Source organism: Talpa europaea (assembly GCF_964194135.1).
Source record: "Talpa europaea genome assembly, chromosome: 1".
Taxonomy (NCBI): Eukaryota; Metazoa; Chordata; class Mammalia; order Eulipotyphla; family Talpidae; genus Talpa; species Talpa europaea.
The window spans coordinates 73657115-73729203 of record NC_140073.1 but is presented as its reverse complement, the minus strand read 5'-3'; the positions used below and the strand labels follow the sequence as shown (position 1 = coordinate 73729203).

General features: G+C 39.9%; 1 protein-coding gene across 1 annotated transcript; it reads left to right on the top strand.

Annotated features, from left to right (window-relative positions):
- Nucleotides 1–14961: 14961 nt before the first annotated feature.
- Nucleotides 14962–25388, top strand: INSIG2 (insulin induced gene 2; the record flags this gene model as incomplete). Its single annotated transcript, XM_084230535.1, has 5 exons — nucleotides 14962–15205; nucleotides 20271–20395; nucleotides 23771–23937; nucleotides 24062–24161; nucleotides 25220–25388. 5 exons carry the CDS (start codon nucleotides 14962–14964, stop codon nucleotides 25259–25261), a joined length of 678 nt encoding a protein of 225 aa, XP_084086661.1. The 3' UTR covers nucleotides 25262–25388.
- Nucleotides 25389–72089: the final 46701 nt, after the last annotated feature.

Sequence of the window (72089 nt, the reverse complement as noted above, 5' to 3'; positions counted from 1 at the left end):
CCTGCTCCACAACTCCCGTGTCTTTGTCAGTGTGGTGTTGCCCGACGCAACAGTTCACCACTGCAGTCCATTGTGCTTCCTTCCCTCTTTGTTCTTACTCCCCATCCATTCCCTATGCCCTCTGGATGCTTCAGTTCTATCATCAACTTTCAAGGGTTAGTTTTTAAGTTTGTCTTTACCTGACACTTAATTTAGTTTCTCTATATTCCACATATTAGTGGAATCTCTATATTCTACCACTCTGTATTTATCTTTATCCTTCTGACTTATTTCACTTAGCATCATTCCTTCTAGTTCCAACCATGTTGCCACAATGACATGAGTTTATCTTTTTTGATTGCCGAGTAATAAATAGTCTTTGTGTGTGTGTGTGTGTGTATGTATATATACATACATACATATATATATATATATATGCCATGCCTTTTTGATCCATTCATCTGTTTTGGGCATTTAGGTTGCTTCCATAAATTGACTGTGCTACAATAAGCATAGGAGTGCAAGTTTCCTTCTGCTTAGTAAAGCATGGTCCTTAGGTCAACATGAATTCTATTTAAAAATAAAATGTATTGGAGTAGGAATCAGAAGATCTGATGTCCATTTTGACCCAACTACTAGTCAACCTCGGGCAAGTCCTTTCTTTCTCTCCCTCTGAGCCTTCCTCCCTACCTCACAGGACTGGCAAAAGATGTTATCAGACCCTGCGCTTGAAGTAGAAGGAAAGCCTCCTTACACTGGCAGAGCATACTCCAATCCTGAAATTAGCCCCAAACTTCCAGCCCCAGCAGTTAGGTTGTGTGTTCACCATGAACGCCTTGTGAGGGTTGCCAGTGGAGTTACTGTAATTACATAATGTAATACCAAATTTGTAAGTGCATACAATAAAAACTTGGAAAGGGGAGGATTTATTTTTATGGCAAATAAAGTAGAATCTATGGATACTTGTTTAAGGGGAGTGTTAATAAAGAAACTTGCAGATATGCTATATGTGACCTACCTATGTGTAAAAAGACTAGGAAAAGGGCCTCCCTGGTGGTGCAAGGGGTTAAGCACCTCACTATGAAGCAGTCTGCAGCCTCTACAGCACAAGTTCGATACCCGGCTGGCCAGGGAGCAACCCACATGGCACAGCAGGCTTCTCCTGTCTTACCCGCTGCTCCCCTCAGCAGTGTATTTCAGTTAGTCTGCCTGTTCTGTTCCCCACTCTATCTCTGGTGAATCCTCTCACCCCCCCCCCACCTCTGGCCTATACCCCAGCTCTTGTATGCATAAATAAATAAATCTTTCAAAAAAAAAAAAAGACTGGGAAAATCTGGAGAAGTGTTCAGTTCATAGGCATTTTGGACTTTATCAGTCTAAGACCATTTTAAACAAAATTGAAAACCTAAAGCTTTTTGATTTACTGAGGTGGGGAATTTGGAATACAAATTTACCTGAGTACCTGCTTGTAGTTCTATTTCCACAGGCACTTGTTTTTTATGGCTTTATTTGCCATTGCTCTGTTCATGTCCTCCTGTTGGGTGGGGAGTGGTATTACTTCAGATTACCCTTAAACCACAGCTACTGTCCTTTGGGGTCCCACCATTTAAATTGGAGGTCTCTGACTCCTGAATTTAGTAGGCTCCAAGATTTTACATTTGACATTTTGTCTGAAAGTCTATCAAAACAGAATTTCAATTTTTCCCAGTCAGCAAATTTTTAGGGAGTTTTCCTTGCTCTGCTTACTTCTCTGAAGTCCTAGTTTCCATTAGATTTTAGTTTGGTAATCACTCCTTATTTTTCTAGTCCTTTGATGCTTTTAAGATAATACTTCAAATATATAGGGACACCTCATTTTGTTGTGCTTCACAAATACTGTGGTTTTTTTTTTTTTTTTTTTTTTTTACAATGGAGGTTTCTGGTAGCCATGTGTCCAGCAAACCTTACCAGTCCTTTTTTCCAATACCATATGCTCCCTTTGTGTCTCTGTGTCACATTTGAAGTATGTACATTGTTCTTAGACATAATGCCATTGCAAACTCTACCGTAGTGTAAACCTAGGTTTTATATGCCTTGGGAAAACAAAAAATTCACGTGACTGGTTTTATTGCCGTGGATGAAACTGGAGTTGCCACATCTCTTAGATGTGTCTGTATTCCAAAAAACTGTATTAATTTGTTTTCATTGGGATGATTTTTCTTTATGACCTGGCCCACATTACATTACATAGTTGTAGACTTTCTGTAGGCCACCTACTCATGATTCTCTCTGAGAAATCAAACTGACTTTTGCAATTGGCACATACTTCTGGAATAGGCTGGTGCCAGGTCCAAAAGCTCAAAATGTTGTAACTCAAACATTTTCCTAACCACTGGGCTCCTGTGTATTTTATAATTCTGTCTCCAACATGCTACAAGAGCTTGTAAATTTTAGGTGGACAAATTGCTGGTAGGTAATGATTTCATTTCATCTATATTGATTTCCCCCCTACCATGTCAGTATTTTTAGAAAGCTAAATTTATATAAATCATCTAATACAGAGCTTTCCAGTGAAATTTCATGTGATGAAAAAGTATTCCAGGGCCTCCCTGGTGGCGCAAGGAGTTAAGACGCAGCCTATGAAGCTGTCTGCAGCCTCTGCAGCGTGAGTTCGATCCCTGGCCAGGGAGCAACCCACATGGCGCAACCCACAGTCACCTCTCCTGACTCACCTGCTACTCCCCTTAGCAGTGTATTTCAGTCAGTCTGTCTGTTCTGTTCCCTACTCTGTCTCTGGTGGATCCTCTCACTCCTCCGCCTCTGGCCTGTACCCCAGCTCTTAAAAAAAATAGTATTCCATAAACTATATTGTCCACAAGGGGCTACTGCACACTTGATATGTAGCTAGTGCAATTGAGAAACTGAGTTTTTAATGAATTTTAATTAATTTAAGTGGTTGCATATGACTAGTGACTGTATTGGACAGTGCAGATTCTACTGCAAATTTCCTTACAAGACTTCAGGATAAACAATGGTAATGTGAGGCTACATAAAAACAGTTTTGAGACCATGGTCTCTCCAGAAATTATGTAGACTATGAAATGAAAAGAGCAGCAAACACTATTAATATAAAACAAATAATGCAAGAAAATATTAATTAACCCCCAAATATTTATGAATTAGGCAGCACACTAGGCACAGCACAGGTGCCATCTGCCTGATGATGCTTCTATTTTCTATTTAGAACAGACAAAATGACAGAGAATTTTATAAACAGTTTTCACTTTTTTCCCACTAAAATAAAACTTCATTACTTCAACTCCTTCTAAGTAGATTAGATAGGACTGTTTATTTGAAAACATATTTATTTATTTATTTATTTTGGAAAACATATTTATAATAACATAGTCAACTGCAAACCCTATGAGATGTTCAGAAGGTGGGGGTAGGTGGCAGTGGTGGGGAACAAATGTTCTACAGGACAAATTATGTCCTAATATATTAAAGGGCCTCAGAATCACCATATTAAAAATGTTTAATATTTCTAATGTAGCACTTACCAAATATGAACATAGAAGACAAATCCACTCTTCCCCCTGCCAAAAAAAAAAAAAAAAAGACCAAAACTGTTAATATTCTTTCTATGGAATACATTTTGGGAATCGGGGATTTATGCTTAGGAATTTAGAAGACATAAATTATCCAAAACACTGGATAATCTAGGATTTTTTTTCAAGATGGAGTTTGTGAATCTTTAGGGGGCATGGATATATTGTCAGGGGTCCATAGTTTCTCTGGAGAGTTTTGAAACGAAGTGATTTTAATTATATCCTCCAGATTGTGTTGAACACATACTAAAGGGCATTGCTAAGATTGGTTTGTAATTCTCTTAAGTTGATTTAAAAAAACAGGGATAAACTTAAATTGTCATTTGCTCTAAATGAAGGTCAAATAATGGTAAGGTTGATTGTACAAATAAGGTTTAAAAAAGGGAAGTTGTGAGAGAATGGAACCATCACATGACATACAGTGCTAAAAGCATGTTTTAGATCAGAACAATTCATTCTGTAGCAATTATTTCGACATTTATTAAAATGTTTCAATTTTAAGAAAACATCTTTCATATTACTATAAGTTGAAAGTTGCTTATTTTTATTTTATGGTTTTGTTCATATTATTTTGCATTTTTTTTTGGTGTGTAGATGATAGGACCTGAATTTTCTACCTTGTTTTATGTTTAGTGCATTGTAATTTTTGTAGATTTAAGTAATATTATAATCAAAATAACTGAAAGCCAGGACACAAAAATTAATTATGTGTGGAAACAGTGTTCTAGGATACTTCTATTACATTTATGAAGGTGTCATGGCATGTTTCTGTTAGGTAACAGGCAGCACTCAGAGAGGAGGAGGGCAGTTCTTTATTTACACGTGGGGGCTTTATACTTGCAGGCCCAGAGAATCTCTCTCTCTCCAAAGTCTGAGCCCCCAGTAATTAGGTAACAGAATATTTATTTTCTAAAACAAGGGGTACAGTCAGCTGGGATACATGAATCAGGGGTGTGGCTCTGAGAGTATTTATCAGCTGTTCCCTGAAATTTTCAGTCTATAGGCTATGTCCTAACTTCAGCTAATCTATAGGTCAGCCTCACATTTTCCACTTCAAAGGTATAATACAGTGTTCTACTTGTGCAGTTAATATTTAAAATTGGTTTGCATTCTGTGGCCCTGTATCTGTTAAATTTGCTGTGTGGTCAGGGAAAGTCTGAGAAGTATGAAAAACTCATCATGGATGATATAAACTGTTAAAACGTCACTGCAGATAAAAAAAATCTTGTTGAACTGTTCAAATATGGCAATGTCAGGTTTTGTGGTTTTTCTTCCCAGTCTCTACTGTCTTTAAAAAAAAATTCATACACAAAATACACATTATGCAAAGCTTGATTTCAGCTACCACCTAGAAGTGACTCCCAATCTTTATTTCTAGGCCCATTTGCTCACTTGAATTCCTAATGCACACTTCCCGCCATCTGCTACACATTTCTACCAGAATGCTCCATAAATATTTCAAAATCATTCAACCCCAAATTGAAATCTTGTATTCTTGTAGATGAAGGATATTTCTTCCACTTAGTTTCTTAAACCCAAAACTCTGAAGCAATCTTCCTCTTTTTTTCCCCTTCACCCTCACATTAGCAGCCAGCGAGTTCAGCTGAGTTTCTCTGCGCCCTTGTCATTGCCTTAGTTCAGTCTTGCACTATTTCTCAGTTAAAGATTGCAATAGCTGTCTACTTGGATTACCTGCTATCACTTCCATGCCAATATAGTTTAAAATAGGAAGATCTTATCTAATCTCACTTGAGAATTCTCAGTTGTCTTGTTTCTGTCTATGTTAGCTGGCCTAGCTTCATTTACTGAGACTTCTGTGACACAAAGCTATAAATTTATTGGAGTCAAGGGCTCTGCCCCTATCTTTGTGTCTCAGTGTTTAATGAAGTTCCTAATGTGCAACTAGTATGTGTTGTATGATGTTGAATGTTGACAGAGCACCAGAGAGTGACTAAGGGTACAGGATGTGGAATTTGGCAGCTCTAGGCCTAATTTCTGCCTCTGCCAATTACTTAGTTGTTAAGTGACCAAGAGCAAATTAACTTTAACCCAGTGATTCTAAACTCTAGCTACAGTTTAGGCTTAATCAAGGAATTTATTAAAAGGATTCAGATCCTTTCTTCAGCCAAATTAAATAAAAATATGTGGCGGTGGGGCTCCGGCACTAGAACTTTTCATAGATTTATGATTCTAATATATTTGAGAATCACTGCTTTTAGCTCTAATTTCTCATCTACTATGTTGTATCTATTTTAAAGGAATTTTGAGCATGTGAAATGAAATTGAATTTACCTTAGTGTCTGGCACATATTAATTTCTCAATCTAGATGTAATGTACAACCTTAAATTGTAAACTTTTTTCTCGATAACTATTCCCTAGCTACTCTGCCTTCCTTTCAATTCTTGGAATGTATCAAGATTTTCCATCTGTAATGCCTTCACACTTGCTCTTCACTCTGTTCTGAGTGATACCTCTCAATCTTCAAGTCACACTTGAGATCATACACAGTCTCCTGATATTCCACTTTATTCTCCTCTACCATATGGGGGTGTTTCGTCCTCATAGCATTTGTTTCAATTTGAAATTAGTTTTTTTAAATATTTACTCTGTGTATCTCCCACTAGACTTCTCAAGAGCAGAGACTATGTCCATTTTGCTTTCCACCTGAGGTTCAGTGCCAAATACCTGAGATGTGCTAGATGTTCAGGTGATAGTTGTCAAAGGATGAATGGATAATTAATGATCCATCCTGTAACTTCAAAAAGGCAAAATTCCTGGACTTTTTATGTCTCTCAACTATATCTGTCTATCTCTACATCAAACTCTATAGTACACCCCCAAAAACTAGGGTTTTCTTTTTTTTAATGTTTTTTAATTTGGATAAGAGACAAGTTCAAGATTCTTAGAGGCTTATTGAAAGCTTTGATTACAAAGCTTCCATCAAAACCCAATTATTTGGGCAATAATTGTTAGACTATTTCAATAAGGCAAATAAACACTTGTGGGTGTTTGCATTAGCTAAGATATTTTTGTTTTCTTGTTTACCTTTTGGTCCATTCAGATGGGAGACCAAAGAACCTGTAAGTTTGTTGGAAGAAACTATTCTCAGAAGTCACAGTATTATCAAATTATTGTTATAATTTTTGCCTGTGAAAGTGTTGGGGGGGAGAGGGTGTCCTGAATAAAAGGGCAATAATCTAGACTAATCCCTCATTTTAGAAATGAAGAAAAAAAGCCTAGAAAAATGAATTTATCCAACATGATCATTCACTTGCTGTTTTCAAATCAGGTTTCAAGAATCCTTTATCAGTATTTTATGGACCATATTACACCGACTTCTAAGTAGCCCAAAGTCATTCTGATTTCTCCAAGTTTTCAATCAATTCATACCCTGGCATCATTAATTTGAGCTTTGAATGTTTTCCTGATAACAAGAATTTAGTTCAAATTCATGAGCTTCACATTTAGAGCTCACTGTCTTATACATTCTTCCACACTGAAGGCTCTACAATCTATTTTTACAACTGAGAGCTCCCACCAAAATGCGTATCTCCCCATTAATCCTCAACAACCACGGGAAGATGCCATCTTCCAAGAAAACTGAACTCAAACCTAATCAGAAGACAGTGGCTCTTTGTATTTCCTAAAGATTTTGTTTTCTGCCCTGTACTGCAGTAGAAGTGACTGCATTGTTCTTGGTGACACATGGTTCTTGCTTTTTACCCTTTGTCCCTGCTTGCAATCAACAAATATAGAAAGTAAAATAGATACCTCCCTAGGTATTTATTTTTGAAAAGCTGGGCTAGGTGAGGCTTGAGTTTAAATGACTCACGTTGCTTTAATGTCAGGACATTTTGAAGTTATTGTCTCTTTCTGTGTGCTTTTCTCTTTTGTTAATCCATTCAGTACAATAAGCTTCAGGACTTTTTTTTATTGTACCATAGTGTAAAAACCTACAGGAGAGACATTTAATAGTCATAGGAAACATTAGAGAACATAAGAAAGCTTTCCCCCCTAACAATATGACTACTATAGACCCAATTTGTTGCAAATTCAATTTCTTCCTCAACTTCGGATATAAATGTCCATAAAAAGATCACAAACAGAATCCGATGTATCGTTTATCAGTTCAAAGTTAAAAAACAAACACAAAGGAACTTCACCAACTGACACTCTTGCAAAGCCCTTAAGCTTATTCTAGGTCCAAATTTCAGGGAAAACTTTCCTCAGGACCACTGTAACTTGAACACAGCCCTATTATATTACGACTCGGACAGGACAAATAAGGGGTTAGAGGGTCTGCTGCTGTTGTTTTTTATTTGTACTGTAATCCTCTAAAGGTCTCCCGACGAAAACTGTTCAACCGCTTTACCTGGTCGAACTTGGGGAACGATTATCAATGAAAACCGCAGAAAATGCTGCGCAGGAGAGGAGAAATATCAATTCTCCTCCTCTTCCCGAAGAAGTTAACACTGGGCAGGTAGGGGAAAGGTAGAGAGGAAAGCCAGGTAAGCGCGCGGGTCCGCCCTCCTAGCAGGGGACAGCGGTGGCCGGCGCCGCCCCCCCCCCCCTCCCCGGGCTGCGCTGGAAGCGCCCCAGGCCGTGCCTCCCGGCGGGCGTGCGTGCTTCGCTGCGCGATTCTCTGACACCGCCCTCGGGGTCGGGACACTAGTCACGAGCCCCGACAGCCGGGTCACTCCGCAAACAGCCTCCCAGGCCACCTCCCCCCCGACGGCCCACGCCTCCAGCCAGCCAGAATTCCGCGGAGACCGGAAGTCCTTTTGCCCCGGTCAAGTAACCGCGGGCGGTAGGAACCGGAAGCTCTTGTGCCCCGATGCAGGAGCGCGGTCGCGTCGGCCGCGCAGGCGCAGTGTCTCCCGGGCGGAGCTGTGGAAGGGGAGGAGGTGCAGGCGGAGGGGGGCGGGGGCCGGTCTCGGAAGATGGCGGAGGCGGGGGTGAGTTGGGGTCTTCCGGCGCAGTTTGGGTGACTTGGTGCAGAGGGAAGCGGCCCGAGGAAGGGGTGGCCCTCAGGAAGGGAACTCATGCCGGGTTTGTAGCCTCGAAGCTCTGAGGGCAGGTGCGGGATCCTGGACCACAGATGGGGCCTGGAGGGCGGGGGGCTCCGCTCACCTGGAGGAGGGGCTGCGAGGTCGGGGGGGCCCGCGGGGTGCGGCCGAGGCCGGGGGAGGCCGAGGCTCCCCGGGCGGTGGAAGCGCGTCCGAACGGAAAGAAAGCCGGAGGACCGCGGCCAGGGCGACCGTGGGACTCGGCGGGCGGCGGGCGGCGAGCTGTCAGGGCGGACTGTCGGGGCGGCCTGGCCCCCGGGCGGGCCCGTCTCGGGGGTGTCCCTGCAGGGGGGCGTCGTGGCTCAGTTTAGATTCCGCGGAGAGGTCTGTGTATTGGTTTCGGTTGAGGAGTGGGACTTGGGCGTTTTTTGCTGGAATTGGAGACCTTCGCTGCAGGTGTGGGGCAACGAGAATCCTGCCCGTGTTTGCGGGTGGTGTGACTTTGGGGTTGGGCAGTGGGGATCAGCATCTGGGAAAGGGAGACAGTGGATGATGCGAGGGAAAGGGTGTGAGAAAGGCGCTATACCTTAAATAATAACCAGTTAGTGTTGTGGAAAAAAAGTTGCAGAAGTATGGTGTTAGCGAGATATTCCAGATGGCTGGAGTCTGGATTGACAGCACGAAGGGCTCACCGTTTGTAGGGTTGACGAGGACGTGCTTTAAAGAGGGAACGATCGACTTGACAGCTGGACTCTGAAACTGACTTGGGTCAGTATTGCAGTGAAGCTGAGGATTGCCGGAAGACACGCTCAAGTCCTGGGTTCTGGAGAAATAAAGGCAGATGAGCAGTGGCTACATATGTTTTCAAACTTTGGGGGTTCGATCCTGATAGCGAGCCACTGAGTGAAAAAAAAGATAGGATCCCCCCTAATAAAGGCCCACAGACAAAATTAACCCTATAGTCTTCTTAGTCTCCTCCTTTCATTCTTACTTTGGGCATTATGTTAAATGGTATGTTTTGGGTCAGAGGTTGATTCTTAAACTGACAGCTGTTGCTTTTATGTATGTTGGGTTGAATGAGAAAGGATAATATACAATAAAGTAGTTTAAAGACAGCTTGTATTTGTTGTTACCAGAAAATTATTCCCAAGTGTTAGTAACCTTTTTCAGGACAGAGATTTGACACTTAAAAATAGTATATTTTACTGGAATGTGAATGGTACTTGCTTAGTGATTTCTGTATTTGGGTTTTAATATTGAGAGGAAAGATGAGTTGCAGTCTTCGGTGTAAGCACTTTTTTCTTTCTAGAAGTTTTTAGTGCTCAGAGCCTATGACTTACATTTGTGTGTTTTTATTTAAGGAAAGTTAAACTTTTTCATTGATCTAAGTGTGTTCTCAATGCTTATTCTGAGAATTCTAATCAAGAGAGCTTATGATGAGAAAGATGTGCTTTAATAATTTAATTTATTATTTAGTAACTTATTTGACCTAAGCACTTGAAGAGACAGGGCAATCTGAGGGAACAAACATACTTCTGTAACTGCTACTTATTGAGATATAAGTGATCTTGTTTGATTTTGGGGGTTGTTAAAATTGTTAAACTACAGCTGGCTTCTAAGGAAGGTAACAAGGTGATTTTTATTTGTATGTTTGTTTTTAAACCTGTTGCTGGAAGTGGTTTCAGTTGTAATCATAAACTTTAATTTTTTATCCACAAAGGCCAGAATCACTTATAACCTTCTTTTATTTATGCAAAAGTAATAATATTATTCCAGTAACAGGCAGTCATAAACTTAGAATACTTTTTTTTTTTCCAGTTTTGATGATTGGCTATTGAACTATCCAAACTATTTGAACTGTTTTTCTTTTTTTTAGATTTATTTATTTATATAAGAACTGGGGAACAGGCCAGATGCGGGGGAGGGTGAGAGGATTCATCAGAGACAGAGCGGGACAGAACAGACAGACTGACGAAATACACTACGGAGGGGGAGCAGCGGGCGGCAGGAGAGGTCTGCACACCATGTGGGATCTTCGCCGGCGGCGGGCGGGCATTGAACTGGCGGTGTAGAGGGGCAGCTTCGCAGCCCAGCGCTCAACTGCTGTGCCACCAGGGAGGCCCTGTTTTTCTTTTTAGGGAGTAATATACCTTATAGAATTCTAGGTCAAGTTTTGTATCAGGTAGAAGTGTTTTCTTTGTCAGGTGTTACAAAAAAGCATTATTTTGGTATTAAGAGTGGGCAATCAGCATTGCTTTAAAAGCTGTTTCTTGTGCAGCAAATTAATTACTTTTGTACAGTGTTTGTAGTTGCAGGCAATGTGATGAAATGGATGGAAACATTGGACTTGGAGCCAGAGTGCTTGGGGCTAGTCTTGGTGCTACTGGTAATAGTTTTATGATTTCAGAAAGTGATTTAATCTTTTTTATGTTGTAAAATGGAGATTAAAAACAGCTGCCTACATGTCAGGATTCTTGTTGAGGATTCATTGAATTTTTGTCCTGTCAGTGGTGTCTTTATACCAGAGTCTTCTTCCCTCATCAGCAAATTATTTCTTGAGTAATTTCAAATACAGATTTAAAAAAAAAATTTGGAAAATAAAATTTATCATTGATGTAGGAGTGATATTTAATGAGATAGGTAGACTGTTTTAAGAAAATAATATCAATACATAATCGAAAAACCAAATTTCAAAGCAAACAAGTTAAGGGATACTTTTTTTAACTTTTTTTTTTTTTAAAGATTTATTTATTTATGCAAGAACTGGAGTACAGGTCACAGGCATGGGAGGTTGAGAGAATTCACCAGAGACAGAGCAGGGAGCAGAACAGGAAGATGGACCAGAGACACTGCTGAGAGGAGCAGCGGGGGAGGCAGGAGAGGTCTGCCCTGCCCTGCTGGCCGGAATCGAATCCACTCTGCAGAGGCTGCGGACAGCTTCACAGTGTGGTGCTCAACCCGCTGTGCCACCGGGGAGGCCCCAAGTTAAGGGATATTTAATCCAAGAGCTTTCATTTTATAATAACCCACTCCCCTAGTATTTGTTTAATCTTACCAAGATCTTTCATGCCCCTTTCATAATCTGGTCATTTCCAGGCATTTTCTTGATGTGTTTATAGTTTCAGGTTGAAGTACAAGTTTTGATCTTGTCACTTCACTTGACCACTTTGGGTCTCATTTACTTTGCTCTTAAAATGAGAGAACCATTAGGTCACTAATTCTTCTTTTGACATAAATTGTGGAACTTTTGTCCCAGAAAAAATGTAACTATACGTGATATTTTTTCTTTCACTTTGCATCGGGCTCTTACACCCCTTGGAATAGATAATCTGGTTTCCTTCTATTTTTAAAATTTAGAATAGTGTGATCTAATGCATTTTAACACATACTTTTGCTCCTGTAATTAGATACTATCGTATTATTATGGGGTCACAAAATTAGATTTTTCAAATTTAAAAAATTAGCTTTTTAAAAAATCATTCAAACAAACCTCTAACAAGTGTGTTATTTTAAAAGAAATGAGTAGAGTGAAGTCGGAAGCTATAAACAAGCACTGCCGGGAAACATTGAATAAATACCTGTGGCCAAATAAATAATCAGTGTAGAAAGTGTCTAGCAGCCTTGAAATAGAATGAGGACAGAGTCTCTAGCAATCAGTGATTCCCAGGGAGAGCTTTGGTTCTTCGGGGGATATTTGGAAACACATAGAAACATTTTTGGTTGTCTCAAATGGGGGAGGAAGGTGTGCACTGACATTTAGTGGACTTCAACCAAGGGATGCTAGGGCAATGCTAAAGGCCATTCCATGCAAGATATTGTTAACCAAAATGCGAGTGTCGTTTGACAAATACTGGTGAGTGATTTTAAGACTAGGCTTAGCATAGCGGAAATACCTTTTTAAAACTGAAATTACTTTGCTTTTTTAAAACCATTGTGCAACATAAAATATCCTTTGCTATTAATTTCATTTTGGAAAAAAATCAAAAACACTTGTGATTTACTACAGGAAGTTGAGTTACTTGCTTTGCTGGAGTATATACTTTTTCCTCTAGTAGATGATTTAACAGCAGAAGGGGAGGATTGTTGTAGTGTCTGGAAATTTGGGAAGTGAAGCTCTTGATCTTGTATATAAGCTTGATCTTGTCTATAAGTTATGATTTTATATAGTATGTAAGTTGGCCATATGATTTTTTTTTCCTTGCTAAAAGTGACCAGAAACATGGCATACCAATACACAGGGTACTAAAACAGATCAGGTCAGGTCAGGAGATGTTTTCTGAGAATTTTCATTTGGTATTTAGAGTATATTTTTCCCATTCTTCTAAGCTACAGAGCTCTGATATGCTATAGACCAAGTAGGTTTTGAAGACAGAAATCCCCCTTGAGTGTGGCAGAGGGTCAGTAAAAAATTCAGTGCTGTCTAGTGTTTATCCCATAGAATTTACAGGCTGAGTGCTTATAAATATTCTCAGTTTCACACTGATTATTTCTAAAGTCAGTCCCCTCCCCTCCCATTTACCCCTGGGTTTTGTTCCAAAATTCATTTGTAAGATAGTTGAAACTTAAAAACTAAGAGGAAATGTATTTTATATAGTGATGAAGTGCTAGGTTTGCCTTCCAAAAGACCTGTTTAGTACTGTGTAGTTTTATGCCTAAAGACAGCTCAATTTAATTAAACAACTATGACTATGTAGAGCTCCCACTGTGGCCTGTACTAGTACCTTTGTGGGTACACAGATACAGTGGAGACTTGGTAGTGAATAAGACCTACATAAAAAGTTTATAATCCATAAAGCAACTATACATATCATTATGAGGTAGCTATTAGAAATGACAAACTAAGGTTTTAAATAAACTACTTTGAAATTCAAAGGAAAGATCATTTATGTACCTACTTGTGCATATACTCAACATATATTACTATTGGGTAGTATAATAGTAAGTTTGAAAAATAATCTTTAGTATATTCTCATTTAAAAAATGTTAGTATTCATAGAAAACACAAATAAGAGTAGGTGGCAATTTGGGAGGCTGAACATAATGGCTTTTGGAAAGCTTTTAAGTAAGACTGCTTGGATGTGAATCCGCGCTCAGCTACTTGTAAGCTTGTTAAGTATCTACCTAGTCTTTTTTGCCTCACCTGTAAAATGGACATAATAATTGTCCTTACCTGTTAGTGTCCAGGTACATAAAAAAGGACAAACTGAGAACAGTTGCTTATTCATCATCACATTTATTTATTCTAATGTATCTTTTTATTGAGATATCATCGGAGCACCTCCATCAGGTGTTACCACCTGAGGGCACCCACCACCCACTCACTCATATTCCACCACCACAGACCATTATGCTTCCTCTCCTCTTTGTTCTTAGCACCCCCACACCTCCTCCACATAAACACCCTTCCCCGCCTTCTTGTTTCAGTTCTGCAGTCAGCTGTCAAGAGTTTGTTTTTAAGCTTGTCTTTATGTGACTTATTAATTTAGCTACTTTATATTTCACTTATTAGTGACACCACCCAATATTTATCTTTCTTCTTACTTAATTTCACTTAGCATTATCCCTCCGAGATCCACCCATGTTGTCAAAAAGGGCATGAGTTTATCTTTTTTGATAGCTGAGTAGTATATAGCCCTTATAGTATATATACCACATCGTTTTGATCCTTTCATTTGTTTTGGGGCATTTAGGTTGTTTCCATAATTTAGTTATAGTAAGTAGTGCTATGGTAAACCTGGGAGTGCAAGTTTCCTTTCAAATTAGTTATAACAGGTCATTTTGTTCCACTCTGGAGGTTGTACTCATGAGCAAGTCACGTTTTATTGTGAATGATACATTTTCAGTAGAGTTTGTTAGTTTTCTATAAAGTATAATATAGTCTGTTGTAACTATGATGGATCTGGAGAGTTAGATGTAAGAAACAGAAATTTGGAATTTTATCTTCCAGATTCTATTGGAAATATGTCAAGATAACTTACTCTGCTTTTTGTTAAAGTGGGACAAACTGTTTTCACTATTAATCTTCAGGTCACTTACTCTGTCCTAGTAAATACAAATAGAAAATTTTTAATTACATCATGCATATAAAAATGCTTTTAAACCTCATCTTAGCAAATAACTAATTTAAATGAGTACATAAGGTTATTTCATTATTTGTCCTTTTAAATTAGTTTTAAAATCAAGAAATTTGTATAATCAATTACTAGACACACAATTGATTTCTTTTTTCTTATCTCTTGCAGGATTTCTGGTAGGTCCTATTTCAGGACGAGGTGTGGTACTGTTGAAACGCCACTCAATCTACTTTGATTCTACAGACAACTGGCTTTTCAGCTGGGAAACCTTATTTTTTTTTCCTTTGGTGCCTGTTTACTGAACTTATGAAACCATGGCAGAAGGAGAGACAGAATCATCTGGGCCCAAAAGGCGTGGCCCCTATATCTCATCCATCACTAGCCGAAGTGTGAACTTGATGATTCGAGGAGTAGTGCTGTTTTTTATTGGAGTATTTCTTGCATTAGTGTTAAATTTACTTCAGATTCAAAGAAATGTGACACTCTTTCCACCTGATGTGATTGCAAGCATCTTTTCTTCAGCATGGTGGGTACCACCGTGCTGTGGCACAGCTGCAGGTATGTGTAGGTTGTTTCTTTAATGCTTGAGAAAGGAAATAGGGTAAATGAGGGTGAATGTTATCTGAGGAATGCATTTAAAAAATCGGCTTTGTGGAGGAATAATTTGAATACAGTACAATGTATCTGTCTTAACAGTTTGATGAGTTTAGACAAATGCATTTAGTCATGTAATCACTGCCATCCAGCTGGAGAACATTTCCATCACCTGCACATTCTCTTGTGTTCTCTTGCAATTCATTCTGCAGCCCCAGTGTCAGCCTTGCACTGGTCTTTCTGTCACTAGATTATTCTTGCCTGTTCTAGAATGTAATATAAAGGGAAGCACAGAATAAATACTCTTTACTCTAGAGTAAATCCTAAAAATAATCTTTATTCTCTTTGAGATGAGATCTTCAGCCTTTTAATTCTGCCCTTACCTCAACCCATCTCATATTAGTCTTATTTTAATGATCACCACCACTGTTTAATTTTAAGGGTTTGCCATATATGTTTTGGTCTTGTTTTTGAAGTAGATTAAAAACTTGAAAGGTAGAATAGTTTTATTCAAATTAAATTTTTGTGTTTTAGATTTTTTGTTTATGTTTTCTTTACTTTGTGTCTTGTGAAGTGTATCTGAAGAAAGATACATAAAGAAATCAATTAAGTAGAGCCTCCCTGATAGCACAAGGGGTTAAGCACAGCACTGTGAAGCTATCCACATCCTCTGCAGCACAAGTTCGGTCTCAGGCAGGCCAGGGAGCTGACCCACATGGCGCAGCAGAACTGTCTCGCCTGCTGCTCCTCTCAGAACTGTATTTCAGTCAGTCTGCCTGTTCTGCAACCCACTCTGTCTCTAGTGAACCCTCTCACCCCCTGCACCTATGGCCTGTATCCCAGTTCTTGTATACATAAATAAATCAAAATCTTAAAAAAAGAAAAAGAAAAAGAAAAAGATTCTCTTTGCTTATCATCATTAGCCTATTTGTTACTTTAATTCTTTTTTAGGTGGACATTGTGTTGTGGATAAAGTAGAGCATTTCAGAATGACTTGTTGATGCTCAGCTTCCATAATGGATAGCTATTTTTCGCTTTTTCTAATGATTTAGACCAATAGAGTAATAATATTTTATATAATAAAGTTATAGAAAGAAGTCGACAATGTGTGGTAGAAGAGAATCTGATTGAGGGAAAGAATTCCTTGTTTGTCCATTTGCGTCTCTTGCTTAATATACATGAACACCTTGCCATAAAATGTAAATCCTCTTGACTTACATCTAGAGCTGGAGGTCAGAGGGTAAGGAGTTAGGTACAGGACGTTTTGGAATGCACCCGTGAAACCTTCTAGACAATTACATAATTCCATGCGTGGATGGAAGGGCATTGTTGTGTTTGGTTTCAGTGTCATTTACTTAGCGAGGTCTTACCATACAACATTCACAGTAGAAGAGTTGATAGGGCACTGATTTTTAGTTTCTCCAGGGTGATTAGCATTCTCCCAGAGACTGGGCAAAGTAATGGAGACAAAGAAAAGAAAACAGAAATTATATTTTATCATTCTCTGTTGTATCTACTCGCCTTCATCTATTTTCCTTTCTTTAAATTCAAAAGAGAAAAATTAAGTTTTTCCAACATCTTTTTCTAGTTTTTTGTTTATTTTCTCCTATGCTACAGCTGCTGTCTAGCTACTAATAGAAATCTTTTGGGATTTGGAAGAATGTATCTGTTCAGAATAGATAAAAGGAATGTCTCTTAACTCTGGGGTCTGTAGAGAAACTTTGGGAGTGAGATGTTTGGCATTGTGCCTATTTTGGGGTCATGAGGAAACATGAAGAGAGGAGATCAATGAGTCCTAGGGTTCCCGAAGCCTAGTGACTAGTGCAGCTGGATCATATATCACGTTAGGGAAGGGGAAAGAGGTAGCTGCTTACCTCTTCTCAGGGTGCCTCTTTCAAAGCTTCCTAAGTGCTGGGCTTAGTTGAAATACACTCTTATGTTCCATCCTGGGCAGGGGCAGGAGAACTTGACTGAGGCTTCATTGTACTTACATTATGAAGAGGAGCAGGCGCTGCATCTGTCCCTGGGATGTGGGCATTTTTCTCCAAACTCATATTTAGGATTAAAAATCCCAGTGTTCATACCACATTTTGGTCACTTTGTCTCTGCTTTCTTCCCTTTTCCCAGCTACTAGTTTTGTCATACAAACAGAACCTCATACTATTTCATTTAAGGATTTGCATTTACATTTCTGTAAATTTGAGCACATCCTTCCTCCTTGGGTACGAATTGATGGCCGATGGTGTTATTTGCCTGGTTCCCTAGTGTCTGCAGGGTACTGTCTCTCTGGTATGGCTCTTCCCTACTTTCATTGTCCTCAGAGTCTTTCTGGACCCTGAAGTTCCAGCTCTGCCTTAAGGATATACTTTTCAGGTGATACTGAGTCTTCTCCATTGTCAGTGCTTTTCTTTAATTGCTTTCCTGTGATTAGAAAGCTTTTGTACTCTGTTCGTCTGCTGGAACACTCCACCTCAAGAATCACCTGTGAAGCTCTCCCAGTACCCTGCCTCCTTCCTCACATGCTATGAGACGACTGAGCCCCCTCCCCTTGCCCGGGTCGGTTGACAACCCTTGCTACCTCTAGCATTACTGCGTTTTTTTGTTTCTGTGGTCACTTTGAAGCTTGCATCATATCTTCCTCTTTTCCTTTTCATATCCCCAGCAACTACCAAGAACTGGACACATTTTGGAGGCTTACCTATTTGTTGAATGAAAACACTGCCTGTGTAGTAATTGTCTATGGGAGTATATCTCCTTCAGTGGTTTTGTTTTTTCAGCCCCATTCCTTGCAAAATTTAACTGTTCCTTTTAGTGCATCACTACTTTAAATGTACTTCCATAAAAAGTGATGACTTAATATTGATGTTTTACAGACTTCTTCTGTTTTTGGCCTTAGTAGACTGTAACTAGCCACTGGGAAATAACTTAAATATATCCCAAGGAGTATGATTTTGCATCAGAGAGCTAGTCTCATTGAGCAGGACTGTGTTTGCCTGTGATTATACACAGGTTTAGCAGTCTCTCTTGTTAAAGCAGAAGAGGAAAAGAAGCCAAGACATACCTTCTACTGAGTTCTCAAAGAGCAGAGCCTTACTGTGCTGTAGATTTTGCTATCAGACTCTGCCATGCTTTTATTTAAAGCAAAGAAAGAAGACATTTAATGGGAAGTGTCAAGCTTCTTCGAATTCTCCCTCTCAGTGAGCAACTGAGAACCATGCATACTCAGTGGATTTGATTTTTATTGGCAAATCCCAGGGTTGGCAGCATGGCAGTTTAAATTCCTTTCTTGTATTTTTGCTTTCTCTCCTCAGTTGTCTCTCACTTGCAAGTCTGACATCACATGCATAAAAATATAGTCAATTTTACTTACTTATATCTTTGCACACATATGTCAGTATTCTCTATGTGATAATTCTTTACTTACGGCTTCAGCTGAGGAAAATTGACTTGGAATGCGTATTCTTACTTGATTTTACAGCAAGAAATGGGAGAGAAGAAATAGAGAGTGAAGTGAGATCAAGGAATGACACATGAGTTGTTAGCTTCATGACCCTTTAAGCAGAAAAAAAGAGATCGTATTCACTTAGATATAGCTCATCTATTTGGCATGTTTATTACCATTTTAATTTTGTAGAGATTTGGAAAGGTGTCAGTTAATCTCACAGGATTTTAGAGTAGACTTTTAAATAGGAATACAGTGTGAAACTTTTAAAGTTACTGATAGCTGTTGGAGCTCTGCATTGCTGACATTTGTGAACCATCTACACTTAGCAGAAGCCTGACTCAAGAGAATGCCTTTAGTTTTGTAGATTGGAAAAGGGCTATAATACTGCAGCATCTCACCCCCAGATGCAAGGGTGCTCACACAGCCATTTTTTAATGCTGCCCCATTGGTCTGCTAAAGTGTGATTTTTGATATTAATTGATTTTCATTTTTTCTTGGAGATTGAATGCATTTTTGTGAGAGATTGCTAGCCAGTGCTAGCCCAAGGAGGGGCATAACTTGTGGAAGAATGTTTTGGTTCATTAAATAGTCTATTTTTTTATAACAGCATTTAAAATCCTCTCCAAGTGAATAAAACATTGATGTTTGACAGGTATTTAAGTTAAAAATTGTGTGGGAATACTTTGAATCTCAATTATAGATATGTTGCATCCACTTATTGATAATTAAACAGCAATCGCTTCTCGGCCTTTGGCTAAGATCAAGTGATAATTAAACAGCATTCAAAATGTAGTTCTTTCTAAAAAGTGTAGTTCTTTCTAAAACTAAGAAATGTATTAAAATGCTTTCTTATTTTAATAATGAATGTAAGTTTTTATGAAAAGTATATAATTCTTAATAGTTCATGTTTCCTCTAAATTTTCTATGTGCAGTGTGAATCTACATGTAGATTTCTGTTGTGAGTTTCCCTGCTTTGGCAATCTGACCTAAAATCTCATTAGAAGGCCAGGGTGCAAAAGAGTGTCAGGACACGGCACTAGACACAGGAGCCTGGGACAAGAAGTTACAGGGGCAAGGATGATCTCTGTGACAGGATAGCCATCACATCCAGCATTATGGTGTAGGGTGAGCCTGTTGTACGTGTTTACACTTCTAGCTTCTCTGTAGACTTGTGGTATTTAATAGCATGTTTCATGGTTATATAGCTGTGGGAGAATATTGCTTAACTGTTCACTGGTTTGATGCTTTTCAAGTCTAAGAGATACTGGTAGTAGAGAAGTAGCATGATTCATATAGTCCAATCAGTTAAATTGTGAATCATACACTTAAATAGTGTTTTTATGATTTAGAATACTGATACAACCATTTACAATGCCTTCTTCAGTTGTATTATCCTTGTTTCATTTTTTTCCCCCCTTTTAGAAGATAAGTTTAGAAATATAAGCAGTTGATGTTAAGTAAATCGAAGAGCTTTTTTCAAGACTGTCTCAAATGCTTATGGTGGTGGTTGTGACTCTTTTTAGCTTAAGTTTTTCTGGTAGAGCATTGGAGACAACTTAATTTTTTTTCTCTTTTTTTCCACAGCTGTGATTGGGTTATTATACCCCTGCATTGACAGGCATCTAGGAGAGCCACATAAATTTAAAAGAGAGTGGTCCAGTGTAATGCGGTGCGTAGCCGTCTTCGTTGGTATAAATCACGCCAGTGCTGTATCCTTTCCACTGTAATAAAATGCATATTAACAAAGGAACTTCCAACAAACCAAAGGTTAAATAGTCCCTTCCAACTTCACTGTTGTTGATTTCTGATATGCCCACTTAGTCAGAAACAGAATGTGAGCCCTATTGTTGGAACATCACTTAGCAGCTATGCAATTACAATGCAGGGGGTAGCCTTTCCTTTACATTTCCTCCTTTTGATATGACTTGGAAACTTTGCACATTAAAAAAAAATTAACAAGCTTTTCTTAATTTAGGTTACATAATTACATTCATGTGGTTTTGGTAACTCTAAGATTGAAGCAGATGCATTTTTCAAAGGATTTCTTTCTCTTCTCCCTCTTCATTAAAGGTTTGCCGTTGAGGGTGTGTGGTAACTTGGGGTGCTTGTTGGCTTTGTTTCATTTTTAATTCAAAGAAGCTATAATACATGTTTTTAAAGACAGAAGAAAATTTTTTGCCCTCACTAAGTTTTTATCTTAACATCCTCCCTATTTCCTCTCCTTTCTCCTTAATCCCACTTTCCTTTATAGAGGATCTGGGAAAGCCTTTTCTAGAAAATAGGGTTTAAAGAGTGGAAGTGGTGGGAACATTTGGTAGAGTGAACAGCAAGGAGCAGGACTCAGGCTACCCAAGCTTTCCTCTTGTAACTGCGCTGGGCTCGGCTGTCAGCTGGAGAGAGGATGGGTCCTGTGGCAAGTAGATTCCTGTGTCTTTAAAAATAATGAGTGCTCTGGACAAGCTGGGGAACAGGAACCAGGGAATGAGGCAAGGTCCTATCTTCAGAAAACAAACTGCTTTTCTGTCCCCAGTTTTGCTGGCCCTGGGAGATCTGTGAACCTGAAAGTCCCTCCGTGGCCATTAGTGGTTTAGTTTTCTCTTTCTGTTCATGTTAAAGAATTTCCCAGTTTGTTAATATTGGTAAAATCTTTTAGATTTTATAATAAGTCTAGTGAGTAAAAGGAATTTAAAAGATAATAGAAGACTAGTTTCTTACTAGAAATTAGGAAAAAATGTGATTCCTCATTTGCTTATAAAGATAATAAATGACAACTTGAGAGGCTAGTATTTTGCTAAGTCATTCTTACTTCAAGGCTGTGATAGAGCTGGGACCAGACTGGTGATCCTGACTCAAGTCTGGGAATAGCGCATTCTCCTTCCCGGGATCACACGGTATGTAAATTCCTCTGTATCTTGTGGATTATTTTTTTTTTAAATTTTTTTTTTAAGATTTATTTTTATTTATTTATACAAGCACTGGGTACAGTCAGAAGCACGGGAGGGTGAGAGAATTCACCAGAGCGGGGACCAGAGCAGGCAGAAGGACCAAAGTACACTGCTGAGGGGAGCAGCAGGCTGGAGGAGAGGTCTGCGCGCCATGTGGGACCCTCCTCCGGTGGCCCGGGAGCAGCCGGGGATCGAACCGGCGCTGCAGAGGCTGCGGGCAGCTTCGCAACCCAGCTATCCCAGACATTTCCACAATTTTTAAGTAAAGAAATTTAAATAGCCTTTTTTAGAACTGAAAAAAAAAATTAAATTCTTTGTTTTGGCCATTCTTTTCATACTCTCTAAATGGAATACTTAAATACAGCAATCTCAAACTGTTCTGTTGATCCTTTAATCAAAATCCAAAATTTTTACAAAATGTATAACACAGGCTTAATATTAGGTGAGCAGACTTTTTATATGATTATATGGTACTTTTTTAAAGATTGATGTGTTTTACCCGTTTACCCTAGAAGGCTCTTAATTTTCCTTCAAACTCTTCATGAAGTTGGGCCTCCCTGGTGGCACAAGGGGTTAAGCACTGCACTGTGAAGCAATCCACAGCCTCTAGCACAAATTCGATCCCCAGCCTGCCAGGGAGCAATCCACATGGCACAGCAGATCTCTCCTGTCTCACCTGCTGCTCCCCTCAGCAGTGTATTTCAGTCAGTCTGTTTGTTCTGCTCCCCACTCTGTCTCTGGTGGAGCCTCTCACCCCCCCGCTCCCGCATCTCTGGCCTGTGCCCCAGCTCTCGTATGCATAAATAAATAAATCTTTAAAAAAAAAACCAACAAAACTCTTCATGAAGTTAATGTAGTTAGGAAATATAGAGCCCAGATTACATCAAATTCCACTCTTTACAAGAATGTTTATTGTATAGAGACATCAGAACTCATGACTTTTCTTTGCAATTTTAGGTATAATACCAGTTAAAGAAAAAGAGAAGGTTTTATAGCAAGCATCCCCATAAACTATAGTTTCTTGATAAATCAAGCTTAAAGAAGCAATGATCTTGAGGGAGTGGCCCACAATAACCTCAGATTCTGGGTACTCAGGATACCAGGTGGTTTGGTAGGGGAAGGAGGATGCTGGTAAATATTGGGGTGTTAAAAGAAGTAGGAAGTGGTTATATGTGCATTTTTGATCTTCTGCTCTCCTCTCTTTAGTTGCAGTGTGGCCAGTTAGTTTGGTGAGATATGTAGTCCCCCCTGGGGAGCTGGATATCGAGCCAAGATACAGCCTTTGGGAAATAGATAATGCCCTTTTAATGATACTTGAAATTAATTCCTTTAGTGTAATCCTCTAGCAAAGAAATGAGAAAATTGAATTTGTAAAGCTTCGTTTTGCCCAGAGATTTTGGAGTAGAAAAAGGCTGTGCTTTTGTGAATAGATGCTTAAGTAGGTGACGGAAATAAAATATCATTTGAGCAAACTGTCCTGTACCAGAAAGTCTCAGGCACCAAAAAATAGCTTGGCAGGTTGCAAGATAATGTTCACTTCAAGGCTTTATCCTCAACAAATTAAAACTAGAACAGTTGACATAATAGAAAGGGATACTGTGTCCTTGGTACTCTTGTTTCAGAACTGCATTATTATAAAATGTGTCTGTCAGTAAATCATATAAAGAATGTGGTGCCCTGTTAAATAGCTGTCAACTCTTCTATTTTCAAGTTCCTGTATGATTCTCAAGTAATTCTAAACCTGTGTGAGAAGTAATATTGGTTTCCTTTTTAGCAAAAGTGTATTCCTTTAGCAATATTTGTGTTTGAGGCTTACAGTTATTTTTTTAGCAATGAGGGCATTTCTTAAATAACGTGTCTGATCTTACAATTGCAAATGTGTACAGAGTGCTTTTTTAAAAAGAGAGTACAAGTTGGTGGACTCTGCTAATGAATTATCATGCCTGCTGTGAATCTTTAGTAAATACCAGAGACAGTTTTAATCCCATCTCATCTCATACACTATATTAAAAGACCAATTGCTCTATAGAATAAGCAATCAGCTCCCTTCTCAACAATAACATCTTTTATTTTAGAAAAATGAACAGGTAATATTATTCGATTGCAAGTTTTAAGATGACTCTTTAACACTGATCTCAGAAAGTGGATTTTGACAACAACATACAGTTGTCTCTCACACTGGCTGCATTATCCATTGGACTGTGGTGGACTTTTGATAGATCTAGAAGTGGTTTTGGCCTTGGAGTAGGAATTGCTTTCTTGGCAACATTGATCACTCAACTGCTAGTCTATAATGGTGTTTACCAGTGAGTATTTCTTTAAATAATTGAATTCAGAATTGATATTTTAAAATTGGGTTAGCCAGTTTCTTCCAAGAGTAACATCAGTATTATTTTAATAAATGAGTTAAAAATATTTCTGTTGTTCTAGATATACATCTCCAGATTTTCTCTATGTGCGTTCTTGGTTACCATGCATATTTTTTGCTGGAGGCATAACAATGGGAAACATTGGTCGACAACTGGCAATGGTAAGCTAATGCTTGTTTAATCCCTTTTCTATTATTGAGATGCAAGACAAATTCTCGCTACTCTGTAGCCCTTCTTTTAAAGAAAAGAAATTTGTGAACGCACATTCTTTAATCTCTCTTTTGCATTTTTACTGAAATAAACCCTTTGAAAGAATTTAATTGCCAAGTGTATTAAAAGTTGGAGAAGCCACTGGATAGAAACACTAAATATGTTTGCATAAAGCGATATGATTAATTTTCCTTTTTTTTCTTTTTAAGTATGGTTTCCACTCTGTCAAAAAGGGACAATTTTAAAAGTGAAAAGAGTCACTACTAATAACTCTTTTGCTAAAATCAGTATAAATTAAGGCTATCTCTGGCAAATTAAGATGTTCGATCACTTTAGTTAAGAAGAATAATCTCAGTTATCACAGAGAACATGGGTTAGGAGTTAACATTCGGAAGCCAAAGCAGTTTCATGAATAAGTATTATCACTTTTGCCGTTTTCAATAGTTAGGAGGATTGGGTGGTTTATGCTGGTGTCTTTTTGAAAATGTAGCCACCTAATTACCCGAAGCCCTTTATTTTGAATAGATATATATTTTATAATCTTACTTTTAAAATTTTATTTTGATCAGAGGCTTTTGGTAATGTTATAGGTTTTTCTTCTTTAAGTACAAAGTGATTTGAAAAAATATCTGAAATCCTTGTATCAGTCCCTAAATTTATGACCTTCCCTTAGCTGACTAGCCTTACTGAGTACTCAGTGCTTTGCTGCCTCTCATGTTCTAGGATTGACCAAATCATATTGTTATAATTTGTTTGTAATAAAGAAACCAGATCTTTTTTCTTGTTTTTGGTTATGCCCCTTTCACTTCTGGAATTTGTTTTCTTAAATAATCACAGTTGTCATTTAATGCCAATAGTTGTTGTAATGCTCAAATTCTTTGAAACAGAAAGTGGGCGCATATGTTAATAAAGTTTTAATTTTTAGAGTTTTTTACTTTACATAGACCTTTATTCAAAATAAGTCTGCTATTCAAAATCTGTTAACCTTTTGACCTTTTCATTTTTACAGTATGAATGTAAAGTTATCGCAGAAAAATCTCATCAGGAATGAAGAAGTCAAAAATACAGAAAGCAAGATGAAAAGGGTATGCAAATGATAGCTATACCAACAAACTATGGACTGTAAATGATAGCTATACCAACAAACTATGGACTGTAAAATTGCCAGAATGCATTTTTCCCTTGATGGGTACACACACACACACACACACACACACACATACACACACACGCTATTGCAATCTGTGATTGCTTTGTCTGTAAATCAGTAGCAAATCTTTATGTATTTGACTTAAATAACTGTAAAATATATATGCACTACATTAAAAAACATTGATTAATAGATAAAATTTTTTAATTGATTTTTTTAAACATGCCATATATTATATCACAATGTTGATGTGCCAAAATATTCTTTTATTGTCATGCGGAATATAAGAATGCTTTGAACAATTTATAAACTTAGTGAAGTAAGAGGAAAACCAAAAAAATAGAAAATAGAAAGCTGATATATTGTCTTTTCCTTACTGTTGTGCCTTTTATTTTTCTAATCACAGCAGTATGAATTATGGGTGCCCTAATGTGTGCTTAGTTTCTATTTTAATATTGTCTCAGAGTTTTGGATGTTTTAATATATGATGAAAATGAACTTCCTTAGAATGTTTTCAAACCTGTTCATCAGTGTAGAGAGTCCAAAGAATAATCTCTTTGACAGATTTTACTTCAAGTAAAAGTGATGAGCACTTTTTTATCAATATTAAATTTTTTTTGAGGCTAAGTCTGGAAGAGTATATATAATTAAAAGTAAGGACCATTGGGGAATTTAAGTAGGATAATTATATGTTTTAGAAATATAAAATAATCATCTGCAGTGCCACAAAGTGTTGTGATATTAACTGTCATTGCAGTACAGTAGCCCACTGCTTTTTAATGAAACACACAAGAAACCCAGAGAAATCAAAATGAAGTTTCTATTTCTGTTGGGTCCTGTTCTTGGATTCAATAAAGAACCACTTTCACTGAACTGAGTCATATGACAACTGACTAGAATGCCATTTGGGGAATGGGTGGGCACATAATTTCTTATTAGTGAATAGTTCCAACCTGTTTAAGAATAGGTCAAAATGGCACATTATGGATATTAAAAATGTTGATAAAACGTTTATGCATATCTTTCCAACAACTAGAGCCATTTAAATATGTTTTAAACATATACTTTTTAAAACTTTTTTCTTCAATTTTATTTTTGAAATTGATGGCAATTGTCTGATACACAAGGGTGAAATCATCTGTGTACTCTGCGTACTCTGGAGTGTCTATGTATGTGTGTGTAGTGTGTGTAGTGTGTATGTGTGTGTGTGTGTGTGTGTGTTGGATTGAGTGAGAGAGCATGAATATGTATATATGTATGCGCATGTGTCCATGCTCTCTTAAAATGTCAATTAGATATTTTTGGTTTTAAAGCCATTGCTGTCAGACTGAGATCTTGTATGCCAAAATTTAATCTGCTTCTATATTTTAAGGCTGCAAGTGTGAAAAATCCTAAGAGGATTTCATATTGAATATATGTATACAATCTTAACTATAGTGGTAGTAAATGTACTACTATAATTTATTGTTCTATCTTCCAGATAATGTTATTCATTTAGAGCAAATAAAGTATATTTTTAGAATCAACTTTGTAAGCACTAGAAATCTTTAATAAGTTATAAGGCCCATATTATGTGTTTACTTTGAAAATTGCTGTTAAAAGCAAGATATATTAAATATATAATTATCATCCTGGTTAAGAGTCTTTTTTTCTTTCCTGTGGTCAAACCTAGAATGTAGTGCTGAGGATTAATGTAGTAAAATTAATGTGTGTTTGAATTTACCAAGAAATGATGAAAGGAAACTTTTAGTATCATAGAAATTGAATGATTGTTTTAGAGTTATTAAATAATTTTCAGATCATCCATAAAACAAGGAAAGATATTGATGGCCAGCAATAAAATTGTTTTGATATCTTGGAAAATACATAAATATATCACTTTTTTTTTTTGCAATGAAAATGTTAAACATCTTTAACATTACTACATTGGCAGTGCTGCCCAGTTTTTATTATTTAAAGTTGTAGAAATTTAACCATTAAAAACAAACTGCAAAAGCATAGAAAACAATTAAAATCAACTAGCCAGAAACCTGTTAATACTTTTCATTATAAAATTTGTTTGCACTGAACTGTTTTACCTTCGTTAAGGTCATTGGAACTTCTCAGTGGTGCATGCATTTCATACACCTCGTGTTTTCTAGGTGAAATCCAAACTAGGTCAATATCATTAAATGCCTTTGTAATCCTCATGGCTCACTTACCTGCATAATGAAGTATTTTTTTTGTAAGGTAATTCTTCCAGTTGATGGTCTATGAATCATAGAGTCTTAGCTTTGTGTGCCTGAAAAAGCTTATTTTATTCTTGAAGAACAGTTTAGCAGTCCAAAGAATTCTAGGTTTATAGTCTCTCCAACCTCTCCTCCCCCCATCTTGTTGAAGATTTGTAACTCATCTAATGTTGCAGATGGTAAGTGTGCTATTAGTGTAATTTTCTTTCCTTTTGTGGGCAGTTTGTCCATGCCTTCTGGGAGCTTTCACTTGATTTCCTCTTTATTATCAAAGTTACTCAGTTTCACTTTGGTTTGTTTAATTGTAGATATATTTTTGTTTTTCTTGCTTGGCATTCAGTATGCACTTTTCAATCTGTGGGTTCTTTAATTATGGAAAAGTCTTAAGTCTGCCTTCATACTGGAATTATATAATATAGGATTTTGTAGAAATATGTTGATGCCTGGATCCCACCTCCAGAGACTCTGGTATAATTGGTCTGGAGTGGGCCCTAATGATTATAAGGACTTTCATAAGTTTACCAGGTGATTCTGATGTGCAGCCCAAGTTACTGCACACTGGCATGGATTCATATGAAAAAAAGGAGTGGGTTCAGGTGAGAGAAATGAGATAGGTGGTAACTTTGAAAATGAAGAACAAATTAAGATACATTTTGGACTATGTTAACTCAACTTGGACTTGAGTGTGAATATTAAGGAAGAGGAAATATCGGAGGTGATTTTTCTTTCTTGAGAAACTAGTTGGATGGTATTTCCATAAACCAAAAAAAGTATACAGAGAAGCTGTGAATGGGTTAAGTTATTAGTTTGATATGTTGAGGTTGAGGTGCATAGGGGATATCTGGTAAAAACAAGTTATAAGCAGTTGATATTTGAGTCTGGGTTATTGGATGTGAATGAGGGAATCATCAAGAGTATGAGAGTAATAAATGAAACTGTGGGTGTGAATGAGATCATCTAGGGAACATGTGATGAGGGAAGAAGAGATCTGAGGCTTACTGGCATGTTGGTAGAGAAGCTGGTGTAGGAGGTAGAGAGTGTGTGGTCTGAAGTAGAAGGAAAAACAAAAGAGTAATGTGGATGAAGCCAAGGAAGGAAGAAGTTTCAGAGGGTAACTGGTAATACGAAGCACATTTGGAAGGGACAGTTAACCGTTAGTGATAAAGAAGATGGTATATTTGATTGTTTCATGTTGAAGAATGGTTTTTCCAACCTATTCTATCTTAACATTTAAGATATATCATTGTATACTAATAGCTTGTAAAATATATTTGAGAGAAACCTGATCATATGCCATATCATTTATTGCAAGTGAGGGGAGCTGGTAGGAAGCTATAGAACTTTGAAAGAATGATAGGGATTTGGATATCATGAAGAATGGACACTGGGACTTACTAGAGATGAAAAAAGAATTTCCTGATGTATTTAAGGCCATCAAGGACCCAGGTGAGGCTAGAGATCAGATATGCAGTGGAGCTAACTGACATGCTTGTGCCATGCCTAAGTAGACTCAGTAGCCCAGGAATTTAAACCAGTTATGGTGGAGTGGATTGATTCTAGTTAGGAATTCATTCATAGATATGGAACAAGACTATGTGAAAAATTAATGGAGGCTCCTAATGCAAGATGAAGAGATTTATTATGGGATCTAGGCACACTGGGGAAAGAAGTTGAATCAGAAATGCTGACCTTACAGCATGAGAGAACTGAGAGAGATAAAAGCCCTGTCTAATGGGAAGGGTGGTGATTTTTAGTCTGAGAGGATTTTAGTGCAATATTTCCAGATCTTGAGGTTTAGATCAAGACAACTTTGATCTGACAACTGTGTTTGCATTGTTGACTGAGATGGGTGGAACTGAACATCATTCTTCATAGTACCTGGAATCGTGTCAGGGTCATGTGGAAAAGAAGGGGCTCATCTAGATCCTCGAGACCATTTGAGTGGAGCACTTACCCAGATGCCTTGATTCTACTGGGATTTTAACTGAAAGTTCTTTTTCCCTCCAGTTTTTTTTTTTTTTAAAGATTTCTTTATGTATACAAGAACTGGGGTACAGGCCAGAAGTGTGGGGGGGTGAGAGGATTCAGCAGAGACAGAGTGGGGAACAGAACAGGCAGAATGACCAAAATACACTGCTGAGGGGAGCAGCGGGGTGAGACAGGAGAGGTCTGCCATGCCATGTGGGTTGCTCTGCGGCCGGTTGGGGATTGAATTGGCACTGCAGAGGCTGCGGACGGCTTCACAGTGTTGCGCTCAACTGCCTGTGCCACCAGGGAGGCCCAGTTTTTGGTTTTTTTTTTTCATCCTAGGTATATATTCTGAAATTTCACCACAGGATGTGGGTCCTTTTCTGCTAATCCCATTCTGTCAAGACATCAAACTGTAGGTCTTTTCTTCCCCGTTTTTATGCTTATGATGCCTTTATTTACCTTCTCTATTATTTTCTTCTAAAATTCCTCTGTTCTGAAGATGTTTGGCCTTTTGTTTGTTTTCTATATATCCTTTAGCTTTTCTCTGTAGTGCTAGATTCTAGAAGAATTACTTAATTGAGTCATCTGACTCAATCTTAATTTGTGTATGTGGGTGTTATCATTCTTGTATTTTTTGAGGATATTAATTACTCTTCTAAAGTTCTATACTCTTCTTTTTTAAAAAAAGATTTATTTATTTTTATACACGAACTGGGGTACAGGCCAGAGGTGCGGGAGGGTGAGAGGACCCACCAGAGATAGAGCGGGGAGCAGAACAGGCAGATGGACCAAAATACACTGCTGAGGCGAGCAGCAGGCGAGACAGGAGAGGTCTGCTGCGCCATGCGAGTATCCCCCTGGCTGGCCAGGAATCAAACGCACGCTGCAGAGGCTGCTGTCCACAGTTGAGCTTCACAGTTCTACGCTCAACCCACTGCGCCACCAGGGAGGCCCTAAAGTTCTAAGCTGTTCTTAAGAGCCATTGTAGAAAAGGGCAGGAGGAAGAGCCTGCACCAACCTTTCTCTGGATGTGTGCACTTCCCAGTTTGGCTTGGGTGCACTGCCATGCTTCTCTGAATTGAGCACTCACATTCACCACTTGTTGTCTGAGGGAAGATATTGTGTTATTTCTGCCCTTTCCAAAGTGAATGAGTAGAGGTTTGGAAGGGATGGCTGGTTGGTTGTTTCCACTGATTCTTCAATGTTTTGAGATGGGATTTCTCTCCATCTGTCTGCTCTCATGGGGATTCTTTGCACCTGGTCCATGGGTTGGGGAGGGAGGGTATTGTCCATATTTGACAGTATAATTGTGAATTCTTTTTTGTTTTAAAAATCATTTATTTGTTGGTTACCTCTATGGATAGGAGGGAGAAACCACAGCTTGACGAGTTACTGGCCAGATTCAACCTTCCCCACCACTTTTTATATCACAAAATGCCCGATCCTTAGTCTTTATATTTCAAAAACACAGTTTACTTAGGAACTAAGATGCATAGATTGTCAGTTGTTGCTTACTAGGTCTCAATAAAAATTGTGGTATGAATGTTTTCCCCCCTTCATAATACTTTTAGTTCATTGAGTTCATTCATTATGCTAGCAAGTGTAAGTATACTGGTATATCTGTTCCTTTATCCCTCCCTTCTTTTTATCACTGATGGAATCTGTGAAGTCTGTCATCCTTCTTTGTGATTTACAAGACAGACTTTTCCAGGGTATGTCAACGGTTCTGAAGACAATGTTGTTAAGTATCAGATTTGGCAGATCAGATAGATAATGATGTGCCTGGGAGAGACTGGGCTATTGATGAACCTTGTGTCAAAACTGCCATATATGGACAATTTTTCCCTTTCATGATCTCCCTGCTTGCACTTTCTGAGAACAATTTCATGAACAAGGGACATTTTTGATTCCAAATCAAAACTGTGTGCTGGTGCAACTGTGTTTCTATTCTGCTTTCTCATGTGAAGATCTGTAACTGCTGATCATTTTGTGGCTCTACCAAAGGTGGGCTTTAAAAACAATGAGCACTTAAACGTGCAGGCATTTAAAAATACTTTTTAAATTACTGTTCTGAAAACAATAAATTCATTCATACTTTTGTACTTCCATGAAATTGCTCTATTTGTGACATTTCTCTCTGTTTTAGAAATACTTTTGAAGAAATTTATACAGAATGTGATCATGGACCAATTCATTGTGATAAGCAATTAAGTAGACACACACACACAAAAGAGAGCCCAAGTGCTAAATCTGTTTGTTTTAGAAGAAAAGTTTGCAAATATGCGTTTCCTGGGAATTTTTGCCACTGAGTGAGACTCATTTCTATTCCCTTTTTAGTCATCACATGTCACTCCTAGATCATCTGGGAATGTCTGCTTAACCAAAGTATGACAGCAGTTCTGTTTTGAAATGGTTCTTTCCCTTTCCATAAAATCTTGAGTTTTTTCAGCAAAATGCGAGCCCATCAACTTAAAAGATCAGCTGGATCCAACATCTGCTGCGCATAGTCTCTCCACACTCGACTTGGGAAACCTGCAGACTGAATGGATGAAGATGAAACTTAAAGATGTTTGTAGGACAAATCTATGTGGTTTTTTCCTATGCCTTGGACCTAGTATGTGTCAATATCATTCCTGTCTAAGAGGTAGTAAGTCAGTGTATATTGAAGATGATCTTTCCAGAATATATATGTTAATTCCAAAAAAAAAAAAAAAGACCAAATTAGTGATCCTGAAATGTTTGATAGGATTTATTCTCATCTTAAGGCCCCAACTAAAAAAGTGGGCTGGGGTGTGTAATTCCTCCCCTGAAGAACAGGAGATCCAAGTATGGATGATCACTGGTAATGTCCACATAGTTGTTGCCCTCTCGTTGTTACCCTCTCTTCCCACTATGAATCCTAAGGTGATTCATAGTGACCACGACTAAAAGAAAATAAAGTATATTTTTGGTTGATAAAAATGTGGTCTTTAAAAACATGAAACACAAACTTCTATCCAAGTCCTGGAATGGTAGTTAAAAATAAAGGGGTTCACTTTTTGCATTTTCCTATCTAAAAGAAGAGCGGGGGGGATGGAATGAAGCAAGCACTATCTTTGTGTCTCCAACCAATTTTGAACATCCCCATCACACTCCTGCAGATACTATTACCTGTCAATGGTGTCTCTCTGGTGAACAGGGTCTCAGACTGTGGCCTGACTTTGCTCCAATGACTGGTGATTCTCCTGGTGGCCACAGTGATGTGCCTGCAAGACCTTCTACATAGGCATTTGCAACAGATTTCTCAACCATCAGAGTAGCTGACTTGGCATTGCGGGCATCACTGACACAGATACAACCTTGGCTTCATAGACATGCATTTTATTATGTCACTTCGCCCTAGAATCTGGGCTCTCCAGGATGTTAACATGTATTCTTAGAAAGCTTAATGACTTCAGCCCTCGGTGAATGTCTGAATTTGGACTTTTAAGCCTCTCCCATAACAGATAGTCTGCTGTAGCCTCCACAGGCACAGACGCATGTGGAGGTCTGACAGAACAGAAAAAATTTCAATCTGAGAGAAATCTGAATACTATACTGGGTGGTGTAGTTTTTGATGTTCCTGGTAATACATAAGTCCTGGCCTTGTAGGATTAGGGCATGTGAGTTGCAGAGCAGTAACGTCCTATAATAGTAGGAAAAGGATGTCAACACAGTGGTCAGGAAAGGCCTTTCAAAGGTGGGGGCATAGGTACTATGGTCTTTGAAGAAAGGGTTGAACTCAGCTCAAGGAGTGGGGAGCCATTTTGCCTTAGTGTGGGTGGACAGAAAAAACAAATGACAGACAACTGAATGTACTCTGAAGGGACCAAGATCCAGACTGCAAGTGGTGGGAGACAGCGCTTAAAAGATGGGGTTTGACTTCAGGCACTTAAATGGATCCTGTAAAGCCTCCACAGCTGGGCATGCTTCTGCTTATGCGGGATCCACAGCTGCCTTTGGGGGGTCACTTTTAGGAGAACTGCAACTTCAGATTGCTCAATCTTGCATGGGTGGAGTGGCATACCCATTATTAATCACTCAATATTGTGATCAGACTTATTGAAAAATGTTCTGAGACTGATCTAGCTGTGAGCCATAGGTTGGGCAGAGAAAGCCTCAGCGTTGGGAATCAGACAACTCCAGGTGTGACCACTGGATGAGTTACTTACAGACTAGGACCCTGGTTGAGTCCCCCAGGCTTTCTTCACTTGTTTTCTCATTAATAAAATGGAGATCATTACCACCTTCCTTTGGGGACTGTTAACATTAAATGCAATGATATGGAAATAGGTGTCCAAATATTAGTTCCTTTCCTTTTCTGTTTATTCACTTTACAGCATGGGCACTGAACCCACATATTTCTCATTTCCTTTGCCTCAGGAGACATCCCTAATGTTTCTGCTAAAATGAAGCATAATGCACAAATCCACTCTGCCCACTGACCACTGTGCCACAGCTTCACTAATCCGGGTAGTTGTAAGAGCCTTTTAAGTCCCCGAAGAGAAATTGTGGGTAGTGTCTAAGGAAGTGGGGCAGAAACTGGCTAGTCATTATGATATTATTGGATGCTGGGGAGCAGAACTGGAGGTTTGGCCAGAGAAGGCTGGGGGTGTCATCCAGTGAGGGACGCTCAGGTGAGGTACCACAGGATGGCATGAGGACACCAGAGGGAGGGGAAGGAAGAAAGGGGGTGAGACTAGGAATAGGTTTTGTCAGTATCTTATTTTTGCCTAGGGATGATGGCGCTTTCCTCATGCTTTGCAGTGTCACTGCTGTGAGAGTGCAGTTTCCCAAAGGAGTTACATTTTAATTAACCGTAAGGAACATGACTTCTCATGTATCAGTCCTTTTTTCCAGGCCTCATCATTTCGAATTATTTCGCCCATGTCCTCCACTTGCCTACTTTCATGTGTATCAGAAGGAAACCACCAAGCAGCCTGGAAATCCTATTACCAGACCTCAGGATATTAATTGTCGAGTTCTCCCCCACGGTTACACAAGTGCTGAAAAAGTGGTTCTCTTTCAATAGTGTCTTGTCAAAACGCCAGGCACAGTTTGTTTTTGACATTTGCTGCTACTGTTAAATAATAGTCTTGCTTCTGTCATAGCTAATGTTGACTTGAAGGCATTTGGAGGGCATTTCTCAAGTCTAGTCTTAACAGTGAGACCTGGGTCTTGACAGTTATTTTTCTTGCTTGCCCAAGGCAACTGAATCTAAGGGTTGAAACCTTTGCTTTTTTTTTAAGCTCAAAATTTCAAATGGGCACACGCCATGTAAAACTGTAGATCTAAATGTGCACATGTATGTGCAGGCAGACTCGAACACACACACAAATATGAGTTGAGTTCTGGATGCTTTGCCATCCTAGGAATGCACTTTGAAACAATGAAATAGCATCCGGTATTAAGGCCTCTTAAATCCTGGCTGTTCTGCCTTGTTAGAATATTATACTTAATTATACATCTCTTTAAATCAATAAGCATTTTTACTGTGTCTGTATTTGGCCAGCTAGTAGCAGGCCTTCTCTGCCAACTGTCAGGGAGAATCTGAGTTCTTCACACATAGCACTTGCTTCCCTTGCTATATCCACTGGAAATTTAATTTATGTGCCTTTTTTCCACTTCTGTGTTGAAAGCATCTTTTGAATTTTTCCTTCAGATGCATGTATAGATACCTCCTTCTGATGGTATCATAATTTCTGAACTTTTCACCATTTATGAGGTAATGGAGAGGAAGGTAAGAAAAAAATAAATAGGCAGAGTGAAAACTGTACAAGAAACCTGTAGAATTGCATAGGAGTTGACATCATTTGTATGTGAAAAGGCCAAGAAATGTGATTTGGTTTCAAAATAACTACCAAAACAGTGGTTAATTGTATTTTGCAGATTCAGAAAAAAAAGATATATCACAGTCATTACTATTTCCAAAAACGAAGGCAACTTGGATTTGGAGCTTTATACATGGAACAGTAGACTGTAAATGAATAAATGTCCCTCATGCCCTGTAGCACTTTCTCCCTGCACTAAATCTATGTCACAAAATTAATCTTAAATTTTTGAGAAATTATATTTAGAGATTTCCAAAATTATAGTATCTGAGTACTATACTTTTGTATAGTATCATATCTGAGTATATGATTTATTCTATCATCACTGATTCTCACTTTCTTCTTATCCTGAAGCTGGTATTGGTTTGCGAGACTAGTTTTAGATAGTAGCAGTTTTTCTTCAGAGAAGAATATGGATCATTTAAAGTCAAGTTGCTTTATTCCCATGATGACTCATAGACAGCACATGGCCACTTAACTGAATTATAAGATTTGCAGAGAAGAATGCAGAACTAGAAGGGGGCCTAAAGTTCATCTAGGATGCACCTATCTTCTCATTTTACAAAAGCAGAAAGAAAACTCACCTTGGTTAAGGCCTTGTCCCAGGCCATGCAACCTATTAGTGGCAGAATAAGACATTCACGGCCTCCCCGGTGGTGCAAGGGGTTAAGCATCAGCACTATGAAGCTATCTGCAACTACTGCTGCATGAGTTGATCCCTGGCCAGGGAGGTTGCCCACATGGTGCAGCAGACCTCTCTTGTCTAGCCCGCTGCTCCCCTCAGCAGATCAATCTGCTCTGCTCCTCACTCTGTCTCTGGTGAATCCTCTCAGCCCCCACACCTCTGGCCTGTACCCCAGTTCTTGTACGCATAAATAAATAAATCTTAAAAAAAAAGAATAAGACATTCAGTAGCTTTAAAGGATGCTAATATTTCAATTCATGAAAAATGTAGATTTAATTTTATAGCTATGCAAGATTTATGGTGCTGTTGACAAATGACAGGAAATGGATATTCATAAATTTTGAATTTTCTATTATGAGGGGTGATTATTTGCTTCTGAATCACTGGTAAATAACATCTATTATTTGTTTTATATATAGACCACCTTATTTAATTACTCCATTAAATCTGTGAGGTCAATATTGTTATCTCTAACGGTATAAGGTTAGTCCTTTATATGTGAAGAAATAGGCTTACAGAGATCATCTATAACTTACCAGGTTCACACAAATGAAACCCAAAACCTCATTCCAGGACAGGTCTGCACTGCCTGTGAGGTCAACGCGAAAATATGTTGTTGAAACCTGACTTGTCTGTGTGAAATGTTGGATGTGTACTGTTGCATCGGCAACACCACACTGATAAAGAATCGGGAGTCATGGAGCTGGCTACGCAAAGCAGAATATTGTTAAAAGAGCAAGATCCTAGTTTTTTTTTTTTTTAAGATTTATTTTATTTATACAAGAACCAGGGTACAGGCCAGATGCGCAGGAAGGTGAGAGGATTCACCAGAGACAGAGAGGGGAACAGAACAGGCAGACTGAAGAAATACACTGCTGAGGGGAGCAGTGGGTGAGACAGGAGAGGTCTGCTCTCCATGTGGGTTGCTCCGAGGCCGGCCGGGATCGAACCGGCACTGCAGAGGCTGCGGAGAGCTTCACTGCGGAGAGCTTCACAGCGATGTGCTCAACTGCCTGTGCCACCAGGCAGGCCCCCTGGCTTTTTCATTCTTAGAATAATCATGCAGCATCAGTTGTGTGGGGGAGGACAAAGAGAAAAGGGAAGGGTGAAGCTAGAACATGTGCTGTCATTTATAGTTTCAGGGGTCATGAGTCTGCCCCCCAGGCACTTCTCATCTGCTTGATGACTCAGTATTGTGATTGAAATGAAGCCCTAGAATCCCATCCCTGGTTTCAATATTATCAACAAGGCTTTCTACTGATCAGTTTCTGGGGTCCCTTGTTATACATCAGTCAATGGTCCCCAGGTGTTCTCGGCCATACCTCCTAATGCATACCCATCCCAGGTTGATCAAGCTTTCTGATCTTGATTGATTTGAAAGACACCTTGTAGGGCTGGGCTCCTATAATTGATAAACTGGGCGGTTCTGACCTTGTATAGGAATACAGAACCATAGGTAACAAAAGTGGTGTCCGAACAAGCCACTTAGGATTAGAAAACAGACCCACAGTGTACTTAAACAGATGTGTGAAGTCATGCCCCTTACCCTTCCAAAACAAATTCAAATTTTCATGGAAGCAATGAACAATTTCACTGGCACAATTGCTGGTGAAAAAATGGGTTCCGAATTCTAGGCTTATTATTTTGTGATTAAATAAGAAAGAAGAGGTCTTGAAAGAAGAGGTCTGGTAAGAGATTATTGACATCGTTAAGAGATATTTTAAAATTGGGCCTCCCCAGTGGCGCAGCGGTTGAGCGCTGGGTTGCGAAGCTGCCCGCGGCCTCTGCGGCGCCGGTTCGATCCCCGGCTGCTCCCCGGCCACTGGAGGAGGGTCCTACATGGCGCGCAGACCTCTCCTGCCGCCCGCTGCTCCCCTCAGCAGTGTGCTTCGGTCCTTCTGCCTGCTCTGCTCCCCGCTCTGGCTTTGGTGAATTCTCTCACCCTCCCGCGCTTCTGACTGTACCCAGTGCATGTATAAACAAAACAAACAAACAAACAAATAAATAAATAAATAACATGCCTCTAAAAAAAAAATAAAAAAAAAAAGAGATATTTTAAAATCAAAGAATTGGATTAAATGGTCTCAGAATGAAGAAATAGGATATAAAGTACTACTTACCAAATACATCTTCATTTATAACTTAAATCTGAATTGCTAAGCTCCTTTATTGTCTTAAATTTTAAAACTAAATTTGGCATACTGAAAAAAATTTAAATGTTGTTGACATGTCCATAAGAGAATTACAACGAAGTGGACCCATAATTTTCTAAATTTCAATTAGATGTCTCTATTAGAAAACATCACAAGCATTATTTATTTAGTTGGAAGGGATTTCTGCATATCATCCCTTATATTTTGAAATTTATGACTTTAATGAGAAGATACTGTTACAGGGCAGGGAGAGGGGCACCCCGCAAACCTGCCTGCTCTAAATAGGTTCTGCCATCCGCCGCATCAACACAGAACATATGTGACTTTAATGAAAGGAACTTTAATACAATTAGTGTGCAATACAGAAAAGACAAAGAATATGGTTTCTAAATCAAGCACTGGAAGTTACCTATTCCCTTGTGGGTAAAAGTCCACCCAAGCAGGATTGGCCCAGAGCAATGCCTGAAAGCTGCCACAAGCCTAAAGCACCTTTTAGTGGGGACCCACAGAAAAAGATCAGAAACAACCAGACAAGTCTGGAAGGAAAAGAGCAAAATCAAAGTCAAAACTGCCATTGTCACCTCCCCACGGGTCTCTCACCCACATCTGTGTCACCCAGTCCACGACCAAAAGGCAAGCGTGGTTTCTTCACGAGTCTCTGCTCCATGCGCCTCCTCCAGGTCTCCTGGCTCCATCCTGCCTCCTTCCTTTCCAGTTTCTTCTGCAGCTTTGTAGGGTCAGGAACAGACACAGGGCAGGTTTTCTGATCCCATGCAGACCGGGTAAAGGAGGAGTCAGAGTCCTCAGTGGGTTTTTGCAGGTCTTTTATTGGGGTTCACCAGGCATATGGCAGGCAGGGTTGCTGGGGGGCCAGGAGGCTGGCAGTCCTCCCAGCCCCCAGCAAATCCTCACTCTATCTGGGCTCGCTGGTGTTCTCTGCTTCTGCTGCTGCTTCTCTGCTTCTCTATCGGCTTCTCTTTCGGCTTCTGCTGCTTCTACTGGCGTCCCGGTGATGCCGCCCTTAAAAAGCACAGTCTTAGCGCAGGTGTACCCATTTCAGGTGCCTGCCACCAGGCATGCATTCAGGATCATAGGGTTCCCTCATCTATCCTGATGGCAGGAGGGCAGAAAAGCCTGATTTTTTTACCTTACCCTACAGTCCACCCCCTCAGGGTTTTCTGCCATATAATCCACACTGTAAGGTCAGGACTGGCCACAGTGCAGGTTTTCTGATCCCATGCAGACCGAATAAAGGAGGAGTCAGAGTCCTCAGTGGTTTTTTGCAGGTCTTTTATTGGGGTTCACCAGGCATATGGCAGGCAGGGGTGCTGGCTGGGGGGCTGGGAGGCTGGCAGTCCTCCCAGCCCCCAGCAAGTCTTTACTCTATCTGGGCTCTCTGGCATTCATTCTGCTGCTTCTTGGCTTCTCTTTAGGCTTCTGCTTCGGCTTCTGCTGCTGCTGCTGGCGTCCCTGTGACGCCGCCCTTAAAAGCCCAGTCTTAGCCCAGTGAATCCCATCTACCTATGCCCACACCCTATTCCAGGTGCCCGCCATCAGGCATGCATTCAGGACAAGGATCCATCATCTATCCTGATGGCAGGAGGGCAGAAAAGCCTGACATTTTCTTTACCCTAGACACACGTACACAACTTTGTTTCTTAGCAAACACAAACAAAGCAGCCATGGCCCACAAAAGCAAATACATCACAATATAACAAAATACAACAGAACACAAATAAGTCCAGGCAGGGCCCCAACCTAGTGCAAAAGACAATTATTGGTACCAGCAGATGAGCCACCAAATCTGCTGCCAAAGGCACTGCTCATACGAGGGAGGGGAATCACTCACGGCATCTACTGTCACATACCAGGAGCCGTCAGGCTTCCTGGCCTTCTCTGGCTGTAGTCTCGGCTACAAGCCAGACACCGCATCCACCCCCAGGATGCACTCGCTCTGGGATTGGCGATCCTATTCTGTTGGGGGTAATCGCCAACCCTCAGGGTTTCTGTCTGCAGTCACTCCAACACTCGGCCTTCATAGCCACCCATGCGACTCGCAGACCCCTGCACTCAGGCCAACCCACTGCACAAGCACATGGGTCGGGGATCCAAACTCTACATGTGGCTTGGGCTCCACCCCAAGCCACGTTCCCCACCCATCCCCCAAGAACGGGTTCCTCGGCTCCTCACCCTCACTCAAGAATGAGCAGGGCATCACCCACAGGTGATTTTACGAGACTCACAGGTCTTCAGCATACCCAGGCTGCTTAACAGCCACTCAGGGCTTCTCAACTTAGCATCAGCACCAGCTTTTGCCTTCTTAGTTGGCTTTTCTCCTCCACCTGGCTGCTGGGCATGCACAGGCTGCTCTTGGCCATCAAGGCCCACTGGCCACCCCCAGATTCCTATCTCCTGGGGTTTACAAACAAAACTGTTCCACCCCCCAGGGTCCTAAAACATATCAACCTGCAAGGTTCTCTGCCTTCTGGCGGGATTATCAGTCCAATTTCAATTGTCAGTCCATCAGTCCAAGTCTCTTGGTCTCTCCCTGAATCAGCACTGGCGAGCTCCAAATCTTGGTGCTCTCTTTGCCGATGATTCTTGCTGCCTCAGGGGTCATTGGCTGGTCCTCTCAGGCGTCTCCTCCATGCGAGGTCTCGTCCCACAGCTCCCGGACCATATCCACCTTCTGTGGCGCCATGGTGCCTCCAGCGTCGTCACAGGCAAACACTGTTACTCCTTAGTCCCTCCAGGTCTTCGGAGGGCTCCATACCCGTCTGCATTGATCATCTTGCCAACTTACACCAATTGTAGGGGGCAGGAATGGACCAGTGCAGGTTTTCTGATCCCATGCAGACCGGGTAAAGGAGGAGTCAGAGTCCTCAGTGGGTTTTTGCAGGTCTTTTATTGGGGTTCAGCGGGTACATGGCAGGCAGGGGTGCTGGGGGGCCGGGAGGCTGGCAGTCCTCCCAGCCCCCAGCAAATCCTCACTCTATCTGGGCTCGCTGGTGTTCTCTGCTTCTGCTGCTGCTTCTCTGCTTCTCTCTCGGCTTCTCTTTCAGCTTCTGCTGCTTCTACTGGCGTCCCCATGACGCCGCCCTTAAAAAAAGCACAGTCTTAGCACAGGTGTACCCAATTCAGGTGCCTGCCATCAGGCATGCATTCAGGATCACAGGGTTCCCTCATTTATCCTGATGGCGGGAGGGCAGAAAAGCCTGATTTTTTACCTTACCCTACAAGCTTCTTCTTTTTTCTGCTCAGCTCCACCTTCCCTTGGGTGGGGCAGGAAACCTGGAACCTCCCCCTTTCCTGGGGACCACCTTGTTACAATAGAAGAAATATGATTAGTCTAATGGTCAGATCAAAGACTAATTAACGAATATAAATGCAAGAGGTAAAGCCTCTCCTCTGCCTCACCTTTAGCTCTGATAAAGATTGTTCTATCCAAGTTAAACTCCACTCCTCCCCAAGCTCACCCTTATCAACTAGGCTGATCAGGAAGCTAGAGCCTGAGGTCACAGAGTAGGAATGAGATTGGCTCAATGGGAATCCAGGGCTGAGGGCTACATTATTTGGAAACTTTGTGGTTATTCATGACAGAAAACCTGATTCAAAATGACTAAAATAAGTAAGAAAGTTATTGGCTCATGAAACTGACAAGAACTTATTTCACGTGTTGCTGGCATTCAAGTTTCAAAAACTCTATCAGGTCTTAGCTTTGTTTCATCCCTTCCCTCTATCTGCTCTTTTGCCATTTATCTTGAACTTTGCAAGGCCGATGACAGGCAGCTTCAGCCTCATAGAGCCTTTCTAAATCACCTACCATCTCTCAGAAGCCTCGGCAAAACTCTCGTGATGTCTTACTGACTATGGTCAAGCCAGGTGTCTACTGCTGAACCAATCCCCATGACTGGTTCTATGCAGAGAAGATGGGATAGGATAACAAAAATGAGGGCAGCTGTAAGAATAAAAAATAGTGTCCTATATCAGAGTCAAAAAGTCATAAGAAATAAACACAAGCAAGGGAAAGGAGCTAATTGCTAGGAGACACAGACAAGGAAGAAAGGCAGAGAGAGGAAACCATGGAATGTCTATTCTGCTCATGAAACTTAGACTTTTTTTCCAATAAGCCCATGAAGAAAGGATTTGAATTAAGTGGTCTTCTGTTCTTTATAACTAAATGACCATGGCTAAGATAGGGTGCTAGTGTACTTTTTACTGATTAAGGCTGGATTGGTGGTAATATGTGAGTTGTAGATAACTTTAGTCTTGCAGTGGGAGGGGACATCTGTCCACAGACCAGATTATCTAAAGATTATCTGGAGCAATTAGATGCTTGGCTTGATTTAAGTGGTCCTGAAACCCTCCCCCCATCACCTACCCCAAGAATCCTGAGTTTCTAATGTTCTCTGGATCTCAGAAAATACTTGCACTCAGGGAAAAAAAAAAAGCCTTTTTTCAACTTGTTCCTACTTTTACCAGATACATGTTCATTTCTGACTTAAATTTGAACCAAGTGAGAAAGTGTCAGGTCAACTGTAACAGAGAAGGTAAAAGAGAAGGCTGCTGTGTGATTAACCTGTGTGATTAAGCATGAATTGGCCACCCTTTCTCTTAAATAGGATCTGCTTTTGCAAATAAGAATACTGAGGTCACTGGGCCTGGAGACTCCTTTAATTCAATTCCTTGGAATCTGAGCTGGACCCCAACTAAACCATTTTAAATCACTTCTTTGAATTGTTTTAGTTAAAAAGAGGAGTTGCCAAGGATTCATAAAGATAAGCATTACCCTTGTGCATTGGTGGGAGCTTAGAACATGGAGCATGACGAGCAGGATCAAGCTGTTCACCTGTGGAGGTGTCAAGGAAGCTGTCCAGCCCCTACCCTCCCAGGAGTCTTGAATAAATGCAGAGAAAATCAAGAATTGTGGAATTCTGTAAGGCAAAAAGCAGCATGATTCTCTAGAAAGAGTCATCTGCTGCTGGTGTTCAGTTTCTGGAATGAGGCTGTCCCAGGATCAGCACTTAATATGTATGAGCTCAGATCTTACCAACTCCAACTAGAAATTGATTGTAGTTACTGGGCTCTGCAGCTCACTTTAGACAGGACAGTAAGGACACATTTGGAGAATTCTTCTCTCCCATCGGGCTGCCCTATATGGTGTGTCATCTCTGGGTTTGCCATAGATATCTATATTGCAGTATGCCATAAACATGGTTGGGAAGAGTTGGTGTTTTATTCAGGAAATGGAACCCAGAATCACGATCCCACAGCAGAGCTCATTCCTCTAGTGAAGCTATACTCCTCCAGGTGAGTTTACATATAATTTATGTGATGAACATTTGTCATAAACTAATATTAATTGTGTATCAAATGAAAAATACTAAAGTGTAAACTTCTGTATATAGCTTATGAAATCCCTTTTTAAAATGTTCATAATCACAAGAGGGAAACTATTTCGGTTTGATTGATTATGACAATGCTCTAGGCCTTCTTGTCACTGAATGTATCTAATAATATTGAGCCACCCTTCTCCACCCTCCGGGGAAAAGGGCCCAAATTAAAATCTGAATTATCTCCAAATAAGAATCCAATCATGATAAAAACGGTAACCTTTTCTTTATATGCAACTCTCTTGTCATTACTGATTTCTATCTATAATTACATCAGGAAGAAATACCTATTTTGCATGTTTCTCTTGTAGTTTTTCTGAGTCTCAGACTAGGAACAAATTATGAGTATACCCAATACCTGAATGTTTTAATACATCCTCTCTCTTTGGGAAACAGTCAGCATAGCAAAGAATGTCATTACGGAGCTGGTGGTGGTTGCCAAGGTATATTTCATCAGTAATTCAGTCTTCACATAGTACGTTGTGATGTCTCTGATGGAAGTTGGGGCACGGCTTGAACCTGTGTGTCAGATGTAATTTTGAAATGCCTACCTTGAATAGCAGTAATTTTTATTTGTAATATTTTCAGACAACCTGTAGTTAATATTTTGTTAAGCTCACAGCAGATACTTTGAAGATCATGTGTGGGAGAAGGTGCATGTTGGGATTTAAATCGGCATATACTTTGTCTAGCTCTGATTTATTTTAACAGAGTGTGCCAATTCTGTGACTATAATCGTGACAACCCTGTTGAAATGAAAGATGTCTGATTTTTCATTGTGTCTGATCCCAAATTAAAGAACTTTTGTGTAAAATAAAAATGTGAATAAATCTCATCAAGTGTCAAACTTTTACATATGAATGGTTTTCCCCAAGAAAATCTAAAAGTCATTAAAATCTTCCTAATTTTCCCATTTAAAAAAAGGGAAAACTGGGAAAGGAGAGTCTAGAACCTCTCCAGGAACTTCATCTGACTTTCTTAACTGCTCTCATCTTCATCTGGTGTTTACCAAATTATAAGTTTAAAGGCTTGGGAGATCAATTTGCTCTTTAAGATGACAGGAACACATTTTATTCAGTTTCTGCTGCAGGACCCAGAGTAGGCAGGTTGTGGGACTCCCTTTGCGCAAATATTTTTGTGATGTCATATTTGAGAGATAGCCACTTCTGTTCTGATAATTCACTGAGATTGTGCAATCAGAGGACAGTTTCCAGGGCTTGTTGAGCCTTTCTTGCTGGCTCATCATGAATGAATCCAAGTGGAACATCACCAACTCAGCAACAGAAGCAGGTTTCCTGAGGTTTTGAAACCTCTGTGTGTGGGGTTGTGGGGGAGCACCACCTCTACTCACAGGGCTTAAGTCTCGCCCCAGCCAGCCAAACGACTTTGAGTTTTGGCAAGTCAAGGGATTCCACTAGGATAGGATGTCTTAATGATTTCAGAATGAAATTCTCTTATCTTGCCAAAAGCATTATATCCTTGCTTAGTAAAGTTGATGCACTGGGTTGATCTCCCCTCAAATGTCAAAAACTTCTCTCTTTTTTCATAGTTACTGAAATAAGCACAGAATGGAGCAGGGGAAAAAAATCTTGTCATCTGGAGCCAAGTTATGTAGGGAAATGTTAGATCACTTTTGGCAACAGAGAAAGGCTCTGAGAGCTGGACTTGGAGATAAACACAAGAAATTCACCCCTTTATGTGCTGTTTTTTTAATGATCACCCTCTCCCCTGAGGGTTGATTAATATTCTTTTCCATTGGCTGTCTTTAGTTCTTACTTGTCCTGGGAAAGTGTGTATTTCCATGTCTGACACCCACAATCCATAGACAAAGAATGAAGGTCATGTGCAAGGGAATTGGAGAGTACAGAAAGAAGATGCTTATTAAAAATATAAATTACCCCACCTAGGTGAATTTATTTCTTGTAGAATTCTTTTTCTTTTTTTTTTTAAAGATTTGTTTATTTATTTATACAAGCACTGGGTACAGTCAGAAGTGCGGGAGGGTGAGAAAATTCACCAGAGCCAGAGCAGGGAGCAGAACAGACAGACCGACGAAATACACTGCTGAGGGGAGCAGTGGGCGGCAGGAGAGGTCTGCGTGCCATGTGGGACCCTCACCCTGAGGCCAGGGATCAAACCGGCGCTGCAGAAGCTGCGGGCAGCTTCGCAACCCAGCGCTCAACTACTGCGCCACCGGGGAGGCCCTATTTCTTGTAGAATTCTAAGTTTTTGTTATTTGCTGTATTCTAAACATAGTGAATTTATTCCATAAAAGAGTGATTTGCTCGGGAATCAAAAAAGCATACATTATTTAGATATCATTAGCTTAAAACATTTTTGTATCTGCTATGCTGTTAGCCCTGCAATTCTGTCAGGTGGAGCACATAGGAGTTACTATTAAAAGATTATCTCATATCATCCAGCAAATTATAACCTTTTTCTATGACAAAATAGTGTTTCTATGCATAGTAAGGGGCAGTGCTGTATAAAAAGGCTTTGGGTGAAGGACCAAATATTAGGGATCTAGTTGTAATAGCTTGCTGGCTTGCCCAACAACACCATCTGTGGTTCCTCATCTATTCAATGCAGCAACTGGATAAGCTGGTCTCTAAAAGAGGCAACAGCATAGTGGCGACGATTTGGATCCTGGTTTTGCCACTCACTAGCAGTTTGAATACAGGCAAGTGATTTTACCTCCATTGCTTGTTGTTATTTATCTGTAAAATGGGGAGATTATAAATTAATGTGAGGATTAAATCACCTAACAGATACAATGTATCTAGAAGAGAGCTTGGGTTACACAAAGTACTCACATGTTGTTAACAGCTGCATCACTATCTAAACTATCCCTCCTTCCCCAACTCAGCCACGAGTAAGACTTTGCCCCACCCACCATGGAAATATAAAACAAGAGTGAAATTTCCAAATTGGTTTAGGGAAAAAAAATACCTGCAAAAAAATCAGAAAACAATAGAGAGCTACCTGATTTCGTGTAAGGTTAATTCTCCTCCTTTTGTGTAAAACCAATGTAAATTAGAAAGCATTGGTCAAGTTAGGGGGAGTCTTTTCTTTAGGGCAAGAATGATTTTTGATTGGAAAGACTCTAGCTGACATCATGAAAGACGTTATGACTTCTCTACACCCCACTTTACCTCCAGAATTGGCTTTTCTCCAGCCTTTGGAGATCTCAGAAAATAACACATTCTCTCAGAACAAGTGCACCAAAAATGAATATGGATACAAAAACCTTAAGCAACACAATCATACAGTAAATACGATTAATGTATATGTGCCCTTTTGGCAGGGGATTTGTTTTTGCTTCAAGAGCCACAATGATTGACCATAACAACAACCACGGCAAACAAAATCACAATAAATTTCAAAAGGTAGAAATAATGTTGGTATCATATTCTATTCCCAATAAAGTAAAATAAAAATTTATTTAAAAATCAGAATTTTTAAGAAGGTTGTCATTTAAACAACTTCTGCATTACAGAAAAAGTGAAAATAAAAATTACGGAATTTTGATCAAACAATGTTAATGAAATACTATTAGCTTCTGCATCTAGAGAATAGAACTAAAGAAGTGTTCATAGGAAATGTAATAGCCTAAAATATGAAAAGGTGATACTGGGGGAATTAAGAATCAACACAAAAAGGTGGAAAAGAGAACAGAAAAATAAACTACATAAATGCAGAAGGAATAAAATTAAAAAAAAAAAGTAAAAGGAATTAACGAGTTAGGCAACAGAGGGAAACAAAGTATATCAGTGAAGACCTGGGTCATTGGGCCAAAAACTGGAAAAAAAGAAATATTTTCAGAACCCTAAGAAGAAAGAACAAATGTAAAGTAAAATAAATGACAAGAAGAGATTAATGCAGAAAGCAAGGGCATTTTAAAAATATATTTGCAAAACTATGTATCTAAATTCAGAAATCTGAAAGAAATGGATATTTTCTAGAATACAATTTAATGAAACCAATTTCAAAAGATCTAAATAGATCAATTGTTATAGAAAAAAGTTAGGGAAAATTGGAAGGAACTTAATTTTTACAAAGCACCGAGACTAGAAATTACGCAGGCAAATTTAATCAAATGTGTACAGGCTTTAACCAAAACTGTTTAAAAACTCTTCTCGAGCATAGACAAAGAACAGCAACTTTCAAATTCTTTTTACCCAACAAGGATAACATTGATAACAAAAACTGTACTAAAAAGAAGCGATAAATGAGTCTCACGCATGAACATTGATGCATAAATCCTAAATAAATTATTAGCACTCAGAATTCAGCAGCATAGTAAAAGAACAATACTTCATGATCCGGGGCAGCTTATTCCTAGAATGCAAAGACAATTATTCAGAATAGATCTAAGAAGAAAAATCATATGTTCATCTTTATAAATACTGAAGATGCATTTATTAAAATTCCATACCTGCTGTTTTTGCAGGAAGAAACACTAGAAGGACAGATAAAAAAAACTAGTGCTACTGGTGACTCATGGGGCATGGAACAGAAGTGGAGTCAGAAACAAGCATGGGTGAGGGCATGGTCCTCAATGTCTATCTTTAACATCATACTCACTTTTAAGCAATGTGACCATTTTATCTGTTCAAAAATTAAAGTTCTTGGGCCTCCCCTGGTGGCACAGGCGGTTGAGCGCTGCGCTGGGAGGCTGTACGCAGACGCTGCAGCATGGGTTCGATCCTGGCTGGCCTGCGAGGGTCCCACATGGCAATCAGACCTCTCTGTCTTGCCTGCTGCTCCCCTCAGCGGTGTATTTCTGCTCCCCTCAGCAGAATAGATCTGCCTGTTCTGCTCCCCATTCTGTCTCTGGTGAGTCCTCTCACCCTCCAGTGCATCTAGCCTGTACCTTGGTTCTTGTATGCATGAATAAATAAATCTTTTTAAAAAATTAAAGTTCTCCATAAGTGTTATATATTATTCTTTTTGCCTCCGTTGTATTCTCTGCCAGGCCGTTCTTGTTGAAAAATTAAGCTTCAGGGCCTCTCCGGTGGCGCAGCGGTTGAGCGCTGGGTTGCGAAGCTGCCCGCAGCCTCTGCTGCGCCAGTTTGATCCCTGGCTGCTCCCCGGCTACCTACCGGAGGAGGGTCCCACATGGCGCGCAGACCTCTCCTGCCGCCGCTGCGCCCCTCAGCAGTGTACTTCGGTCCTTCTGCCCGCTCTGCTCCCCGCTCTGGCTCTGGTGAATTCTCTCACCCTCCCGCGCTTCTGACTGTACCCAGTGCTTGTATAAGTAAAAACAAAACAAACCAAAAAAAAAACCAAACAAACAAACAAAAAAACCCTGCTTAAAAAAAAAAAAGAAAAAAGAAAAATTAAGCTTCAAGTGAATCGCAGTGTCAAGTGAAAAACTATGTCACAGAATGTTAGGTCAGAGTCAACTAAAATAGAGACCAAATGTGCTCATTGCCTCCTTTCTAGATCTCTCTTTGCTCCACCTTGATGACAGGGTGTCCTACTTGCTGTAGGACAAACAACCTTACTTGTAGACTGTGATAACTTGTATATTACCCCCAGATCACAACCAGGATCCAGCTTTGTTACTTGGTAAGTGAATGTGCTCTGACATTCTGGCAGAGCAGGACCTTCATCCTTCTGCTAAGAGGTCATAGTTACTTGGGCAGTGGTGACCAGGCCTTCCTGAAGGGTCCTGGTATGGTCTTAGCCATCTCCTCCAACTTGCTATAGTTATTCCACTGGGTGTGTTAAGGACCTACTCTGTGTAGGCAATAGAATATGATACCAACACAACTAAGACATTCCTCTCCTTCCTGCAGAGAGCGCAGACTAGCTTGGGACTCAGGCTAGGTTGCCTGCCAACACTTGCTTGACAGACATGCATGAAGGGTGCGGAAGAAACCAACAGGGAAGCTCCACACCCCTAGCCAGGGACAGCAGTCCAGGCAAGTCTCCTAAATCTTAAGGGTGAGCGGGTGAGTTGGAGTTTATAAGCCAGAGGTGGCGGGAAGTGGTGAACACCCAACCTGAGAGCCAGAGGCCTTTGCTAGGCCTTTGCAAGAGCTGCCCTCAGCCCCGAAGGCTTACACCTCCCCTGCCAGTGTCCCCTCCACAGAAGCAATTCAAGAAGGGCAACCTTTATTCCCACTCACATACTGATGTGGTTGTTATGTTTGTGATTGTCTCCACAACCTAGCCTAGTGCTTGGCATCGCATCAGGGCTTGGTGAATATTTGTTGCATGAAAATGTCCCCAAAGGAAAGCTGGGGGAACGTTTGCACCCGTGTTCTGTTCCTTTTGACAGATCTCTACGGCAAGAATGAAAAACCATTCAGGTGCTTCTTTGTTTCTGAGGGTGACAGTGAGGGCCTGAGTTTTGAGGGTGTGGCTAACAGTGTATTGGACTTGGGAAAAGTAATTCCCTGACCTGAGTCCAGTTCCGCCTGATCCTTTGCTCTGTCCCCACCCCCCACATGGCATCTGCTCTCCCTACGAATCAGAGCAGGGATGGTGCAAGTACACCTTAAAAAAATAATTAATTTTAATGGTGCAAGTACATCTTCAAGTATGACCTGGAGACTCTTCCTTTGGTGAGTAGGACACACACATCCCACTACAAATTATCCTTTATTGTGTGATCTTCAGTTGCTCACTTAGCTTCTCCAAATCTTAGTTTCTCCCTCTGTAAAAGGAAAATGGCATTTCTACTCTGCTTATTGGCCATGTTTGTAAAACACATAACAGAACACCTGGTACATAATAGACGCTCAATAAACAGGAGCTGAGACTATTGCTGTTATTACTGGTGGTGGCGATGGTGTGTTTATCGGTGCATTCATCAGTCTCAGCACATTACAAATACCAATCAGCAGAACCTCCTCCTTCATCCTAGTATATCTATGTGTGCAGAGAGCAGTAGCGAGTAGACAAAGATATTGAGAAATTAATTAAACAGTACTAAATGAGTAGGGCAGTGAAATGTGAAATCTTGGAAAATGAAGACTGAGAAAAAATAAGACTGTATACAAGGATTTTTGAAACATAAGGAAAAGCACTGCCTAGATTTAAGTACTCAGAACTCTGGTTGCAAGTAAATTCTTGGTGTCTTACCTAATTCGTTGCCCTTCAACTCCCCTTGGGTTCCTGGGGAGACACTGTCTCATTTTCCCTCATCTCTTTTGCTTATCAGTGTTCTCCAGAGCTCTGCTTCCTATGTTTTTCCTTAAATGTTGATGCTTCTCAGGCCCTTGCCTCAGGTTGTGGCACATGCCACCCTCCCCAACCCAGTCCTCCAGGCTGGGGCCCCTAGTCTTTCTTGATTTCTCTGCCTCTTTCTCTTTCATCAATCACTCTATGTGGATTGTCCTCACACTTCCTGTTCCCAAGGACTTCCCGTTCCCAAGGACACAAGCTACTTTCAGACACCAGTAACAACAGCCAGAGGGCTGTGATGGCCTCCAACGGTCTCTCCAGCCTCGGAGATTGCTGTACTCTCTTCCCCCAGTTAATCTCTCACACTTCAGTCAGAGTGAGCCTTCCAGTGCTAACTCTGCTGCCTTCAGAAGACAGCCCCACTCCCCCGAGTGGTGCCCAAGACACTTCAGGACCTGTTCCGCCCACTTTTCCCACCCTCCCCTGCACCCTCCCATTGTTCTCTCACTGTCCCTCCCACACTGAAGGACTAAAGCGCTGCTCCCACCCTCAGGGCTTTTGTTGGTAGCTCCTCTTTCCTCACCTCTTGCTAGGACTCTGCTCAGGGACCATCTCCTCTAAGAAGCCTTTGCTGACAAGTCCCCTCACCCCTACTGAACTAACTCAAGTGGGTTCACCTACTGGGCTTCATTTGGTCCTCAGAACACTGCTGTCATCTGTCCATGAATTATCTCCACACGTGAAGATACTGAGAGTACTTGATTAGTCTGATTTTGTTGGAAGAATAACAATAGAGCTAGTATTCAGCGCCACCATCTGGTTTCATTATTCATGCCTTGGAATTTGGGCATTTTAATGGTTGAAATTTGGTCAACATCTTCTCTGTCTGGAAATCTCTTTTCCAGATTTTGTCTGGCATTTCAATTCCCTGCTCCAAACTCACCAATTCTGCGAGCCTTGGTGACCCCAACCTGCTGCCTTAAATGTGAGACTTGTGTCATCTGATAGGTTTCTCTTTGTCTTCCTCTTTTTTCCGATGTCTGCACTACTCTTGGAGCTCTTTAAAAGAAAGAACCATCTATGATTCATCTATCTCTCATGCTTCAGCTGGCACTGGCAGGTGAAGGTGCTGGGATCAAAACTAACCAAAATGTGGCTCCTTCAACCTGTGATCTGCTCACAAGATGGTACATGATGTGGATCATCTGGATTAGACAAATGTGCACTCTGTGTATGTGTGTGTATGTGTATGTGTGTATGTGTGTTTTGGGGGGAGGATGGTCAGACTCTTCCCACCCCCTCGTCCCACCACTGAAGATCTTGAACATCCCCTCCCCTAAGGAGGCCACAACAACACCTCTTCTGGAATGCAAGTCACAGTTGTCCCCCTCCTCCTGCCAATACGTGACCTATACCTCCATAGAGAGAAGGAAACTTGTTTTTCCCTTTTTAAATGCTGTCAAGCCCCTTTTGAGCCTTTGTGGTAAGTACATCTCCCCAAACGCTCTATCTATAATAGAAGACAAGAACAGTAACTTCTATTCAAAATGTTGGTTTCTCCTCAAAGCCTAACTCTTTGTACAATGCAAGCCACAGTGACATGAGCGAGAGCTGCTTATTCCCTACAATCACGAGATACTGTGAGGTGAAAATTTGAACCTCTTATTGGACACTGTGTCCTTTTCTGAAATGGTTAGAATCCTTTAGCAGCTGATACTGGTGCTAAGAGTTCCGTCTCCAGGACTATACAATATGACAGGAAGAATGATTATAAGCAATTTTGGAAATTATTTTACTAACCTGTTTCAGCCTTGATCGCTTCATCTACAAACAAAGATCCTGCCAGTGTTTTTCCGAGTAACTGTAAAGACAACATGGTAAGTGGATTGGTTACTGCCTCCAAGGAAGCTGTTTCTGGCAAATGAAGGAGCTTAGTCTTTGGCAGATTAGCTGTGATTGATGTTTGCGGTAGATTACATTCCTGTCGCTCGTTCTTCCTCTCATTTCATCCAGGTCACTACCAGGCATTTATGCAGTATCTTCCCACTCTGACCGCAATGTTATGACTTACTATCACCAACAGAATAAGGTAGAAGTGAGTGCGCTAGTTCAGAGACAAAACCACAAGAGTTCTTGCATATATACATATACACACACACACATATATACATACACACACACACACACACACACACACACACACACACACATATATATATATATATCACTTTTCCCCTTGTATTGCTTCCATGGTTATGAGGGCATGCCTGAGCTAGCCTGCCGAGCTCAGAGGAGGATGGAGAGACACATGGAGCAGAGTTGAGTCACATCTGGCAAGGCCAGGTTAGCCAACCCATAGCCAAGCTGAAATCAGCAAAGCTATACAGCCAAGTCCAGTTTAGAAGATCTTTAGGCCCTGCAGACATGTAAGAAATCAACGTTTGTTGCTTTGGCTTCCAAGGTTCTGTGGGGTTTTGATACACAAAAATAGCTATATGATAACTGGTATCATGTGCCTTATTATTCGGGGAGTGGGTAATGAAAATGGACACCAAGGACCGAGTGATCCAGAAGACCACAGGCCTCACAAACACTTGACCATAACTGTTTCTAAGTTTAGCTAGCTCCTTTTGGTATATAAATTTGCTTATACAGAGTCAGATTTTCAGGCAAGTTTTGTGATTATAGAGTTTTTCCTCTGTGATAGATGGTGTTAGAAAGAAAATGCCTGCAAAAGAGTCCCTCTCTTTATAGCAACAATTACCTCCTGTTCTCTGGTCAACTAATCAGGACTTTTCTCATCTCTAGTCGCTCCTCTTCTACCCTTCCACCCCTTGCTATTATATTTGAAGGACTACCTCATAACTGGTGTTAAATATCAGTGTTAACTAAGAGGATAAGATAACAAATACTTCTCTTATCTGATATGCACACAGCATGGATTTTACTTTCAATCAAGAGAAATTTTTGTGAATGCATTTACTATTAGTTTCCAGCAAATAAACTTCAGATTTAATTACTGTCTTTCTTTGGTGGAAATGCTGTTATGATGGAATCCTGCCATGTCTCAGCTTTTGTTTACATAATTTTCCTCTTGTTCATACATTCCTCTGGGGTGCTCTTCAGAGCACTTAGAAGTTTATACACCATATTTATATTGATGTTTTCATTTTTATTTTACCACTGAAATCAATTCTATCTGCCTAACTCCATGGGACTGGCCGTCAATCAACCTGGACATTGGCTTAGCCTGCGAAGTTGCTGAGTGAACTTAATCAAGTTCTTTGAATTCTCTGATCCTCTGATGCCTCATTCCTAATGAGTTTAAAAAGTATGTAACCCATCAGATTGTTCTGAGTATCAACTATGCTGTAAAGCACCAACAGATGTAAAGCATTAGCACAGGGCCTATCATATAGTCACACTGAAGAAACATTAGTTTTCTCCTTCCCAGTGGAAATTTCAAAATGGAAACTATTGAGTCTGAGAACAGAAAGAAAAGATTGAAGAAAATTGCACAGAGACTAAAGAACATGTGACACACCATCAATTGGACCAATATACATTTTGTGTGTATCCCAAAGGAGAAGAAAGAGGGAATATTTGAAGAAATACAGGCGAAACTCTCCCCCCAGCCATTTGATGTAGGAAATGATATGTAAATATCCAGGAAGCTCAATGAACTCCAAGTAATATGAACTCAGCGATCCACACTGAGACCCATTATATCAAACTTTCTAAAGAGAAAGAGAAAGAGAGAATCTTGAAAAGTCAAGAAAGAGATGACATCACACACAAGGGGCATTCCTAGGATAATAGATTTCGCATTAGAAACTTAGCTTTTCAGGGGCCTTCCTTGTGGCACAAGGGGTTAAGCGTCAGAACTATGAAGCGATACGTAGCCACTGCAGCATGAATTCAATCCCCAGCCAGGGAGTTACCCACATGGCACAGCAGACCTCTACTGTCTTGCCTGCTGCTCCCCTCAGCAGTGTATTTCAATCCACCTGTTCTGCTCCCCACTCTGTCTCTGGTGAATCCTCTCACCCACTACACCTCTGGCCTGTACCCTAGTTCTTGTATGCATAAATAAAAATAAATCTTTTTTTTTTTTTAAGATTTATTTATTTATTTATACAAGCACTGGGTACAGGCAGAAGCGCGGGAGGGTGAGAGAATTCACCAGAGCCAGAGCAGGGAGCAGAACAGGCAGAAGGACTGAAGTACACTGCTGAGGGGAGCAGCGGGCGGCAGGAGAGGTCTGCGTGCCATGTGGGACCCTCGCCCGGCAGCCGGGGATCGAACCAGCGCTGCAGAAACTGCAGGCAGCTTTGCAGCCCAGCGCTCAACCGCTGCGCCACTGGGGAGGCCCTAAAAATAAATCTTTAAAAAAAGAAGAGACTTGGCTTTTCTGAAGGCAGTGGGTTAAGACATTCAATATACTAAAAAAAAAAAAAAAAGAAAGAAAAGAAAACTGGCAACCAAGAAGCCTATATCTGGCAAAATTGTCCTTCAAAAGTATGGAAGAAATGAAGACATTGCCGGTTAAGCAAAGATGAGGGGAGTTCATACGGGGAGTTCATCACCCTTCCTTGCAAGAAATGCTGCAGGGCAAGTGGAAGTGCAGTAGTAACTGGAAGCCACTTGAAGAACTAAGAGCCCAACGAATGTACATATACTGAGGCGATCATGAAAATTAGCTTTCTTGTAACTATGATTTATAGTTTCACTTTTTATTTTTGGCATGACTTAAAAAACAATTATGGGCCTCCCCGGTGGCGCAGCGGTTGAGCGCTGGATTGTGAAGCTGCCCACAGCCTCTGCAGCGCCGGTTCGATCCCCGGCTGCTCCCCAGCCACCAGAGGAGGGTCCCATATGGCGGTAGACCTCTCCTGCCGCCCGCTGCTCCCCTCAGCAGTGTGTTTCCATCCTTCTGCCTGCTCTGCTCCCTGCTCTGGCTCTGGTGAATTCTCTCACCCTCCCGCTCTTCTGATTGTACCCAGTGCATGTATAAACAAAACAAATAAAAAAAAATTATATTCAAATAAATAATTTCAGAATATTAAGTATCAGCTTCAATATTAGACTAGCTATTAGACGATGGCCCCCAAAGCATGAGAGCTGAGCAGGGCCTTTGTGGCAGCTACATGGGTGGGGACACTGATGGTCCTGGGCCACTTGGCAGAAGACCTTTCAGGTCACCATTCAGCTCCTGTTTTGAAACCCCAAACAAGGATGGCAATTGGATCTCGGAAGTATAAAATTGATGATGTCTACTATAAAAAAATTTGTGAGGGCCTCCCTGGTGGCGCAGCGGTTGAGCGCTGGGCTGTGAAGCTGCCCGCAGCCTCTGCAGCGCCGGTTCGATCCCCGGCAGCCGGGACCCACATGGGGTGCAGACCTCTCCTGCCACCCGCTGCTCCCCTCAGCAGTGTATTTCTTTGTCAGTCTGCCTGTTCTGTTCCCTGCTCTGGCTCTGGTTAATTCTGTCACCCTCCTGCGCTTCTGACTGTACCCTGTGCTTGTATAAATAAATAAATAAATCCTTAAAAAAAAAATTGTGAAAGGTATTGTTATTCCATTAAAAAAATGTTTCTCAGCCAAAAGAGTTTAGAAAATACCTATTTTTAAATGAAGTTAAACAGGTTTGAGGATTTCACCAAGCATTTACTAGCCCGATATGTATCCTGAGTGTCCAAAGCACACTCTACAGTATGTAGAATTTGTTACATTTATTTAGTTATTGACTCCCTCTCCCCACTCACCAACATATTTTGTTTTATTGCACTTTGAAGATATTGCATATTTTTTACAAATTGAAGGTTTGTAGCAACCCTATGTCCAGCGGGGTTTGGTGCAATTTTTCTTTTCTTTTCTTTTTTTTAAAAGATTTATTTTTATTTATACTAGAACTGGGGTACAGGCCAGAGGTGTGGGGGGTGAGAGGATTCACCAGAGACAGAGCGGGGAGCAGAACAGGCAGACAGACCGAAGACACTGTTGAGGGGAGCAGCAGGAGAGACAGGAGAGGTCTGCCACTCCATGTGGGTATCTCCCTGGCCGGCCGGGCATCGAACCTGCACTGCAGGGGTGCGGACAGCTTCACAGTGCTGCTGCGCTCAACCCACTGTACCACCGGGAAGGCCCCCTGGTGCAATTTTTCCAACAGCATGTGCTCACTTTGTGTTTTTGTTCTCTTATTATCCTTCCTAGAAATTTTGCTCAGTGTTATAGGAAATTTCCTGAATTATATCTTCCATTCTCTCTATTAAAATTTTTAGTTAATGTTTTCAATTTTTCCCAGAAAAATTTCTGTTCTCTAAGTATAAGGTAAGAAAAATTCTGGTTTCTCTTGTGGATAGAATGTATTTTCAAGCCTCTGATTCCTTGAATTCTTGCTCTTCTGTGTGTTTTCTGCTTTCCCTCAGGTATCTGTTCATGCTTAGTTGTCAATTCATTTTTAAGGATAAATAAATAGGAATGCTGTTTTATGATGTGTCTGCCTACCTTTTACCCTCAAAATCTTGTTTATGTTTAGCTATCAGCTACGTTTTAAGGCTGAGAAATAGAAATCACAGATCATGTGAACTGGCAAGCTTCTCTCTAGTCCATTTCTTAACAAGGAGGACCTATTTTTTTAGGACGTCCATGCCTACACCCACTGGCCTGGTTCTTCACAAAGTAATTACATTTCTTTAGAGGGAAGGTTATTTTTTATTTTGCCACGGTTAAACTTGAAGTCCTGCCTCACAGGTGCCTTTCTCCCTCCCCCACCCTCTTCTGCCCCCCTCCTCCGTACTTTAGGCTGTGGACAGATGATGTCAGTGATAGACTAGGTGATCTGATTCCTGGATCTTAGTCCAGCAGTCTCTGTCTCCCTCTCTCTTGTTAGACAAAATCTTTCTTGGCCCGGAGTGGTCTCCATTGCCACTGTCTGGCAAGCTCAACTCTCAGCGAGCTCCTGAAGTGGTACTTGAAGGGAGACTCCTGCGTGCCTGTGCCTGCTGCTATGCCAGCCTTGTGCAAGGAGGTGAGCCATAGGGAGCAGAGGGTCATGTTTGCTCAGGTGATCACTGATTTTCTATCATCCGGGCCTTTCCCGTGTGGTTATGTCCCTTGGTAAAACTGTACCTTTTAATTCTTTGCCAGATGAATTAAACCTTCTCCCTTCCTATTGAGACCCAGACTGGACAGCCCTTTTGGGCAGCTAAAACTTTAGGCAAGTGCTATTGGATGCAGGGTCTCCTCCTACCAGTTGTGTGCTGATAATCAGACTGTGGGTAGACCAGCTGAGTTCCTGAAAGGTGGGCCACGGGATCAGACCTAAGGGAGAGTTGTCAGGAAGGGAGACAGGGGTCAGCAAAATGGTTTCAGGCACTTCTAAGCACAGTGGATGTGTGGGGGTAGGTGGGGAAGTAGGTACTGGTGGTTGTAATAATTGGAAGACTGAGACCAGCAAATAAATGCTGATCAAAGGGTCCAGTTGTGTAAGAGTCACTCCTATCTTCAAGGTCACCAGTGTCCTGAATAACTGGTATGTGAGACCCAAGAAATTGGAAGCTGGAGGGCCTGGGTATACTTGACATTATTGCAGGGGGTCTGGCACCTCAATCCTTTGCATAAAGCAACCAGAATATATTTAAAAATTCTGCTGGTTTGTGAACTCAATGTTTCCCATTGGTTCCAGAAGAGAATCAAGGTAATCTTCAAATGGGTAGGTGCTTATTCTGAACAATAAGGATAGTGCTGACCTAGAAAGGAGTTTAAGCCAATTAGCATCATTAAATATGCAGGAAAGTCCAAACTACCCTATTCAGTGCCCACATAAGTGTTCAGTACAATGTGTTATGTGTAACTTTTTTTTTAAGATTTTTTTTTTTATTTATTTTTATACAAGAACCGGGGTATAGGCCAGATGCGTGGGAGGGTTCCCCACCAGAGACAGAGTGGGGAACAGAACAGGCAGACTGATGAAATACACTGCTGAGGGGAGCAGCAGGTGAGACAGGAGAGGTCTGCTGCACCATGTGGGATTCTCGCCTGCCGGCCAGGATACAACCTGGGCTGCAGAGGCTGTGGACATCTTCACAGTGTGGCACTCAACCACCTGTGCCACCAGGAAGGCCCTGTGTAACATTTTTTTGTGGTGGGAGAATATAAATCTATATAAATACTGAAATATACTTATGATAAATATACAAATATTGAATAGAAATACCTGTATTTTTTCAGACAAGCTCTAAAGGGACTACAGATTATAGATAGGTGATAGATCTCCCTAATATACTATGGATCCATTCTCTTTTTCCAGGGAATCACATTCCTGCCCCCTACCTCAGCAAAACAGTCTCATTTAAGTTATATTCTCCTCTAATAGATTTACTTACTTGGGGGCATCCCTGGTGGCGCAGGGGTTAAAGACAGCACTGTCAAGCTACTGCCAGTCACTGCAGCATGAGTTCGATCTCCAGCCAGGGAGCTAGCCCACATGGCGCAGCAGAACTCTCTTACCTTGCCTGCTGCTCCTCTCAGCAGTGTATTTCAATACATCTGCCTATTCTCCCCACTCTCCCTGGTGAATCCTCTCACCCCCTGCACCTCTGGCTTACACCCCAGTTCTTTTATGCATAAATAAATAAATCTTTTTAAGAAAAAGTAGATCTGCTTACTTGAGCTGTGGGTGTCTTGACTGGTTATCATCTGGACTGTGGGCCAGATGTTTTTCTTTCATTACATGCAAAAGTCTTCTTTTCTGAGGACTTCACAGAGTCAAGTAAAATATCCAGTTGAGGGCCTCCCTGGTGGCACAGGAATTAAGGACAGCACTATGAAGCTGTTGCCAGCCACTGCAGCACGAGTTCAATCCCCACCTGGCCAGGGAACAGCCCACATGGCGCAGCAGACCTCTCCTGCCTCACCTGCTGCTCCCCTCAGCAGTGTATTTCGTCAGTCTGCCTGTTCTGTTCCCCACTCTGTCTCTGGTGAATCCTCTCACCCTCCCGCGCATCTGGCCTGTACCCCAGTTCTTGAATGCATAAATAAATAAATCTTTACAAAAAATATCCAGTTGAGAAGAACTAAACCCATAGTGTGGAGGAACACTGGATAGTTTACTAACAGTGAACTGAGCAAGTACGCATGTGCAGAAACTACTGTAGATGCTGTGTAAGGATATACGTCCTGGGGTTAACTGTGTGTTGTGCCTCTCTTGATACAGTGCTACCCTTATGTGCCTCTGCTTCATTTTCTCCTGCTCCTTCATGGATCTAGGTCAATTCACAATGGGCTGGTCACATCCTTCTGTAAAGGCTGATGTTCTAACTGAACAGGCATCTCCCCCGGTTGCAATTGCTTACGATTGGCCAGGAGGGTGCCTCACAGTCATCCAGCCATGTTCTGGAGATCTAGTCTGATTGCTCTGATTAGTCATGCACACAACCCAGCAAATTCTGTGACTGCTGTTGCCTGCTGCAACTGTTAAGATTAGTGTTCTTGTGCATGGACCCACCACAGTAAGATTTTGAAGACTTTCCTAACTTTTGGTAGGAAGAGGACAACTCCTGTGTTAAGTGCCACCTTGAAAAGAATTTTTACTCCTCAAAAGAATTTTTTTTTCCTGGTGACTTCCTGTAGTTCATTGCTAAATGTTATCTCTGATTACAGCACTCAGTGACAAGAAGTCCTTTTGTGACATAGAATCCTTGTCTATATCATGCCCAATTATGAAGAAACTCCTTGGAGGAAATTAGGCTCATACTGTTGCTTGAGTGTTGGCATTATTGCTTTGTGGAAACATTTTTTACTTCTTTCTAGCAGTTGCTGGAAATCCTTGGCATTCTTTGGTTTGAGGCTGAATCTTGCTAATTCCTGCCTCTGTCTTCACATATTTTTCTCTCCTCTATGTTTGTCTGTGTGTGCCTTCACAAGGCCTCCTTATAATGACACCCGTCATTGAAAGTAGAGTCAGGCAAGTCCACTCTGACTGCAATGAATTATATCTGTGAAGACCTTATTTCTAAATAAGGTCATGTGTTGAGGTTCTAGGTGAACATGAATTTTGGAGTCACACTGGTCAACCTAGTACACTGATACATCTCTGGACTATGGATTTTTTTCCCTTTCCAGTCAAACATATCTCTGCTTTCTAACGCAGGCTCTCCTAAGTAAGACAAGTGATTCCCCCAGTCTGAAATTTGGAGTTCAGAATTTGAGTACAATAACTGGGTACTGTTCTGGTACTGCTATAATTAGGTTACCTTTATCCCTCCATGAATCATTAACTTTGAAAACTACTGGTTCAGTCTCTGACAACCAGTAATACATCATCTTTAACCAGTCTGCACCATCATAAAAAAATCACTGCTCAAGTGCTAATATATTGCTCTATGACACAAATGGTGCATCTCAAACAAACTCAGCCAATTTTAAGGATGATTTCTGGGCTGTTTAAAAAGGCTTCTGCCAGCTTTGGAAAATGTTGCTTTAGAGATTATTATTTTCTGTTTCAGGGCAAAACCATGAATTTGGACCATTCATGTTAGCTATAGTGAGCAATGCATCTCTTGTCCATAAAACTTGAACACTTGGTGTCAGAAGTGATTTTTCTGAAGTTAACTTTTCCCATATTTCGAGTTATCGGTTTCTGTCGTGCTGGTGTGCATTTCAGTTGAGGTTTTATTACATTGTGTTGGCAGTACATTATGCTTTTTACACATGGATTTGATTGAGAAATGAAACTGGAATAAGAATGAGGTAGCAGCAGCATCTGCTGCAAGACTCAACTATTGCTGTTGTCAATCAGCCTGATTGATTAAATATGGTGGTACACATTTTTATTAAAATGAAATACTTCTCTTGAAAAAGGACCATTATGCCAATAGATTATATGACTTTCCCGAAGAGTGCCTGTGGAAGAGGGCTCTTGGCAGAGCACAATAACTAGATAGCTGGATGAAACAGGAGAGTTCAGATTAGATCTGACTAGTTTTGCAAATTTAATTTTCTTTTTTTTTTTTCGGCATATGAAATAAGTGAACCAGCATTTGGGGGGTCTAAGCCCCATGGCAAGATTTGGGTTTGGATCTCCAAACACTGTACCCTCATTTGCTGATGTCATGTAGTCAGTCCACTTGGTTTTAAGACATCCAGTATGATCTAGAACTTCTGTGGAATTACAGCCAACAATTTGGTCAATTTCAGTTCCATTTCTTTCATTTTCCATTCAAATGCATGTTAGCTTGCTACCATTTTACAAATCTGAAAAACTGACATCTAAACAGAAATAAGAATGGAGATTCTTGATAATGAGGGTGGATGGATTATTCCATTGACTTGGCTCAGGACCCAGGAAACATCACCCTTCTCTGCAAAACCCTGAAATTTGGAGGAACTTCAAAGAAAGAGTGATGAAGGGCTGGTATTGAACCATTACAAGCCCAAAGAGATGAGACAGGAAATCAGGACTGTTCCCAGGAGGACAAAACAATGATTTGATTGGTCCCGTTCATTTTTATGTGGATGATTTTTTTTTTTTTTTTGTCTTGCTGTGGTCACTCAGGTCTGCTTGGCTGGGGTTGGGTCTTCTTGGGGAGTTGATGCTGGCTCAGGTCAGCCTAAGTTCCAGGGAGCCTGTTTAATCATTCTCCCCAGCAAAATATCTCCTGTTGGAATCCATTTAGGACTATCACCCAAAGGCTTTGCATTAGTGTAAAACACAAGGTTTCAGAAGAGGGCTTTTCAGAAAAATAAGTGGGCAATAAGGAAGGAAAAACCTTTGCAGTAATTCCTTTAACTTACACAATGCTTCTGCTGCAGGGCTTGTGTCAAGACTAATCTTGCAGGATTGAGATATTTTCAGCTGTATCCAATTTAGGTTTCGGCTTCTCCTTACAGAGGGATTGCTCCTGAAACAGTCATTCTCACCGCTCTCCCAGCCCCCATTTTCTAAAACCTGTTTGTAGATTTGGGGATTGCTAACAGATTTTAAGAAGAAGAAATCTCTGAAATACCATGCAGCTAAAAGTCAAAAACAGTAACACTTGAGAACTTGCCTTTTTTTTTTTTTAAATGTTTTGTCAAGGGGTGGTCCCCAGCTCTCACTCAACTTTATTCTCAGGACTCAGCTATGGAGCATGAAAACCCGAAGAAATTTGTAGTTTTAAACTTGGAGCTGCCTGTAAGGTCAAAGACCTTATTTCTGGGTATGGCCACTTTTTATCTGATTTCTTTCTCACTCTCTTGGATCTTGGCATCTTGGACCTTGTTAATGCCAGATCCACAAACAGAGACCACCAGATAGATGTCAGAATCAGAATATCCAGTAAATTGTCTGTAAGATACAGTCATTCTAGTTATCTAGCCATGGGTCTGGAGTTTTGCTATTGCTGGAGGTCAGGAACAGATAGGATATCAGTAACTAGGTAGACAGCCACACTTTGAAGGTCATGCAGATATGTAGGCAAAAAGCAAACAAAAATCTGAAGTCTTGGCAGGCACATAATAGAGGTCTGTATAACATCAAACCCAACACCGAACTGTGCCCTGATTCAGACAAGTCTCCTGATCAAGAGCATGGGTATTAATCTGATCTCTAGCCCAGATTCTAATCCAGTATCTGTGCTTTTGGTAAAATGGCTTCATCTTTTTATGCATCACTTTCCTCATCTATAAAGAAAAGATGAAGTACCTAATATTAACTAAATGACACTTAATAAATTCTTAATGTGTTGTGTTGTAATGATTGTGTTTTCCATTTCTAATATGCTCCCTTAAAATGCAAAGCAAGTATGAGTCTGAGCGTGTAAGAGCCACAAAACACATACAAAAGTGATCAGACTGGTTGTAGGACACAGTGAGAAAGAGATGGCCCATTTAGACCTAGCCCTGGTTGAACAAAAGCTCTTAGAACAAAGCATTGAGTAGACCTTCACTAGTTATTGTTCTCCTCCTCTACTGCTGGTGGTTTCAAGAAGTTTTTGCTGCCTTAGTTTTGTTGTTATTGTTACAATGGTGTATTTTACTTAAAAAAGTGTGACATGCTTATGGAAAATACATACTCAAAGACGACCACTCAATAAATTTTTACAACTTTGAGTAGTCTCAGTAACCAAATCAATACCAGAACATTCTAGTACCCAAAGCCCTCTTCTTGCTCCTGTCTAGTCACTATTCCTACTTTACAGGTAGCCATTATTCTGACTTACAATATTAGAGCTCAACTATGTCTCTTTTTGGTGTATATACAAAAAGTGAGTGGTGCTAGTGACCAGGAGTGGGGCCAAGTTTGCACAAGGCCAGAGAGATATAGAAAGCAATTTGATTTCAAGAAAAGGGTGGCTAAACAAGGGCTATTGAAAAGGAGCAGGAAAGGTAGGCCAAACAAAGAAGGGAGAGAGAATCAAATGGTAATCAATCAAATTGGTAGGTTCTACAATACAGTTTTAGCGTGTATATGCAAGGGGAATCTTCTGTCCTGTGAAAGACATCTTATACTTGCGATCATTAGTCTGAAATATGGTTGTTAGTGTCATTCTACAAAAAACTGGAAATGTTAAGAATTAAATTAGGGAAGTGTAGATGAAATCTAAAAAAGGATTTGGATTACTCACTTATTGCAGGATTGTGTATGTAAAGGATATATATCCCCTTATTTCTGGCCAGGGTCAAACTTCACCCACCTCAGATAGATGACAATCTATGTTGTTTTCTATTATTTTTTGGATTTGTTTCCCAAGATTTTTTGAGAGGAAATCATTGTAGTGGGTACCATGGGAAATATGAAGTTAAAGAAAATTTGCTGCTTGCTGAAAGAGAAATGCAACTACTTGCTTGGATCCTACATTTTGAATATCTACAGCTCTCTACCTGGATTTCTTTATTGAATGAAAGTTTGATCTTTGAGAGGTGGTCATGGAGTGGTCTCAGAATCCATATTTTCTCATATAGGTGATCACAGAAAAAAAAAATGTAAAAGACACGAAAAGCAACACCCTAGATGTTCTTCACAACTTATTTCATTATTGTCCATGGTACTTATAAAGGAAATGAGTTAAAATCAGGCTACGTTTTGCCTTCCACATAATAGATAGCCTATACCTTGAAATGCTATGTTTTCCATGGTTTGGACATCTAGCAAACAACAGATGGGCCTTGCATTTGCAGCCATGTATGGGTTGTGTGGCTATGGGGAGTTAACGGTACAAAGGGGGCTAGGCAGAGGGAGTTGCTATTCTGCCTCTCTGAGAGCTGGAGTGTCTCTTGCTCTGTCTGCCTGCCTGTATATAGTCCCCTGTCTCAGCATTAAAGGACTGCAAAATCTACCGAAGTCTCCAAATTCTCTTTTTGTCTTTGAGACCTGACAATGAACCTGGCATGGAATTGTTGCATGACAGTACTCTTCCAACACCATTGGATGAAATATAGTAGTGACACTGAAGAAACCTGACTGGAGTCACATAAGAAAGGCATTCTTCTTTCCTGTTCCCTCCACTCCTCAGTGTACACACACACACACACACACACACACACTCCCCTTGTAATAATGCACTTGTAAAACAAGCTAATCAGTGCTGGAACAGGCAGGCAATCAAACAAAAAAAGACATTTAAGGAAGGTTCCTATTTTCGACAGGACACACATTAACTATACTTAACAGCAACTGCTCTGATGGGAAGTTATATTTCTTTGGGCTGTCAACAAGTTTTGATTTCCCCACCTCATTCTCCCAGCATCTATCTAGAAAAATTCCAATGTGATAGCATTATTTCAGCAGTTAGCTAAATAGCTAGATTAATGTAGGAAGTATTCGCCATACCCTTCTGAGTGAAAGTATAGGGTCATTTAGTTTTCTAACCAGGCCACAAACTCTAAGTAGAGGAGTACTACCACCTCCCAAAAGTAACAGATATAGAAAGAAATATCCCAAAGATTACGTCTTTGAACTGGGTTTTAAAGAATGAAATCTGTTATACTTTCCACCACAGCTGGTATATATATTTGTAGTTCAATACCTGGTCATTGGTTGATTGAATTGCTTTCAAAAGGCAAACACATGTATATTTAGCAGGAAGGTAATGCCCTGTATTATCTTGAAAATGAAAGGGGAAGCATGAAGAATATTCACGGCTGGTAGTAGGATTGGAAATGCTTCATACTGAATTAAACTAAGACAGGTGAGGAGTTAAAATGGTCTCAGAGGATCAAAAAGCCAGATATCTTGGGATAGATCCAAAAATCTATTCCATGGGATTGGAGAGGGAGAAAAAGGATTGTAGTTTTGAAACAATGAAGACTGAAGAATAGCATGATATTTTAAAACATTTATTCAAACACTTAAAACAAAAGATGCAACAAAAAAAGAAATGGCCCTTGTCCACAGGTAACTTACAGTCTGATGGTAGAGATAGATGCAAAAGCATAAAGATTAGAATAAGACAAATGCTAAAGACTTGCCACTAATCCCATCTGTCCTTAGGTAAGGAAAGGCTTCCTTTAGGGGTTGGCCAGGCAGAGGATGTAAAATGAATTTCCTGAAAGAGAAAATTACATGTGTATGAAAGAATATGACAAGTTTAGGCAGTGTCCTTAACTGTGACCACATAGAAGGACCACCTGAGGGACTTTATAATTAACGATCAATTTCTACTTCTTGTTATGATTGAATATCCCAGTGAAGATAAATATTAGAGCATTATAAAATGAAAAATCAAAAGAACTTCAATTCCTTGAAGGCATTAGAGAATAACCAAAGCAATCAGGATTTGTGGGGCCTAAACCCTATGGAAAAGTAGAGCTCAATGTTTTCTAGAGCTTTTATTCTTAAAGTATTTTCTTATTTATAAACTAATGGGATTGAGCAGTGGGAAAGTAAGACAAAAATTGGATTTTAGGATTACTAAGGCAGCAAGGACTTGGAAGACCAACATCCTAGAGAAAAAATACATGAGCCCAATGTTTTCTCTTGCTTTCACCTTGGACAACTTCTACAAATTTGTGCAGGTCAAAATAAAGAGATTACAAAGCAACATAGAACTTTCTGCAGTCTCACAGTTTGTGGAAAAAATTATCAGAGTTCAGGACACAACAAAAATGAGAGTACTATAAATATTAATGCTTTCAGTTGAGACCTGAGATTAAGGACAACAATAGCCAAGATTACCTTTTATAAGAAACAAAATAAAGTCTTGAATTATCTCAATTATTATCCAGACATGTAATCTTTTTTTTTAAATAATAAATTTTATTTTTATATTCCCCCATACAATTGCAAACCCCCCATTCTGACCCCAATCCCTCCCCTCCCGCCCCCCACTCCCCAAAAAGTGTCTCTGGTTCATAGTTTTTTGTTGATTTTGATTTTCACTTTTTTATAGTTATTCATTTTCCTGGCCCCTTATTTAAGTTTTCTAGATTCCTGCTATGAGTGAGACCATCCGGTATTTTTCTTTTTCTTTTTGGCTTATTTCGCTGAGCATTATCCCTTCCAGCGCCATCCATGTTGCTGCAAATTGCATGTGTTTATCTTTTTTGAATGCTGAGTAATATTCCATGGTATATATGTACCACATCTTCTTGATCCAGTCATCTATTTTTGGGCATTTGGGCTGTTTCCAAAGCTTAGCTATTGTAAACAGTGCTGCTATAAACATAGGGGTGCAGGTGTTCTTTGGAATTGATGTTTCTGTGTCCTTTGGGTAAATACCTAGGAGTGGAATTGCTGGATCATATGGAAGCTCTATGTTTAGTAGGTCCAGAAATCTCCACACAGCTCTCCATAGTGGTTGGACCAGTTTGCACTCCCACCAACAGTGTAGAAGAGTTCCTTTTTCTCCACAACCTCGCCAACATTTGCTATTGCTAGTTTTTTTAATATGTGCCATTCTCACTGGTGTGAGATGGTATCTCATGGTAGTTTTGATTTGCATTTCCCTGATTCAGACATGTAATCTTTTTTGCTTTAACCTGCCAGCTCAAAACAAAAAACAAAAAACAAAAAAAAAAACCCGTGAAGGAAGATAACATTACCAAAGTCTCTGCAATTTATTATACATACTATCCAGCGTCCAATTAAAAATCACTCAACATATTGAGAGGAAAAATAATGAACAGACAATAGAAGCAGACCCATAGGAAATCCAAGTATTAAAGTTACCTGACACAATCTCTACTGTGGTTACTAGATGCAAAAAGTAGATGACAAGACAGAAAATTTCACTAAAGAACTAGGATATATAAAAAGAATTAAAAGGAATTTCTTTTTTTTAAAGATTTATTTATTTATGCATACAAGACCTGGTGGGGTACAGACAGAGGTGTGGGGGTTGAGAGTTTTCACCAGAGACAGAGTGGGGAACAGAACAGGCAGACTGACTGAAACACACTGCTGAAGGGAACAGCGGGTGAGTCAGGAGAGGTCTGCTGCGCCATGTGGGTCACCTCCTTGGCAGGGGATCCAACTCCTAATGCAGTGGCTGTGGATAGCTTCATAGTGCTTCTTCTTAACCCCTTGTGCCACCAGGGAGGCCCCTAAAAGGAATTTCTCAAACTGAAAACTATGGTAACTGAAAAAAATTCAAAAATAGACTTAACAGAACAAGAGACAGTTTGAAAGAAATGATTAAAAATCTTAAGTGTAGTCTTGTTGAAAATACAAGAATAAAACACAAAGAAAAAAAAGTTTGGAGAACACAATAAGGAGCATAAAAGAATATGAGATATGGTGGAAAGTTCTAAGAACGTGTAAAGTGTAAAGTCAGAAAGAAGAGAGAAAATGAGAGAGTAATTTCTGAGTATTTTCCAGAACTGATAAAAACCATACAATTACAAACTGAATAAGCTGTGTGAACACCAGATAAGTACTAATAATATCATATTTAGAAATGATAAATATTTAAAAAGTCAAGCTGTTTAAAATAAAAGACACAGAAAAGCTTTAAAATGAGGCCATTTCAAAAAAGCCACTTTAATGGTAAAGGAACAGCAATCACACTAACAGACGACTTTTCAATAGAAATTCTGAACAAAAAAGACATTGGAAAGATACATTTATCATGCTAAAAGAAAGCATCTCCCATTCTGGTATTCTATACTCAACAAATGTATTCTTCAAAAATGAAGATGCAATGAAGACTTTTTCAAAATCAAAAGTTGAGAGACACACCAGGATGAATAGGAAAAGGAGTTCTTCAGGTGAATGGAAAATAATCTCATATGGATATGCAGAAATGCAAGGGAGAAATCAAGAGCAGTATAAAAGTAAACACATGTATAAATTCAATTAATGTTTATTGTGTCAAGCCCCAAATCATGCCTTCGGAATTTAAATGTACATAAATTAATATGCATGAAAATTATAACAAAAGTGGAAATAAGAGTAAATGGGTTAAAGTATCCTAAGGGTGATGCATAATTTGGAAAATGGTAAACTTATCAGTTTATAGTAGATCCTAATATTTAATGATATGCAAAGTAACAGGACAAGAGTTTCTCAAAACATGATTCTTGGAACAACAGTATCAGCATCACCTGGAAGCTTGGGGATCCAAGCTTATTCAGGGGGATCTTTCCCTAGAATGCTGAAAAAGAAAATATGAGTTGAAGTCCATTCTTAAAAGTCTTTCAGATGTTTCTGATACATGTCAAAGTTTGAGAATTACTGCTTTGGAATGACCTCAAAAAGAATAATAAAACACATATAACTAATAAGATAAAATAATTATAGGGGGAGATTGGAATAGTGAAAATACTGGGTTACTCTAAAAGGACTAGAAAAAGGGAAAACAAAGGATGAATGAAAAAAATGGGACAAAAAAACAGAAAATAATGTAGAAGATTTAAAACAATTTAAATACAAATTCACTAAATACTCTATAAGATGAGAATCAAAAAAATGGAAAAAGTGTAAAATTTAGCAAAATGCCTATATATTTCAATATTTTACATATATATCAATATACTAAATACAAGGATAAAGAAAGATTGAAAGTTAAATGTTGGAAAAATATACTTTTCCCTGGCCATAATAAGTGAATTAGGTGGCATGGGTGTAAAGGCAGACAAACAGGATAAAGAATTCAGAAACATACCTACATGTATATGGTTCTTTGATTCGTGAAAAAGCTGAAAAGGATAGTCTTTTTAATAACCAGTTCCCAATTAATTGACTATCAATTTGGAGAAGATCTTCCTTATATCATAGACAAAAATTATTTCATGTGGATTGTAAATACAACTATGAAAGGCAAATAATAGATATTCTAGAAAATAGAATAGGGGAGTATCTTTGTTACCTTGTGTGGCAAATTTTTTTTAAATCAGATACACAATCATAGCAAAAAAGATTGATAAATTGCACTAAATTGATCACTAAAATTAAGAAATCAATGACACCAAGTGAACAGAGAAGCCAAAACATGAGAGATACTTGCAATACAGATATCCAACAAAGAACGTTTGTATAAAGTATATAGAGAGCTCCTACAACATACAAAAATAAAATCTCTCTATAAAAGAGAGAATGCTCCAAATGGCTAATAAATATGTGGAAGGGGCCTCAAAGTCATTAGCTATTGAGGAAATGATAACCACAATCTGATGCAACTACACAGTTATCAGAATGGTTAAAATATTTTTTCTCTTGTTTTCTTTTTTTTATTTAAATATTTTATTTTATATAATTCTTACATTCTTTTTTCATCTTTGCACAATGTATGCATTTTCATTTTGGTTATATTCCCCATACAAGTGTACCCCCCCTTATTTTGACTCTACTCCTTCCTTCCCCCTCGCCACCCCCATAGTGTGTCTCTGGTTTATAGTTGCTTGTTGATTTTGATTTTTACTTTGTATTGATTAGTCTTTTTTCTGGTCCTTATTTAGGTTTTCTAAATTCCTGCTATGAGTGAGACCATCCGGTATTTTTCTTTTTCTTTCTGACTTATTTCGCTGAGCATGATCCCTTCTAGCTCCATCCATGTTGCTGCAAACTGCATGTGTTTATCTTTTTTGATTGCTGAGTAATATTCCAGAATGGTTAAAATTTAAAATGAAATTCAAAGGATTAATTTTAGGAGAGTGTGGAGTAAATGGAACTTTCAAATACTGTTAGTGGGAGTGTTAACGTGTGCAGCACATTGGAAAGCTATTTGTCATTATTTAGTAAGCATGAAAAAAATATATCCTATGATTCAGCAATTTTATCCTAAGTATAAATATGCAAACATGTGGGCATCAAAAGAGAGATGGAGAAAGTTTGTGACAGCATTGTTCTTACATAGCATTCCTGAATGGAAGAACCCAGATGTCAATGAACAATAGAATTATATACATAGATAATATATTCACACAGTGGATTGCTATCTAGCAGTGGGAATAAATACATTGCTGTTATGCATATGAACACAGATGAATCTCACATGTAAATTATTAAGCAAAAGGAGTCAGATATAGTAGAATACACACTATTCAATTTACCTGTAGTTCAAAAATAAACAAAATTTAATCTCTAGTAATAGGAGAAGTAAGAGGTTACTTACCTGGAGAATCAGGGTAATGACTTGGAGGAGACACACAGATTTCTGGGCTGCTAGTGATATTCTGTGTCCTGGTTTAGTGGTAACACAGATGTGTTTGCTTTTGGGTTAACTGCCTTAAGCTTGCATGTTGGTTTATTAGGATATGATAAATACATACATGCATGCATATATATATATAAATATATATATAAATATATATATATAAATATATATATATATATAAATCCCAGTGGCTTACAACTCCAACACACTTCTTTATCTCCCCAATGTCTAAGTTTCATTTTTAAAATTTTTAAAATTCAGATTATAAGATCCAGTAAGGATTCATGAGATGACAGAGGGAAAGCTCCTGGAACAAAGACTAATCTGAACTGAATGCTCCATAGATATCATGTCCTTTCTCCTCCCTTTGGGGTTATATATATGCACTGTCTGACCTAGTTAGACAAAATAGTATCCATTCCTTTCTTCCTCCCCTCCCACCTACATATATCACTGGGCCATTATTTATGAAAGGGTTTATCCTGTAGTGGGGCAGGCAGCTATCAATGCATTGGGATACAGCCGATGGCTTTTCAACAAAGTGCAGATACCTAAATGGGGACAGAAGACCCAACCTATAACCTTGACTTTATGGAACAGGGCTACAGGCTGTACCTATATCCCAAGTGTTAAGGATCCTCTCTAGTTCCAATTTTCTTCATGGAGAGCACCTGGCCTCTGTGATGCAGTAGATACCTGCCATTTTTCTTTTTTCAGTCTCTTGGCGTAAAGGTTGAGACAGT